At 39.1% G+C, this 71,806-nt stretch overlaps 7 protein-coding genes across 7 annotated transcripts; 5 read left to right on the top strand and 2 right to left on the bottom strand.

Annotated features, from left to right (window-relative positions):
- Window positions 1-19,597: 19,597 nt before the first annotated feature.
- LOC139883002 (protein RADIALIS-like 2) lies at window positions 19,598-19,834 on the top strand. The gene has a single exon (XM_071867237.1). The coding sequence runs from the start codon at window positions 19,598-19,600 to the stop codon at window positions 19,832-19,834; it is 237 nt and encodes a 78-aa protein (XP_071723338.1).
- A 15,457-nt stretch (window positions 19,835-35,291) lies between these two features.
- On the top strand, window positions 35,292-35,744 carry LOC139883000 (uncharacterized). Its single transcript, XM_071867236.1, is given in 4 exon segments — window positions 35,292-35,376; window positions 35,407-35,488; window positions 35,528-35,637; window positions 35,692-35,744. Coding segments are annotated over 4 exon segments (330 nt in total).
- Window positions 35,745-43,261: 7,517 nt separating this feature from the next.
- Window positions 43,262-45,013, top strand: LOC139882999 (uncharacterized). Its single transcript, XM_071867235.1, has 3 exons — window positions 43,262-43,463; window positions 44,623-44,807; window positions 44,888-45,013. Exons 1-3 carry the CDS (start codon window positions 43,262-43,264, stop codon window positions 45,011-45,013), a joined length of 513 nt encoding a protein of 170 aa, XP_071723336.1.
- A 14,207-nt stretch (window positions 45,014-59,220) lies between these two features.
- LOC139882998 (uncharacterized) lies at window positions 59,221-60,134 on the bottom strand. Its single transcript, XM_071867234.1, has 2 exons — window positions 60,061-60,134; window positions 59,221-59,950 (listed from the first exon to the last, which is right to left on the bottom strand). The coding sequence occupies exons 1-2, from the start codon at window positions 60,132-60,134 to the stop codon at window positions 59,221-59,223; spliced, it is 804 nt and encodes a 267-aa protein (XP_071723335.1).
- A 2,322-nt stretch (window positions 60,135-62,456) lies between these two features.
- Window positions 62,457-63,519, top strand: LOC139882997 (uncharacterized). Its single transcript, XM_071867233.1, has 2 exons — window positions 62,457-63,064; window positions 63,300-63,519. Exons 1-2 carry the CDS (start codon window positions 62,457-62,459, stop codon window positions 63,517-63,519), a joined length of 828 nt encoding a protein of 275 aa, XP_071723334.1.
- Window positions 63,520-65,315: 1,796 nt separating this feature from the next.
- On the top strand, window positions 65,316-66,792 carry LOC139883004 (uncharacterized protein At1g01500-like). The gene is made up of 2 exons (XM_071867239.1): window positions 65,316-65,996; window positions 66,562-66,792. Exons 1-2 carry the CDS (start codon window positions 65,316-65,318, stop codon window positions 66,790-66,792), a joined length of 912 nt encoding a protein of 303 aa, XP_071723340.1.
- Window positions 66,793-68,067: 1,275 nt separating this feature from the next.
- Window positions 68,068-70,524, bottom strand: LOC139883003 (BTB/POZ domain-containing protein At3g05675-like; the record flags this gene model as incomplete). The annotated part of the gene is made up of 2 exons (XM_071867238.1): window positions 68,068-68,328; window positions 69,287-70,524. Coding segments are annotated over 2 exons (1,499 nt in total), but the record flags the coding sequence as incomplete, so codon positions are not given.
- Between the last annotated feature and the right edge of the window lie 1,282 nt (window positions 70,525-71,806).

Below are 71,806 nucleotides of genomic sequence, written 5' to 3'. Positions count from 1 at the left end.
TAGCCTCCGCTTCACTCTCCGCAATTGCCAGGAGGTGCTCCGCGACTCAACACACTCTGATCGCTTTGACTGTTGGAAGAAGAAATCCAACGCCGCGTCCACGCAGCAATGGACTGCAGAATGTTGCCCCCTCCGACATGGAGCTCGGCCGCAAAGTGTTACAACACTCTTCAGCAGCCATACTACCCTCCGCATCCGTTCTCACAAATGTCGGGGATGTCCGCATACTACATGGTTGCTCTACCTGCAGCTGCCTATAATGGACTCCCAAATGGCTATGCCATGTACCTCAATACTGCATATGGGCAACCAGGTGGATCTCAACCGGCTCCACGCCGTGTTTACTCCTCCTGCAGCCAAGCCAAGACCCCAAGCTCTGTCAGTCCATAGTTCCTCCAGGGCTGGGGGCACCATACATTTGATTGCTGGATATGACACACTGGCCCCAAGAGCGCCGGTCGAAAGAAAGGCATGTGCCGACGCTGGCTGTATTTTAGTTCCTAGCACAACCTTAGGTTTTTCGAAGGAGGATTTAGAGGATATCTAGTTTCCGCATTCGAGATAACTCGATGATGATAGCCAGCACGCTGGTCACAAAAGTTTTAGTAGACGATGGCAGTTTTATCAACGTTCTCTGTTACCATGTGTTTTAGGCCATGGCCTAATAGACGCGCATTTGTCAATGCCTCCAGGACCGATCTTTACGGTCAACAGGGTTGAAATCCCTGTGAAAGGTTAGATTCGGCTCCCCGTGACCATTGGGACCAGAACACACAAAGCTCTAGAGATGATCACTTGGTTGATCAAAAAAAGATCCTATAGAGTATGATGCGATTTTTTGCAGAAAAGCGATATCAGCCTTCTTCGGCGTGTCATCTTTTCTCTACCAAGCCTATAAGTTCTCTACTTTCGGTGGAATTGGTACTGTCCGCGGTACATAGGCCGAAGCTAGGAAACGTCGAGTGGCGACCGTATTGTCAAAAGTGCACAACGGATTAGCTGACCCCTCAAGCATGCTTCATCCATGTAGCCGAGAGCTATCATGGCGTTGGAAGCTTCGCGCCAAGCTCCCAGACGTTTCCCAGCTATGGATCACGATGCCTATAATGACCTCATCGCCCCTCAAATCGAGCCTGCAGAAGTCAAAGCATCGACCTTATATTATTCAGCCCAGTCTGAGAATCTCACCACGTCCAAAATCCGGAGGGAATGCACGAAAGGAGGTTTTGATGCCGCAATTTGATGCGCCCGAGGTCTCATTCACTATTAGTCGAGGTTCATCCTGCTCCAAGGTTACGTCGTTCGACATCAAGTGTGCAGGCATCATCCACCAAAGGTTAGGGAGCAAAAACTTTTAAACCCCTGTGATAGTGAAACGGCTAATGGAAGTCAACAATAACACCAACAAACCGAAGGAATGAAAGAAAACCAATAAAAGAAGAAGACAAGCTTTGGCCGAACACTTTCTCTTGTAAAATGATGGGATTCTTCAAATAAATACTGAGAAAGATCGAGGGTCTCTCTAAGTGTCAAGATGATGATAAGTAACCGAATTCTAATTTTCCCCTTTGAGAAAAATGAAAACTTTGTTTCTAGGAAAGTAGACGAACAAAGTTTTTTTTCAAAGCAACAAGTCGGCTTGTAGTTTAGAAAGAAACTACACTTGATAAAATGACAAAGATTATTTTTTTGAATTTTCAAGGATACCTTTCATTCAAAGAGAGAACACATATTTATAGGAGAAACTTGGCCCAAAGAGTTCAGCCAAGGCTCCTTTACACGAATTCAAATTAAAAAAACATTAGAAAGATAAAAGTCTAGTCTAGGAAAAATAAGTTCAACATGGGGGAAAATAAAATCAACATAAAAGAAAAACAATTTAACAATAGAAAGCATCAAAGTGACCGGCAAAGCATTAAAATGATGAGCGGCAGCTTTAAATTTCTTCTAGGAACTCTACAAAACTCGATGTGAATGCAAAATAAAGCCTTGGCCTTGTGGAGCACGAAAAATAGGCCGTCAAGGGGGGTTTTCTCCATTGCATTGACTGATGATTTCTTGGAAATAGGAAGGTAAATCACTCATGTGTGTTATAGCATTTTCTCTAGTGGTTGGGCCTTCCTTCTTTCTTTTCTTTGGGCCGAATGGAGTTGTGTGGAAACTTCTTTTTCTCGGATCATGGATTTTAGGTTGATATCCTTCCTTGGTGATGGCCTTGGACAAAATGGAGTCTTGGGGTTCTTTTATATGGCCTTGGAGGGGAATGTGATGGGGAAAGAAATTCATCTCATCAACTTGATGCTTATGGCTAGAGCTTTAGGAGACAATGGAGATGGTCTTCCATCATTTCTCCCCTTCTTGGAAAGCCTCTTCTTTACGGTTGGAATGAATGTAGGGCACTAAGTCTTGAGCAAAAATAAGGGTCGTGAAGTCGGGGATAATCTTGAGCGTGAACTATTCTCCTTCAATGATTGGAGAGGGGCCTTCAATTTCTTAAGAGTACTTGAGAATCCGCTTAGCTTTATCACTTAGAATTTTGTTCCAATTGATGAAGACATAGTCACCGATTCTAAAAGGGACTACCGTTAATTCCTTTGGCTTCCTTGTAACACAAGTTAGCACTTTTATCCGAGATGGGGCGAAGAACTTTTCCATCAATTTCGTCCGAATTAGGGACAATTTTTCGTCAAGTTCATTCGAAGATGAATATGGCTTTCCCTCAATTACCTTCGCTTTTTTTGCGAGGCAAGCAAGCATCTATTTCCGAGGGGCTATATCTTTCGCTATGTATAACCGAAGAGGACTTGATGGAACAAGTGATGTTTGACCACAACCTGATGGAGTAACGGGTCTTAAAACACGGGCTACTCCAACCACAACTTGTTAGAACACGGATTAATTCGACATACCGAGAGGCTCTTGGAGAATTTTCAAGGGATCCGGAATGTCGGAAAGCTTTTGTGGAATTAGGGCAATATTTCACCTCTCCTGCTCCTTTAGCAAGCCAAAACAGAGAGGAGCTTTCACTCACTTGTCCTGCTATTTCCACCATGGCCTTGAATGTAGCACCCGCCACGAAAGATGACCAAGCCCCAAGACCGGCATTTTATGCCGGCCAAGCTCCCTTAGAAGTTAAAGCTCGTTGTTCCCAAGCTAGGAAACCTGCTTTAACCCCTGCCATGATTGAACGGAAGTTGAAACTGTCTAGCCCAATCCGAATGCCTAAGTTCACCATTCTAGGAGATGCTGTCACTAGGAAGGACTCCTTAGCCGTAACAGAAAAGTGTCGTCCGAGCACAACGGAGTCCACAAAGCAGTAAGAAATGACCGAGCATTTAACCAAGCAATCGCTCAGCTCGGCCCCAATCAACTCCTTCTGATGGAAGAGCATAAAACCTCCGGCCCAGTGCTTGTCACCATCACAGGACGAGTCGTCAAACCTATTAGGAGGCACATTCTGCACATGTCGTCTAGAAAAAGGATAGTCATCAGCGCCTCAGAAGCCGAAGAACCAGAAGAAGTCTAGAACACATCAAGTTGTGAGAAAGTCCACTCCTCGACCACTATCGCCTATTGCTGCATACAACACTATTTGTCCGGCCATGCCATAGCTGAAAGCCATTCTCGGCTAGTATAGGATGAGCTTCCATCTAAAAGGGCTCTCCTAAAAACTATCTTATTTGGCCCTGTGCGACGTATTTTATAAGCCCTTCTGAGGCATAAAAATTGTCTATGAACTATGAGTAAGTCCCATGAGCAGCATCATTCGACATATGGAAAAATTCGCAAGAAAGATGCGGTGGAATCTCGAGCAAAGGATGAACATAGACCCTCAATTCTTAGTCCGCTCGGCCTCCACCCCGCACCTATCCGAACGGTTAAATATGCTTAAGGTAAGATTGGAAGGATTCTCCGTGAACATAGACAAGGGCAATTCCAGCTTGCCATACTTAGTCTTAGCCGAAATCCGCAATGGAGTGAGGCCACGTCCACCCGATTGATTATCCTACTTGCCTATAAAGCATATAGACCAGGCCAAATGGGCACTTAGATGGGTATGGGTCTATGACCATCTTAGTTCTCGGTCTGGCACAAACGCTATGCTAAACCGAGAGGCCGAATGAAACGGACCGAATGCGTGAATTGATCACTCACTATTTCAACCTTTTTTACTTAGCCAACCTTGGTCAGAAGCAAAAGAGCGGGTTACAGCCGCTTAGACAGTATTTTCGCTGGTTAAGAGGTACTCCCACCCTAGTGCCTCCTATTGTCGAAAGAAAAGCATGACCCAACTTTTGGACCCCAAGAATATAGCGGCTGGTTAAGAGGGTAACCCACCCCGCGTTAGCGCCAGTTAAGGTCCAAGTCCGCCGCAGCTCTAGGTGTCAGTTAAGAGGGAATCATGCCTCGACAGTCCTTTCGATTGATAAAATACTTACTGAGCCCACCAAAAGACAACTGTAGAGTAAGACGTCGGTTAAGAGGTACGCCCACCCCGCCGCCTCTCCTTGTTCGGGTGAGGTAAGAATTCGGAGTCCCACAAAAGGTTTAGATGTTGGTCAAGAGCTTAAGCCATGTCGAACACTTCCTTTTACTTGGGGCCAATCTAGTAAGTCCTAAAACAAAAAGGTCAAGATGAAGGTTAAGAGGTGCGTCCACACCAACGCTTCCTTATACTTAAGCGAGGATTGTAATTTTTAAAGGATGAGATCTTTACTACGCCTAAGCAGCAAATACGGATAAGACGTCGGCTAAGAGGTACGCCCACACCGACGCACTTCTTTGTTTGGGCAGAATTAGTAATCAGACTACAAAACACAAAAGGTCAAAATGTCGATTAAGAGGTACGCCTCGAGCTCGATCTCGGGCATTTTCCTTTTGGGCGATTTCCAGTTCCTCCTTCACGAATTGGAAATCCTGCCTTAGTTCTTTGTGCCTACTCAACAGCTCTTGAGTATGATCGACAGCCTGACAAGGAAGAAGTCGAACGGGGTCAACATACATAAAATGGCCAATAAACCATGGGATATGACAGCAAGGGAATAGAGAAAAGGAATGCCAACCAGCTTGTTATGGCCAAAAGCTCCATCTACCACCTCTTGCCATTCCATAGCTTCCAGATTCGCTCGATCGCCGTCAGTTACGGCCTTAATCGTCCATTCCACAGCCGGATGCATGTCATCCTCGAGAAAAATCGAGTTCGGCACATCTATGAAAGCCAGCCACTTCCTATTTGGACCGGTCTTCACCGGCGGCATTACATCATCCCTTGCAGGAACCACCCTCGGCTTCGTTTCCTTCACGGCCCCTGCCTTGACCTCTGACCTCGTCTTCCCAACCTGTCGCGACTCCCTCTTCCTTCCTCTTCTTGAAGGATCAGAGCCTGCACCGCGAAACACTTTGGCTTCTTCAACATCAGGAATCTCCATCGTACAGCAATTATGGACAGAGTATAAATTAGAAACATGAAAGAAGCTAATGTTGTAACGCTAGTGAAGGATCGGAAACGACTCTCCACAAATGCTTGCTTTGCAATCGAGGATGGTGAGATCTACCATCCTATTGAATTTTATTACTCGCCAAACTCCAACCATGTCGCCCAGATAGTAATCAAATCCGATAGGTGGCAGTTCTAAACACTCTGTTCCAATTGTAGACTTCCTTGGATCCGCGCCCAAAGCCGAGGTTGCTTTAGTATGTCTTCCGACAAAATTAGACCTCTGCCCAAGCCTCGATGCCAAAACTTAAATAGGAGTCTAACCCCGGTCGACGACAGAGGATGACTTTGGCCGTGAATCCGGGCATAATTTGAAGATAATAATCGGCTGAAGTCCCGAAGTACATCCAAGAAATGAGTCTAACCGCCCAAACACCCGAGCCAAGCTTCTCTTAGTTTACGGCTCCGTTTTTGGAAGGAACCCGGGAGCTCAAACAATTATCGCTCGCCTTGCATAGCTCCTCGAAATTGGCAAGAGGTCGAGATGCGGAAAAACTTACAAAGAACAGAGCACAATGACTCAGATCCTCAGAAAAGAATTCGTCAGATTTCCGGCTTCATTCTTTGAAGGAATTCGAAGCTCGGATGTTCACCAATCTATACCTCTCCATTACTACTTAGGCCATGCTTAATCAATGACCCTTACTGATAGGTGGCCGAATTCCAGAGGTGTCCTCGAATGGCCAAGCTCGAACAATACGCTCAAGGCTCCACTCTTCGAGGGCACCCTAAAACCTGAAAAAGCCAAAGAGATTGGCAGAGCCGTGCCTATTTACAATAGTCGCTCCGAGTCAGTCATTCTTGACTCCTCGACCACGCGGGCCCTTGAAAGAAGACTCCATCAACCTCAGCTCCGGCGTCGCTCTAACCGACCTAGGCATCACCTCAATAGATCTATAAGGGGCTAAAGGATGATCTTGCTCTCTCTTCTCAGAAACAGCAGTCATAGGACGCTCATGAGAGCGCTGCCGCCCGCTTCGATCTCTAGGAACATGACTTAATGAAGACCTATCAAGAGACGCCTTTGAGACATGGCTATACTCACAGAGAGGGAAGAAGTAAAGCCGAGAAGGAAAAGTTAGAAGAAGATTTTAGATCAGAGATTTGAAGACAGAGTTAGCTCTCCCTCTCTCTCTTACTAACAAGGACAAAGAATTAAGCTTTGAGGATGAAGAGAAAAATGACGATTAAGGATTCTATTTAGCGCAATTACTAGAGATGTGATAACGAATATCGAGATCTGAAGACAAAGAGACGCCTCGGTTAAGCAAACACTCGTCATGCCAGCCAAGCACGTATTAACATTCCCTCATTTCATGAAAAACCCATTTTGCCTATCCAAAAACGGCTAAAGGAGACGTCTCTTCAGTTGCCCCATTAATTATTACTAGGCAATAACCATTGGACTTTCAAAAAGTATCTCGGAAGAAGTACTTTCACACAGTAAAAGACAAACAACCTTCTCTTTTTGAACTGACAAGACAATTCATAATTCGAAGTTCAAGACCGGTCATTCCCAAGAGAAGTCAACCGAAGCCGAAGACAAAGACCCTCATGCCGATAAAGGATCGGGGAGCAAACTGATTGGAGTAAGACCAACATATATGCCAAACAGACACTATTACAACAAGGATATGACTCCAGGCTTAACGAGACCCATGAGTCCAATAAAAGCCCAAGACGAGAAGTATTTCTTCTACGAGACCGTATGCTCTCCTACAAGAAAGGGGGCAAATGATACGGCATGGGGGCTTTTACGTAATTTGGACCGTACCACAGTAAGTGTCTCCAGCTTAGGATCGGCCAGGTATGCGCAACGGCTCCGTCTCCCTTTGTGAGGCCCGTGCCTGGGGGCACAAACAGTGTCGGCCTCGCCCTCCTCAAGAGGCCAAATGCGCCCAAAGCCGAGGAGACCTACTGTCCCACAACTGTACAGGTCGCTTTCATAGCTTGATAGTCCAAGTCAACCCTAAGGGCTCTCCTATATAAAGACCCTTCTCAGATGTCCCAAGATTATCCGTCAGAGACAGAAATGAGAACTTAGGGCATTTACTCTCTCTCTAGAAGTGCGGACACTTCCCTCTCCACATCAGAGCAACACCGTGCCTAGCGAGAAACTGAACACCAAAAGCACTTAAGAGATCCCGAGGTTTCAGGTGGCTCACATTATGCTTGGATTAGGAGAAACTAAAGGGAGGATAGTTGACCTTGAATGTGAGCTCCAAGTATTGGCGAGCACCCAATCTTGCGACCATGGCGTTTGATGATAGGGTCAGCTCCTTAATGAAGATGTTGAAGATTAAAAAGTGTCCCCCAGTATCGAATCCCGATCACGATGGTCAAGCCATATCGAAGAAGCCCGAGAGGAAGAGCCAAGGAATGTGGAGGCTAAAGGTGATGAAGTGGCAGAGCTTATCCATATAAGAATGTTTCCTTCTCTTTGTCTCTTGAGGAAGTAGTTAGTCTTGCTCGTACGACTTGGTCGAGGCATTGATGTGGGTTTTTAAATTCTCTCATTTATCTAGCACCCAGACTAGAGAACTTTTGATTCGAGTTTTTTAGATTTTTTTCTTTTTGAACTACTCATTTAGAATGTAATTATTTAAATTTTTCGTACTTTTCTAAAGAAAACTTTTCTAGTTTAATTATATTGCTTACCTTGTTGCCACCTGTTCAAATGTTGAGTCATTCAGTCGAGTTAGGATGATCAAATTTGTCCGAACATTTATAATTATTATGGCTGTCTATTTATTCTCCCTTTTTGGGGTTGATGAGTTTTTTTCATTGCCTTTTGTCGGGAAAGGCTTAAGCTCCCTCAGTCGTGATGGAATTTTCAGGTCCTTTGTTAAAAAAGTAGGTCTTTAGTGTCTTTGTCTGAAAAGGTCTTTAGTGCCCCCAGTCGAGGGGGAGTTTTAGTCGCCTTTGTTTAGAAAATGTCTTTGGTGCCCCTAGACAAGGGGGACTTTTAGGTGCATTTGTTTGAAAGGTGGTCGCTGCCCTTGGTCAAAGGGGACTTTTAGTGGCCTTTGTTTAAAAAACTTCTTTGGTGCTCCCTTTCAAAGGGGACGTTTAGGTGCCTTTGTTTGAAAATGTCCTCGGTGCTCTCGAAGGGGAACTTTTAGTTACCTTTGTCTATAAAAGGTCTTTTGTGCCCCCGATCAAGGGGGACTTTTAGGTGCCTTTTTTGTAAAGGTATTTGGTGCCCTCAGTGAAAAAGGGACTTTTAGGTTCTTTTTTTTGAAAAAGGTCTTTGCGTTTTCGAATCCGTCTTTTGGTAGGGGTTTTCCAGAGAAATAAGTTGTCCGAACATTTATCCGAGTCCTAAGAAAACTGATCGTAGGTCGTTTTAGGTTTCTTCCGTCCTGAGTTGGAGAAGCTTGGAAATATTCTTCAATGCCCCACAAATCTACCCTCGCCTTTGCTCTGGAATAACCTAGTATGCAAATAATGAAAGAACAAATTATTTTAAAAAAAAAAAACCGAAAACATTTTTGATAGCAAGGCGCTTTAAGTATTGGTTTCGTGAAAACAAATTTAAAAAATAAAACTAGTAGACTATGGGCACTTATTTAAATACTCAATCCAGTCCTATGGATACTTCGGGAGACTTCTTCTACAGGATGGTTCCTTAGATGCTTCACCCACTTTTTCATTCAACAAAGTCTTCTATCGACGATAATGGGTTGTCCTCCCGATTTAGCTCTTCATTCCTTTTTCATTTTATAAAAAGTACTTTCGCTGTGGACGGTGACTGGGGGGGCATTATCCGGCCCTTTAATTACTCTAGCAACCTTTGTTGTCATAAAGTAGCAACTTCTAGCTACCTTCTAATCCCCTCTGAAAAAACCTATTCTATGTGGGGTTGGGAACTTTCAACATTTGGAAAGTCCGGAAATGATCCTCTCCCGGGCTAACCAGGAGTTGGAAAGTCCCTTCGACAGTGAGTTCTGTAGCATAGAGGTTTCCAAGAGGCGGAGTGAGCTGTTCGTCTATAAACCTTCTTGCTTGGAAGGCCGAGTAATAAAGAATGTCAGCACCGCTTCAATCATCTACCAAAACTTTTTTTACCATAGTATTACCTACCATCATCGTGATTACCAAAGGATCACTATGGGGTTTCAAAACACCCAGGGAGTGAACGTTGGAGAATCCGATAATAATGTACGCTCTTGATCTTTTTGGCACCACCTCTGCGTTAATAGACCTCTCGTACATGGTTTTTTCTAGCGTTGATGGACCAACCACCCGACCCCAATTCTCCAAATATAGTGTGGACCGTTTTGGCTGGTTCAATAAGATCTTCGACCTGATCAGCTTGATCTTCCTTCTAGGGGTCTTCTTTTCATTTTCCTTTTGTTTGCCCGACATTTTCCGTTGTGAGGGCGATTGACTTGATTTTTCGGGTGGGCCACGAAGTGGTCGAGCCTGCCTCATTGGATTAGGTATTCAGTTACATCTTTCTCCTGGCGGCACTCCTCAGTGTCGTGACCATTATTAATGTGGTACCTAGATTATTTTGACTGTTACATGACCTCATGGGCTTAGGTTGTTAGAAGAATGGCTCAACTTCGATGGCCATAAACACCTAGGAACATGTGGTTGACAAAAGGGTGTGCTTGCTGTAAACTGGGGACTCCTCAACTCTATCACTGTCTCTAGGGCGCTTTTTGATCTTGTCACCGGGCCTCCCAGTTATCTGGTCTTCCTTTTACTTTCGGTCAGGATTTCCCAAACAAGCCTTCCGGTTTTTTAGAGCTAAAGTGGCAAGGCTATGATTCATGCCCTGGATTTCCTGTATTTCCTAGGTAAACTTCTCGCAATATTTGCAGAGGGACTCGCCCAGACGTTGCCACATATCGAACAACGAGATGACACTTTTGGCACACGCTTGGCTTTTGATAACCTGATATACAAAGTTTTTGGTCAGCTTAAAAAAGGATCATATGCTTCTAGTCGGGAGTTGAAACAAAATTTGTAGTGCGTCCACCAAGGTGGTTGGAAAGGAGCGACACATCATGGCATCAGACAACCCTTAATGATAGACGTGGGCTTCAAACGTCGTAACATGGTTTTGAGGATGGGATGTTGTCTATCTCCGGGGTAAAAGGTGTCCTAGAGAAGAGATAGGCAGGTATTGCGGCATTTCCTCCTGCGAAATTGGCAGGTAAGACATGTGCCACGGGACATCGGGGAATTGGTTGAGCGACGCTGGAAATAGGAGATCGTCCATGGCAGGCATGGTTGTCCTTATGGTTGGCCCTACGGCAAAAGTGTTAGGGTTTTTCCCAACCGGGGATAAGGCGCATTTGGGACCTACCCAGTTGAAGGTAAGGCGTGTTAGGGACCTACCCAACCGGAGGGTAGGCACAATAGGGACCACCCAGCTGGAGGGTAAAGCACATTAGGGAGCTGCCAAGCCGGAGGGTAAGGCGTGTTAGGGAGTTGCACAGTCGAAGGGTAGGGCGTGTTAGAGACCTACCCATATGATAAACTGCGCACAGTAGGAGCTTTTCTACTCATTGTTGGGTAAACGGCTTGATACGAGGATCCGCCAATGGGTTCTTGTTTAGCTGGAGGCGCTATGTTAGTCGGGTAAGGGAAAGCATTCTCAACAAGACGAGGAGAAGGCATGCCCCATGGTCAGTGCCTGGAGGTGTCTTCGACTTCAACTTCAATTCTCCACTCATCCTAGGTAAGGAGACGAGTATGTTCCCCCTCTCCTATTTTTTATGGTCAAGTTTGGCCCTCTAAATCAAGAGGCTGAGGCGATCGACCATGTCTAGACTCGGTGTGAGAGTATCTATCCGAGAAGCCGTAGTTGCGGGGATCCCGTTGAGTCCCACCCCTGGGACCTTCTGGCCTAGAGGGTCCATTTTCATGTCAATAAAGGCACAAATCACCATGATCCTCCGGCTCCTAGAAACGCTAGAAGCGCATGTCATCATGCCTCCAGCTATCCCTTCTTGGTCGAAAAGGTCTGGATTGTCCTCTCGAGATGGGATGTCCCGAGGGCGAACCCACACTAGCACGGATGAGTGTGTGGATCTTTGTGCGAAGGGGATCTTTTTGTGCGAAGGCGATAATCCTCCGATTCCAGGGGAGAGGTGGCATGTGCTTCCTTTGGACATTGGTAAGTGGGGGCCTATCCTCTTTCATGAATTATAGCCCAGGGAAGCCGAGCACAAGGACGGGCTCCCCGACGGTCAGCGGGCTCAGTCTGGGCGACTTGACGCCCTTTAGGAGCATGATCTTAAGTCAGTACTAGTAGATCTACAGTAGGGGCCTGCTTAGCCGGCTCTTGACGGGCTGAGGCCCGCATGACTTCAAATCTTGTACAAACCATGTTAAATTAAGTTGAAAAGGAGGGTTTCGATGATACAAAATTAGTGGAAGATAAAGGAAATGACTTTTCGCATGTTTTCCACTAACGACACCAATGTTGTGACCAAAAAGATAATGGTGATGTATGGATCACGTAATGATGGTACGATCAGAACCTGCAAAAGAAATAGAGAAAATAGAAGGGTTGTAGCTATGTTTGAGCATCGTCGGTCTAGTGGGACTTATAAGGCTCACCTCGAGACTGTAGTCAAGGGTGCGTCGCTACGTGTTTTAGTGTATTTTTTATTTTCATATAAGGAATATGGGCTCCTAATATATGAAATTAGTAGAGTATTTCAATTGTGATTAGGATTTTTTTGTCACGTTTAGAGAGATTATATAGGAATTATTCCTTGATTAAGTGATTTGATATTCCGCAATCTTATTATTTAAGTATAACTCTTATTATGTAGGTCCATAAAGTCAACTTAAAGAGTGCTTTATATTTGGGATTGTTTGTTGTCATCAGGCTGACCGGTTGGGCGACCTTTTCGGGGAGACAGTTCGGTCGAACCAGCTTCGTCAATCAGTTGGCCGGCAACCGAGGGTTTCTCCACTATAGGTAATAAGGATAAAACCCATTTGCGTCCCGAATTCTAATCACCATGTTCATTTGGTTGAATCGTTGATACAATTTCACCGATGAATTTTAAAAAACTTACTGCGCTAAATGGCACTCACGTAAGTGCACCTGTTGCCACAAGTAATACAATGATAAGAAGAGTGTCGAGCCCACGAGGAATTACACGCAACAAGAATTTTCCTTTTTCAAACTTGTTCAGACTATAGATTTGTAGGACTGAATAATATAAATAGCAAGCTCATAAATGCAATAAAATTATAATTCTTTATACATATTTTATATTGAAAAAACATACATAGGTTCATCCAGCAGTATGTTTTTCTAATCAAAATAGTCATATAATGTGTCATCAAAATCTAGATCTTCATCCATGTTTCCAACGGGTTGTTTAGTTAGAATTTCATCTACACAATCTTCAACATCAGTTCTAGTCCATATAAATATAGAATCAGTTTCAGGAAGGACATTTGATTTAATTGCAGCTAGTAGTGGCTCATTTTGATATAGACTTTGAGCCACTATATGATTGATCACTCATTTCTCAAATATCTCTCGAGTAGAGTTCATACCATAATGCTTGTTGGTATTATAAGGGTCTTGAACATATATTGAAAGCATTGCTTTACTTGAGTGGCCAACACGAATGGGTCATTCTTTGAGTGCTTTATGTTTTTAGTAACATAATACATCCCATATTTGTCTTGCTCAACTTCATACCAGTAACAAATAAACAATAAAAACTTGAAATTCCTATAATTATCTAACTTATTGAATATCCCCAAAAAACTTAACTTGGGCTGTAACATGATTAAGATCCTTGGTGCTTGCGTAGCTTTTCGTCACTGTCACACCAGAATTTTGAGATTTGTGTGTTTCATCTATCTCCACTAAGTGTGTGGTATTTGAAACCATTTATTGCATATCTAGAGTATCTTCTAGCAACAATAATCAAACCCCTCGCCAATTCTCTTAAATATTTTGAGATACTATCATTATCACGATCTGCTCGGCTATTAAACCATTCTAAGAAGTCTCGCTTTTGAGACTTTGATCCTTCATACTTTATCTTTCTTTTGGAAATCACAACCTTTTAATTGTTCTAGCCGTAGATTTTAGTGTCCGAAATTCGACACATCATTTTTTATCGACGAATTGAAATTAGGCACATGGAATTTTCCTATTTATTATTTAAAAATTTATTGCTATCAAATTGCAATAGAACAATTTTTTTTTCAACTTCCTAATTAAACTCTTATTTTAATTGAAATCTCATTACATTCTATTTTCCAATTCACATTATTCCTAATTAAAACAAACATATATATACATATATAAATACATCACATGCAATTTTATAGTTAAAATCTATAGTTAAAGATTTTTTATTTTTATTAATGTGAATTATATTTTGTTTAGCGTGATTTTTTTTTAAAAAAAAATAACTCATATATAATATAATATTCTTAAATATAAAAATGCAATAAGATAATTATATATAGTATATGTTTAATTTTTTTAAATCTATTTATATAATAGTTTAAATGTATACATTCAAATACGACGTACGGACACTCTAACTTAATAAATAAATCTATGTTTCGAATTCGTATAAATATTAATTGAGTTGTTCCAATTACAAATTTTATCATCAAAATATCACATATGATTTTTCATTAGAAAATTAAAATTTGATACATAAATTTTTTTTCCTTTTATCATTTAATAAAATTATTCACAATCAAATTATATTACACTGTTTTTTTCCTAACTTCTCAAATAAACTCTTTATTTCTAATCAATGTTCTTTTTTTTTCTATGCTCGCTTTTCCAAATTTAAACAATCACACGTATACATATCATTTACTATTATAGAATTAAATTTTACAGTTTAATCTTTAAATAAATTATGTAGTCATATTCCGTACAGGTTGGACGAGAACTCTGACTTACGATTTAATCAATAGATTCTTAGCACTAAAAAGGCTCTTTTCCCTGACTTTTCCATGAGATGAAAGAAAGTTTAATTCCACTTCAGAAGCTAGCTACATGAAGTATACTGTTCTGATAAGGCATACGCACGAGTAGACAGTATTGTCTAAATCTATTTATGCATAATCCTTTTTTTTTTTTTATACAATATTTAATTTCATTAATAAAAGAGAATACAGTAAAGAATCGTTAATTCGACGATTATACATCAAGTGTCGAGAGGATCCTAATAATAATCGAAAAATGACGATGAGTATACAAAAATTCTAGACTAAATCCTCTTTGTCCTCGAACAGTACCAAAAATCATGACTTTTACTATACTACCTAAAAACTTTTACAAACTATATCTACTCATATTATTTATGCTTAATCCTTAGTTGGTTGAGCTATTAAATTTGAATGTATAGAAAGTTACAACTAATTACCATCGCTGCTGTAGTACAAATTTCAACAATGTTGTACTCGATTAAATTTGAATATGTTTTAGAAGTATTTATCATATCTGCTTCATTGGGTTGGTTCAATAAGGTAGAATCTCGATCGGATAGTGTTGATCTTTATTGTGCATATACTACTAGAAAAAGGCCCATCAATAACGAATTTTTTAAGTACCGATTTATTTTCTTTTATCGATAGTAGTTATAATAAGGGATTTATTCTATTATCATGTCCTTTAATAAATCTTCCTACTTTAAATTGAAGAGTTACATCCTTAATATTTAATGTAAAATCAGTAAGGGGCTCGGCCCATTACTAATTAATAAGAATCGGTCTTTAAAAATTATTACATGACAAAGTTGTAATTTTTACTAAAATCAGATCTTTTTTTGAATTTACTAATATCAGATCCTAATTGAAATAGAAAATATCGGAACAAATTGAATTTGTACATGAAAAAAAGAAACGAGTATCATAAAAAAAGAAGCGGCAATTTGAGAGTTTGAGCACCAAATTTTCTTTCGTATCTTTCTTCCCCCTTTTTCTAATTGGGAGTCTTTCACAAAACATCACCTATTATTAGGTTCTCTTTTCACAAGTAAAATTAGTTTTGAGCTTTGTTCTTCGTGTATTGAAGCTACTATCGGGTATGATTTCTTTTTGTGTTTGTTATTGATAGTTGTTTATTTTGATTGTATTAGGTTTCTGCTAGTTTAGGGTTTATATAGTTGTTCGATGTGTAAAGCTCCAGATATATATAATCATTGATCTCTGCTTCAGTTACTTTCGTCCTCTCCCTCAATTTTCTTTTCGATGTTCCTGCTGCTTCTATTGCTTTGAAATAATTTAATTCGTTTTTTTTCAATTCGAATTTCTTGTGGATTCTCCAGATATATATTTCAATTCGAAGCTGTTGAGCAAATTCTGAGTATCATGTATTCAGCATTTGATGAGATAGTATTTTTGTCAGTGATAACTTAAATTTTTCCCGTATAAAGCTGTTTATTGTTTATAGTTGTTAGTTTCTTATGTCCATCATATCGGTTCACAATTTATTGTTGTGTTTGTTTTGTTGATAGTTGCTTATCTAAATCATATCGGGCTTTTAGTTTCTCGATCTCTATTCAATTTCTTATACAATTTGTTTTTAGATTTGTACAAGTCATCAAGCTTCAGTTTGGTCTGCTCATAATCATCAATAATAAGCCTGATTACAATTATTTGTGATTTTTACTTGGTATTTTCTATCTATTCTCATTCTATGTTGATAATTGATGTCCCTATTTTGTCTTCCAATTGTCGATTATTTTGTCGTCATAATGAATTTGCTTACTGGAAAAGAAATCTGTTGTTCAATAGACTAATCATTTAATGTTATTTACATGAGCAAATAAGTAAGGTACATAGATAACTTTTGGTAGTTTGTTAAAATAGATAAAAAAAATATAAATATTTATGTGCCACCATCTCCATGTTCTCCTTCTATTCTATTGGGAAGCATGCAATAATTGGCTTGTTCTGTTGCTCACTCCATTATCAGCTGACCTGTGATTTGAATACTTTCTAAAAGCTTGATGTTGAAATTTTTTTTTTTTTTTGAATAACTTCTGCACATATATAGATATATTAATAATTTTGTAAGTATTGTTTCCGGCCCTTCTTTCTCACGAATATCTACAGGATACCATCTCAAGTTTTCTTGTTGAATTGTTAGTTTCATCTTTTCTGATATATAAATGTTTCTGGAAGTTCTTTATTCATAAACTTGTTTCTTTTGATTGGAATGCAATAATGTTTTTGAATAGATTAATTTTACCTACAGTTTTTTCACTTGATTCATCTTTTATCATGAAAATAATTGTTAACAAAACTTTCAATGAAATATCTTTTCTCTTACATTAATTTCTTTGTATTTTTAAAATTTAAGTATACTTACTTTTTTCTTCTATCTATCATTCAGCCACTTATTTTATATTTTTCTAGTTTGAAATTTAGATTCTTTGTGTACACTACAAACTAAGAATTTTAACTTACCTATACCAAACACATTTACTATCTATTTTCAGTAAGGTTAGTATCTCTTTCTTGTTTTATTTTATATGAAAGATTTATGGGGTAGGTGGAGAAGCAAATTAAATACTGATTATGTGAAGACTTGTAAAACATTGGAAGAGCCCATTCAAAATGTCCCCACCGTCAAAGAAAGATTTCAAATACCTGATTGGGAGTGGTTGGTAAAAGAATATTTTTTCTCTAAAAAATTTAAGATAATCTTCTTGTAACTTTTTACTACGTGGTATTATGTTGTTTATATGATCTTTGATTTTATTTTAAGTGTTATTCTGTATATAGAAAACCAGCCAAAGAAACGCTGAAAATAGAAGCAAGAGGCAAGGAGGACTTGTACCTCGAATAGGCAGTGCACCTTCAGTGAGACTAGCTACAATAAGGTAATTAAATAATTTTAAAAAGTTTTGTACATCTAAGTTAATGGAAATCTTAATCTCTTTTACTTAATCTGAAGGGAGGGAAAGATAGAAATCCACCTGATGTTGCAACTAGGTTTTACATGACTCGAAAAAAAGGAAATTATCTTGCCAATAAAGATGCGTCACAAAAATTTGTACGTTTATATACGTATTCAACATTGTAATTAGTTTTTTATTGTATATTTATTTTTTACTTATGTTTATATAATTTACAGGATCAACTGAAAGAAATTCTACAATCATAACCGGATTAGAGCTTGAAATAGTAAAAAAGTATTTTGGATCACAACATAAGGGTCATGTGACCTGTTTTGGTGGTGGCATAAAGCCCAAGCATCTAAAAAAGTCTAAGACTTCTAGAGAAGTTGAATTAGAGAGAGAAAAATGCAAGCCTTCAAGAAATCGTGAATGAATCTGAATACTGGAAAAAGGAGTTTTTGACTTTTAAGGAAATGATGTTGCAACAAATCTCCAATGTTGCAGAACTAGAAGCACAAACTAGGTATGCATTATTTTAAGATTTTTTTTGTCTAAATGTGGTAGTTTGTATACTATACTTTGTTCGATAGATGAATTTGTTGGATATCATTAATTAGATTGGTAATGGTTGTAAGTTTCTGCAGTTCTCTTGTCCAGGTTTCGTTTTTAAGGTTATGTTGTTCATTATGTATATCATCGTAAATAATTGTTAAGGCTGTAAAATAATTTTTGTTTGGAAATATTTTTTTCCCATATGAATATACTTTTGTAAAAACACTTCCCATTTACATGAAGTTGTTTGTTGTATGTGTTGGACTAGTTGTCTTTGTCTGTCAGTAGATTTGTGAGATCCTGAATTGCTGCCTTTGTCTCTGTTTTTGTGATGCTGGCTATCTGTATCTCTGCTAGTAAATTTGAAGATTTTTTAGATCTTGGACTGCTGTCTTTGTTTCTATTTTTTGATGTTGGCTATCTATGTCTCTGCTAGTAGATTTGACAAACTATTGAAAATTGATATAGTAGATTATTCATTATTTGCAGGTACCTATCTTTAAATATGAAAGCTAATGTTTTGTGTCATTGGAGAATGAAAGGGAGTTGGAACCTATGAAGCTATTTTCTATTAAGTATTTGTTAGAATAATTTTTTTTTTCATTTTGGATGTCTCTATTGTTATTAGATTAATGTCGGAGATAAAATTATATCTCTTGTTTATTTCTCTTGTTTAGCATACTATTTGCTTTGAAACGAGAATTTTTATGAAATTATCGATTATTAGTGTCTTTATCATTTACCCAAATGATTTTGTTTAACAAATTTTCAGTGCAAAATTAAAATAAAAAATGAAATTTATTCATATTGTATTGTTGAATTTATATTTTTAAAATCGAGGTAGTTAGGACAGGTAAAACCGGTCTTTAATAGCTAAAATTTTTGGCGCTAAAAGTACATTAGGGATGGGATTGATCCGTCCTTAATAATAATTTAAGTAACTCATAACTAAATTTTCAAATCAATAGTAAGCGTAAGTCCCGTTATAAATAATTTTAATCCCATCCCGAATGAAAATATTCATAACTGATTTTTCCCGTTACTAATATTCTTTTAACGACCGGTGTTACTTATGACTATTAATAACGGATTAGGTAACGAATAATTTCCGTCCTTAATAAGTTTTAAGGACCGGAAACAAAATATTAGTAACGGGTTTTCTGGTCCCTTATGAGCCTTTTCCCTGTAGTGATATAAGTATACATTGAATAACTTAAAAAAATTTATGATCCAAGGTAAAAACTCGAGCGATATTTTACATTATCAACAAGTATTTTGTTGAAAAATACAATAAAAATATCCATCAAGAAATGTCGAAAATGACTTATATACTATATTAATCATTGGCAGTGTGTATTATTTACGTGTACTCGTGAGGTACCGATTCTTTCTTACATCATTGTTTTACTTCACATCTCTACACTCACTGTGCCCAATATCTTGTGGTTGCCAAGGAGACAAATCAATGGAAAACACCTTAATGCACCAATAATAATAATGAAATTTTTTTAATATTTAAATTTCCAGCTGGCAATAGCACGTGACGTCATCTCCCCTCACTGCCTATAAATATCAGCTTATTTTGCCACCTCTATCGCACAAAATCGTCTTCTCTTCTTCTCTGCTAGCTCGCTACTTGTAATTAATTATATATTTCTCTTCGATTATATTTTTAACCTTACCTATAATGGCTTCAATGTCTTCCCACGGCTCAAGTTCATGGACTGCTATGCAGAACAAGGAATTTGAGAGGGCTCTTGCTAAATTTGATAGGGACTCTCCCGACCGTTGGCACAATGTTGCCAAGGCTGTCAACGGCAAGACAGCCGACGAAGTGAAGAAGCACTATGAGCTCCTGGTCGAAGATGTCAAGATTATCGAATCCGGCGGTGTGCCCTATCCAAAGTATAGGACTATTACTTAAAAGGTAATTAACACTAATAATCAATACATAATAATATATATTAATTTAATTGTTAAAATTTGCATGCATTATAAATTATGCATGCAGTACTCTTTCTGCTAATACCTCACATCGAACAAGGAAAAACGTTACGACTACGAAATAGGCCTAAATGAATCATGATCGTGTTCTTCTCCCTTTTATGGACTTGATCGACAAAAAGACTTAACTTTTTTCCATTTCTACATGTATCAAATCATAAAAAGTACGTACGATCCTTCCATCTCACAATATATTATATTTTTTATTCATCCAAATATATATTTATCTAATCAATAATTTTCAATATATATACATAGTTAATACATAAGAAATATAAAATATGATGTTTTGAGAGATGGAGGAGGTAGTATTTATCATCTTTTAGAGGCTACGTATAGGAAAATGGAGGGTAATATGGTGATATCGCTCCTCTCTCCCCACTCTCTAAACTTTAGAGGAATATTGTAACAATATTTTCCTGTTTTTATCTGAATTTTTTGGGACAGATTTATTCAGATGTAAAAACAAAATCATTTCGAGCGAAATTATTAGAATATATACCCTGGCTAGGAACAAGGTCCCATATTAACATAGTTTGAATCATGTACGCAAATGAGAAATTCTTCGACTAGAGAATGCTACTAATATTTAGGCCTTACTCTCAGATAATATTATCATCATAATAATCTCTGCCTAGGTAGTTTAAATTGATATTATTTCAATTTTATAGAGTAGAGATCAGCTGTTTTATATCTTATGTGATATAATCTCTCTTGTTAAGCGAAAAGGTAACTATGTAAATATCAAGGCAAATTTTTATCGGTAACTTTTATTAAATCGATCGAATGTGTTATTTGACTTATTCCTGAAAAAGGAAAGTATACATACCTACTATAGTAATATTTTCTGATAAAAGTATATATAAAAACATTTTGCATAAAGGTATGCTATAAAATAAACTAGACCATATTATATATGTGTTTTTTTAATTATTTGGTTTTGAAGATTCAAAAAGACAAATAAAATAAAAAATAAAATTGTTTTTGAAGTACAGTACGTACAAAAAACATCATAGGTACGATACTAGCTATACAATACTATTTCTCAGAAGAAAATCTTCAATGTACTTTTTTTTTACATATGATCAATAATGTAAAATTATTGAACCCAATAAATGCTATATATACGGAAATTTTATTTTGCATGCTGTCAAATGTTACGTAATTAGGTACTATGTAAATAAATTATAATTCATTTCTCTTGATGCAGAATGAGGATTCTTCAAACGTTGACCTATCGGAAAACAAGAACAAGGGAAGTTAAAGAGAAGATTAATCTTTCTCCTACTATATAATAATACTATAATTCAGTATAAAATTTCAAGGGTAAATATTTATGGATCCTACCAATTTATCCTTTATATTTAATTTTCAGTATCCAATAATCTATGCAAGCTTTAATTTTCTTGCACTTTATGTAAGGTCTAAGAAAATTCTAAGACCAAATTCAATAAAATGTTAGTTTTCTTCTTACTTTGATGCAAAAGCAATTTTGATTAACATTTATTCATGAGGATATACGTACACATGACTTGGTTGCTTCCCGAGAAATAGAAACAAATTAAATTCTGAACACAAAACTTGACGTGATTGAGATCACGGACTCTGAAAATCTAATTCCTAACTTGCTACCTGGTCAAACAACATGCATTGGGGAATTCATCACAGAATAGTTATGGACATTTGATCCCAAAGTTTTGAGTAAAATAGTCCTAACTTTTAAATATCAAGTCAACAACATCAAGGTTAAAATATGTAAATCAGTAGATGAATAGATTATCATAATGCTTACAACTCACTGAGAACTTTAATAATGGATAAAATAGTTATGTTATCTCCAAAAGAGATAAATTTTGCTCCAACCTTCCCTGGTGCTAGTATGCCCAGCCAACAATAAGATTAAGCCTTGTAAATGAGTATTTAATTATCAATTTTTATGCCAAAATATTACGAGGTCCCCGTTTGCTTCGCTGGTGCTAGGAAATATGTATTTGTTACTACTCTATTTTATTTTATTTGTTGGAAAAGTCTTCAGTCGGTCTGAATCTAGTCGGACAAGCAGTTTGGCCGAGCCATGTGTTTGGCCTACAGCAGTCCGCCGGTCAAGTTTGGCTCACCGATTAAGAGTTCCAAAAAAAAACAATTTCTTCAGCTAATTTTATGGGCTAAGAGATATTCTCCATTAAAGAGTCTACTTTATGTAGAAGATCACAAGGAAATAAAATCCCTCGATCAAAGGGATACTACCCTATATAATCCCTCTTAAGGCAAAATCCTAAATAACTCATTCATTCTCAAGATACACAAGTGACTACTTCTCACAAATGTTTACAAGAACTTCTCTCACAAGAGAGTTCTATCACTCTAATTTGGCAGCTACGCGCCACTCGGCCAAAGCCTTGTGGTGAGCCTTGTTAGTCTCGTTCAGATCATAGACGCACAAACGTAGTTGCCACCCCCTATTGTCTTATCTTATTTCACAGATTTCGTGATCTTTTTAGTCACAACACTTTTGTATCCAAAAATTATGGAACCTGCATTTTATTTTTTATTTTTAAACTACTTAAAATCAGAAAAAATGTAGTTAAAATTGAAGGTATATTTTAATATTTTATACTTTAATTTAAATTGGCGAATCATCGATCCTAATATTTTTATTATGTATTTGTACCTTAAAATGGATTGAAAAATTTTAAATATTAAAATAAAAAAATAACACATTAAAACTCAATGTTTCGGCAAGATGTGGAACGATCTAGTAGTGGAGAGCACGCGCCTTCTTACGATAATCTTGATGTTGTTTGAGTAGTTAGAACAGAATAAAAGATGAGAAGTATTTGAGTGTCTACGGCCTAGAACGGCTTGCAAGGCTCACCACCACGCCAAGGGCCTCATAGAGTCACTCAGTCTAGAGAGAGAAGTGTCTATCTTCTAGAATGAGATGGTTGCCCTAATGTGTTTGCGTTATCTCTTGTGTTGAACACATTTATGGCAGGTCTTATATAGTAGGGATTTAGGGTTTACATGGACACAAAAGTCCTATGAAAGCGACCTATGGGAGTGGGACCATAAGTCTCCTCGACTTTGGGCACTCTTGGTCTCCTGAAGAGCACAAGGTCGACGGTTTACGTGCCCCGGGCTCTCTTGGCCTTTCTAAGGGACGAAGTCTGGTGGAGACCAAGTACTTTTTAAGCCAAAAACACTTATGGCCTCACATACCAAATTACCTAAAAGCCATTCCCATATCATTTGGCCCCTTTCTTGTAGGAAGACTACGACCTCATGGAAGAAATAATGCTCGTCTTGGGCTTTTATTGGACACTTGGGTCTTGTTCAAGCTTGGAGCCGTATCTTTGATGTAGTTACGTCTGTTTAACAAGTATCTCTTGTCTTGTTCCGACTGATTTGCCCCCGAGCCTTCGTCAGCCTGAGGGTCTTCGTCTTCAGCTTGGGTCAACTTTGGCCTCTAGTACTGGTCAGGCCTCAATTGTCCTTATAGTTGAACTGATAAGGCCTCGATTCGAGAGTGAGAAACGAAGAGGCATCTCAAAAAGGGGGGCCTGCATTAGAACATGCGGGGATGACATGTCGTCCATCCAAAGTCTGAAACGTCCTTTCATCTTCGGACCTTTGGTATGTGCCACCTTGATACCTACGTCGAAGCTCTTGCTATAAATAGCTTTCATTTCTTTCTCTTTCTTATAATTTTCTAATCGAGGTCTGCCAAAATTTCTTTGAGCACACCAAGTCGTGAACATCTTTTACTTTTGGCTTCAATCACTCTTTTACCGGTCGCATCACCATCTTACTTTCCTTTTATCCATCGCTACCATGTCTTCAAATCAAAATAGACAATTCTCGAAAATGTCCTCTTTGGTGGAAAAATCCACTCCTCCTCCTCCTCGTTAGAAATCTCCTAAGGTTGTAGCTACCCGGAGGTCGTCTGGCCACGTGCCTTCCCCCCATATCTGGGCATATCGCATGATTACAACATGGCAAATACAAGAAAGAAGTTGCTGCCGCTGCTGGAGGTCGTCCCTCCAGCGATGGGAAAGTGCCAATCGGTAAGAAGAGAACCTCTGATTTGCTGCCCCTTCTGAAAAAAGGTACTTCCTCTGACCCTCTCTCATTAGATAGAATGGCAGGTGTCACAAGAGAGAGGGTCAGTAGTTCGCCTCGCTTTAGAGAGGCCTACGATGATGACTCTTCGGATCTCCCTTCAAACCAAGCCGATAAATCTCAAGAAAGTCCTGGAAACTCGTTAGATGAAGAGGATAATGCCGATAGCAGTTTGTATCCTCAGGTTGCTGCTGACTTTGGGCAGGGTGAGTCCGAAGGGGACCAGGGTAAGGATGATGAAATGATAGAATGCCATGGCAAGGCCAACGACTATCTGGCTTTGCCTGGACATGAGAGTGCGGAGAGGGAGTGTTTTCGTGACTCCTATCCCAACGTAGATCATATCTCGTCTGTTACTCCAAAGGTGGGGGAGGAAGTTATGTCATGGGCCAACATGTAAAACTGTGAATCGTGAGTAGCAAGCCAGGACCGTATGGACAAGTGGTTGATCAAGTTCGAATTTCCACCAAATGGCAACTACAGATTCTTCAGACCTCGAACCGACGAGCTAGTGTAGGATTGGTCTAGAGGAATGTCGGTATTTGAATTAGCCTTGGATTGTGGACAGTCATTTCTGATTTTTGAGTTTATTGTGGACCTCATGAACTCTTATGACGTGATCCTACAAATGTTCCTTGGCCACGCCATTGGTTTGGTTTCTTTGTTTGAGGCTCAATGACGTAAGTCTTCCAAAGCCAATGGGAGCTTTTGAGAGCGGAGCCGTCGAAGACCAAGGTGAAGGGGTGGAAGGAGGTCAAGCCAAAGCCATAAGACCTTCCTGAATTAGGCTGGCTGGATTTCGAAAAACCCCCAAACATGGCCGGACTACTCCCATCTTGTCGGAGAGGCCGAACATTTCAGATCGGGGTAATTTTGCCATATTGGTTGGGTCTTGCAACTATACTCGACTTTACATTGGAAAATATCGGCGTAGGGTGGAGGACGTCTATGTCCTTGAAGCCGATCTGGATGATGACGAGGCAAAAGCTTTGGCGAGACTCAAAATGGCTCATAGTGAGACCATGGGCTGGCTAGACTTAGTCGTGCCCGGACTACTGTTCAAGCTTGGAATGAGATTCAGGAACCCTGAAAGTATAAGCCGTGAACTCCTCAAATTTCCACTTATTTTCATTTGGCCAGTGATTATGTCATAGTTGATTCTTTTCTTAATGCGGTTCCTTTTGTCGTTGCAGTCGACCTTACGTTGAAGGCCTTTATTGAACAAAGAGAGGGAAAACGAAAAGCTATGCAGAAGTGCAACACTACCAAGTCCAATGAGAAGAGGTTGAACATGCTATCGAAGAGACTGAATCGGCTCCTCTCACCAAGAAGTTGAGGAAGACCGACTTTGATTTGAGTGAGCGCTAGACTCCCATCGGTACCACCATACTCGAATCCTACCATACACCCCAGCCGTTGAGGCTTGGGAAGTGGGAAGCGATGTCTCCCAATCATAGAGCATCTCCTCTGCCACAGACCCAAGGCCGATGGTGAACTGGACTCGCCTGACTATTACTGAAGGTGACAGGTTGGTTACGGCCAGGAAAGATTGGAACGGGTTGGTGAGGTTCGGCCTCGCGTATTGCAAACTTGTAAGGTCCCTTCCCTTTCTTTCACTTTGCTCTTCGACGATTCTTTTCTGCTTCGCGTTGTCTAACGTCCATTCGACCTTCCATTTAAGGCCGCCGATCATGCCTTCAAGATTGATGAGGTGGCGAGCTCAATGTGAGGGAGTACGGCTCCATGGAGGAGAAGTTGAAGGCAACTGAGGAAGAGGCTGTAAATAAGTAGGAGCTGTGATGGATGCTCAAGAGCAAGTGCGACAAGTTGAGAAGAAGCTGAAGCAGACTGACGCAAATGTCGCCCGCCTCAGAATACGGTTGAAGGATGAAGTGCAGGTTGTTGGCGATAAAGAGGAGCAAGGCTTCAACAATGCCGACGAGGATGGGGGCTTGTCTGACAAGGAACTATGAGAGAAAGTACCATCTCCTGTGATCACACTACCCCTGGCGATGACAAGAAGCCTGCGAAGGAAACTAGCAAAGAGGTCAGCGGTACATTGGATCCTCCGGTTTTGATGACCCCCTAGGAGCCAGAATGCCCCCAAGGTCAGGCAGGATTCAATAGTCGAAGAGACGATACTTGCTGCCTAATCCCCTATTACCGGCGAGTAATGATCCCTCCAAACTTCAACCTTGCAAGACGCTGGACCTGCGTGCCCTTGATGCTGGCAGGTATGCCGTTGTGCCGACGTTAAACAATTTTTCTTAACTACTTGCTTAAATAATTTGGCTTAAATGATGGTGCTTTATTTTTCCTTATCATACTTCTACTGTCATTTCGCTTTTTCATGCGCCTTGCTTGAAATATTTGTTAGGGTTAACTTTTTGAATGATGTAGCCTTTAGCCTTGAATGACTTTGTGTCATGGTATGTCTCAACGGAAACGAGCCGTTGTATTTGGCTAAAAGGCGATGGCTTAGCTCTCTATTAGGTTCGGCTTTATCCTTTTAGGCTCAACTTCGTCCTTCTGTCTCGATTTCTCTTTTCTTTAAAGGACATAGACAACATTTTCTTTATCTCAACCAAGGGGTAGCATCAGTGGGGCTTATAGCTCTTTATCATTAGCTATAGACTTAAAAGAAAATTTTTTGCATTGATCGAACAAAAAGAAGTGTCGGTATGGCTCTTAGCTCTTAACCGGCATCTTAATATTTATGCTACGATTTCTCCCAACAAAAGGAAGTGTCGGTGTTGTCTTTGCTCTTAAACAGCATTTTAACCTTTATGTTATGCATTCTCCAAACAACAGAAAGTGTTGTTGTGATCTTGGCTCTTAGCTGACATCTTGACCTTCAGGGTTTGAAGGTTGGATATGATCCTTATAGAGCTAAAATCACTTACACGCAAGTACACGTGTCGTAGTAATGGGATTGTGAAGTCCGGTTATCGATCTCAGGGAATCGTGGAGAATTCAAACCAAGTAATGGTGTCGAAATTCAATTTATTATCTAGACAAATTCTAGCACTTGATTGTTGTAATTAATCTAAGAACATAAAATAGCATGCAATATTGAAGTTGAGACAATGAATGATTAAATATATAGGGGCTTGCGAATCCACATTTACAATTCTCAATGCATGATTAACTATCAATTCCTATCTCTCGATTCCTAACTTAACTACCCAATACCCAAAATTGTTCATAAGTGTTTTTCGACCCTTGGCTTATGATCCTAATTAGGATTAAATGACCATATCTCCCGAATGTGTACAAACTAATCCTAATTGCATTAAGTTCTCAATTCGTGTTTAGACTAGATTAATTGGTCAACTAGCTATATTCTTACCTTTATAGATGATATGATAGGGGCTTTTAGGTAATTTGGACTATAGAGCTGTATGCAACCTCGACCTTGGACATACTCGGTACATGATCGGCTTCGGCCTCTTTGCGAGGTGATGAGAGCCTGGGAGCACAAAGACCGTTGGCCTTGTCCTCGTTAAGAGGCCATGAGCGCTCAAAGCCGAGGAGACTTATGGTCCCCACTCTGTATAGGTTGCTTTCATATTACTGTGCACCCAAGTAAACCCTAAAAGCACCCCTATATAAAGACCCATCTCAAACGTCTTAAGGGACACAAGATATATAGTGAATTGTCCTCCTTAAGAGGCCATGAGCGCTCAAAGCCGAGGAGACTTATGGTCCCCACTCTGTATAGGTTGCTTTCATAGTACTGTGCACCCAAGTAAACCCTAAAAGCACCCCTATATAAAGACCCGTCTCAAACGTCTTAAGGGACACAAGATATATAGTGAATTCACTAGGGCAAACTTCTCACTCTAGAAGAAGGACACTCCCTCTCCAGATTCGAGTAACTCAATGAGGCCCTCGGCTTCATGGTGAGCCTTGCAAGCCAGCTTCAAGCTGTAAACACTCAAATACTTCTCAACCTCTATTCTTTTCTAAGTCACTCAAACTTCATCAAGACTAATCGGAAGAAGGCGTGTGCTCGCCATTACTATCTCGTTTCGCATTGAGACGAAACATTGGCGCCGACCGTGGGGAGTTCATAAAAAGTTTTCTATTTCTGCGTCTAGTCTTCATCAAGTTTTCATATCCAAAGTTACAGTTGTCTTTTTAGGTAAATTCGTTCTTAATTTTACCAAACTTGTTAGTTCAACCTTACCAACATGCGAACCAGATTTGCTACTGCATCTATTGGCATCGAAGCAGATGTCGAGCAAGAAGAAGCTCTGATAGTTATTGGTCGTCATCGAGGAGGAATCCGGCGCACCAATATGATCATCGGTCAAGACCACAGTTTTGATCTTGTGGTTAAAGAGAATCCTTCGGCCAAGAGCCCAACTCCGCCCGGCAGCTTTCGATCACACCCTCGATCTGATGATCTTGGAGCCTCGGCCTAACATTTCCTGTTCAAGAGATTACCAGGCCTGCGCGCCCTTGCTATAGGCCCGTGTGCCACTATTGCAAAAAAAAATGTATTTATTTAGGGTTAATGAACAATTTTCTTCAATTTTATTTTGTTATTTCTGCCACCATATGCATTTGCTTGTTCGTTTTAATTAATTAATTTATTTCCTTAATATTGGTGGGCGTCTTGAGGTATTAAGGCCTTGAATCTAATATTTTCCCCTTGTCGACCAACAATCCTTTTATGTTGGGGATTTACCCCTTATTGCCTAAACGAAAGGAGGCGTCGGCGTGGCCCTAGCCTCGCTCCTCTGGATTCTTGGCCCAAGAGTTTATACATTCCGCAAATAGTAGAGAGCGTTGGCGTGGCTCTTGGCTCTTAACTGATGTCTTTTAACTTGTGCATGCTTATTGCTTGTAAATGTTATGGTTACCCGACCAAAAGGAGTTGTCGGCATGGCCTTATCTCTTAGCCGGCATCTTGACCTTTCAAGCCTAGGACTTAGGTTATTTTTACATTTATTTCCCAAACGAAAGGAAGCGTCGGTGTGGCCTTAGTTCTTAGTCGGCGCCTTGACCTTTCAGGCCTAGGACTTAGGTTATTTTTACATTGCCCAAATGAAAGGAAGATTTGTCGTGGCCTTAGGTCTTAGCTGGCCTCTTAACCTTTTACTTTTTTGGCGTAGTAAATTTTTGCATTGCCTTAATGAAAGGAAGCGTCGGCGTGGCCTTTGCTCTTAGCCGATGTCTCGACCTTTCACTCAAACTTTTATTTTTAGGCTTTGCTTTGAACGAGGTTGACAAGTAAAAAGAGTTGAGAGAACGGCGATCAATCATTCGTCTATATCCTTTCATTCGGCTTTTCTTAAGCTAACAGTGTCGCCTAAACAGAATTTCCTCGACGAGAGGGATCAACTGCCAGGCTAGGCTCTTCGTTCTTAGTCTTAGCTAACTTGGATAGATATTTAGGATAGATCCCGCTCTACGGCGGGTCGACTAGGGCTCTTAAGATGGCGTCGCTCGCTTGGGGGGCACATCTTTCATCGCCCATCTTGGTCATACACCTTCCAGGCTACCTTTAAATTGGGCCTCATGGGGCTAGTTTTGGGCGAATGCCGAACTGGCTAAGACCTCTCGGTCTATCTTTGTCGAGGCTTCAGCATGCGACTACCCTTTTTTAAGACCTTTAGTCTTTTACAAATTTAATGCGTAAGGCCTCGAAAGGGGCTTACTCAAATTCAAAACATAAGTTCGAATGCCTCAAAAGGGCTTACAAAAGGTGCCTCGTAGGGCCGAATAGAATTGTCTTTAGGATGGTTCGGAGAAGCTAAAGTATGCCTTGATTAAGCAAGACAGGTCGACTTCTCGCATGGTCAACATATGGGCTTTCAACGACGGTGAAATACGCTCGTCAACCTTTCCCATATTGTCGTGGTCGCGGTTAACACAAGTTTTTGAATTCCGAGCTCATATCCTAGCGTCATAAGGTACTTCATTACCCATGAGGGAAAATTCTCGCCCCAAGCTTTGCTCCTTGATGGCCAATGGCTCGAGGGCTGAGGATTTCCATCGAAATGCTAGCACTGGTAACTGCAAACGGTTGTCATTTGGTTGTAGCCAGAGCATGGGTCTGTGGCAAGGGGAGGTCCGAGGCCGGAAGCGATATGTTGCTCAAGTGGGTTCACTTCCTCGGCAACATTGAGGGTGAGAGCTTGGCCGACATCGCCAATAGGCTTATATCTCTATGGTCCAAGAGGGAGCTCGACGACTGGTGCTTTTCCTGCTTGAAGAGAGAAGCATTCTTCAAGAGCTCACACAACTCTTTTTGCTTAGGGGATTTAAGGGTGGCTAGATGGCACTTCCTGGCTTGGGCTTGTACACTGAGCACGATAGCGATACCGCCAAGATGTTATTCCTTCAAAAGCGGCTATGCCATTAAGGCCGAAGATGGCATTACACTTTGTTGGCCCCTCAATGACCAACAAATCTATCATCTGCACGACATTGTGGGTTCCCTCTCCCAAGGTGATGGGGAGCCGGATCTAGCCTTTTACCGAGATCTCAATTTAGTTCGCGGCGTATATTGATCCCGAAGAGGAAGATAGATGTACGTCTTCGAAGCCCATCTTCTTGAAGACATGCTAGTATAATATGTCGATCGAGCTACCGTTGTCAACTAAGATTGTTCCCACTACGGTGTTGGCAATTACCATTGCTATGACCAAGAGATCGGTTTGCGGGTATTGAATGCCGGCGAGGTCCTCCTCGGAGAAACCGATGATAAGGCCTCTAGTATCAAGGAGCATTGGTGTCGAGGGCCCCCCGGCTATGCTCATCATCTTATCCGCTTCCCTTTTCGCCTTCAACCTAACCTTTCTGCTCAAGCTAGATTCACTACTACCGAAGATAATGTGGATCATTCCGCCACCCGCCGCATGGGTGGAGCTGGAGGTGGGGTCTTTTCCCGAATTTTGAGCTTTTGATTGCCGTTATTATTATTGTTGACCCTGTGTTGTGCACCTTTGTTATTTTGTCGACATTCTAAATATAGTATTCGATTACATCTTTTAACTGCCTGTAATCTTCCGTAGTGTAGTCGTAGTCCTTATGGAACTCGCAATATTGATCGTTGTTTCCACGGCTTGATCCTGGCCTCATCAGCTTATGATACGTTATCGTTGTTGGGCAGGATTTCTCAATTTCCATTAAGAACGGCTCATGGTGGTGTTAAGAGGAGTGTTGTTGTTGTAGCGTGGGGCTTCTTCATCGGGATCAACCTGACTTTGGTCTTGGTGATCTCGACTCCTCTTCTTAACATTGGTCTAGTGGCGCTAAGAGGATTTGCCTTTCCTACGATGGAATTTATCAGCCTTACATTCTCTAAGGACGTCCCTGACTCTCATTTCATCACCCACCAAGGCTACTAGCTCTGCCATCTATCTCGACATCTTTTTAGCCAACAAGGTCTGCAAGGATATGTTGGTGGTTCCTGCGATTAGGGAGAACGAGGCAAGGGTAATGTCCACAGCTTTGCAAATCAGATTATAGTTTAGCAGGAAGCAGTCAAAGTAATCTCGCAAGGTTTCCCCTCGCTTCTGGATACATTTTAGAATGGAAACAGGGCTCCAGTCCTGGACTTGTCCTCCTACAAATCTATTTATGAACAGCATCTCGAGCTCTACAAAGCAAGATATTGAGGTCGCCGGTAGCGTTCGGAACCAGAATTGAGCTACCGCATCCAATGTAACAGGGAAGGCTCGACATGTGATTGTGTCTGGCACAGCATGCAGGCACATTGCAGCATCAAAAGTCTCCTTGGTCGTCAAACATTTTTAGGTTCGACATGATCCACTTTTCATATGGTGGCTCGTCCATAATCTTCTACACAAACAGAGAAGGAGCCATGATGTAGTTCAGAACGGCTCTTGGTGCTATTCCTGAGTCAACCGTAAAGGGAGTCTAATAACCATTTTGGATGGGTGCCAGTGGCATGACCGAGTAATATGTATGATGGCTTGGCAGTTATCCCAATTGCTGTTGAGGGTAGTAAACTTAGGGGTACAAGCTAAATAGCTGAGTGGTCTAGTTCGGTGACATATGGAAACAACCGGCTTGTGGCATGTGCATATTAACGGGAGTCGGTGGGGGCATCTGACCATTCTTAACCTGAATTTGGCACTGCTTTTATCCTTCGATCATATGGGTGACTGTGTAGGTTTTGGAAGAATGGCAGACAATTGCCTTAACTTGGCATTGCGGCTCATTGTCGTTACGCTAATTCTCTGTGGGCAGATGAGGTGAGTGGCTTTCGACTTTATCGGCCCGTAGGTCCTCATAATTACGAGGGTCATTGTGAATGCTGCTTTGGCACTGGCGACATCGAGCCCTCAGCATGTCTCTTAAATCCTCGGCAATACGCTGAAGGCCATAAGCATCTTGGTTTGGCGGTAACTACTTTGCCTTTTCTCGGCGCCAGATGAGTGAGTCGTGCAAGTCACTTGCAGGGCACATCCTGTTACGATTGTTGCGGGTGGCCTTCATATCCCGAAGATCCACCTCGGGTTGATGACAGCAGACCCGAGGGCGAGAGGTATCGCCGGAGAGGATGTTATGGTCCAACCACGAGCAACCATCATGTTGGTTGGCTGGGGCTACCTATTGAGACGGGGGACATGCATTCACAATCACATGCACGTTCCTCGAAGAAGAACTTTAAGACCGACTTGAGTCATGGTCAGAAAAGCGTAGAAGGGGAGTGTTAGTTGGATTGGTAGAGACTCCTACAGGAGGAGCAGGTTGTTCCTGAGACACAACGTTATCGGAGTGTTGGTTTCCTCCCCGACGGCAGCCATTTCCTATTACAGCTAGTTCGTGCTAAGCATTAAGTTCATTGCTGGCTCAGGCGATGACCAATCTAGCATGCATGCTTGCAAACTTATAGTAGTGAGCTTGGTAAGGCTTTGAAGAAGGGTTACCACAAAGGGAAATTGAAACTCGATCTAGAGATGAGTGGAAGACTGGATGCAGAAAAATGAAGCTTTTTTATGAACTCCCCACGGTTGGCACCAATGTTTCAACAAGATGTGAAACGATCTATTAGCAGAGAGCATGCCTTCTTCATTAATCTTGGTCTGAATAGATGTGTAGAACACAATGTGTTTATAGTAGCATTTGAGCATTGAAGGCCTAGAACGGGCCTACAAGGCTCACCACAATGTCGAGGGCTTCGTGGTGTCACTCAGTCTAGAGACATAAGTGTCTATCTTATAGAGTAAGAGAATTGCCCAAGTGTGTCTGCTTGATGCGGACGCATCTGTAATGGGACATATATAGTACTGTTGGAATGACTTATGGACATATTAACCCCTTGATAGTGACCTGTGTCAGGAGAGCCGAGGGTCTCCCCGGCTTTTAAGGCACTCATGGACCTTTGAGGAGGATGGACGTCGAGGGTGTGTCACTCTCAAGCCGGGGTCACTATGGCTCGAGTGTCTAAAAGTCCTTGTCATATCAATTATAAACAATTATTTATTTATTTTTCAAACAAACACCTTCTCTATTGAAGAAAGCACAAACTAAAAAGGAAAAAATGTAGCAGCCATCAAGGATTTTTCCAAATTCTGGCTATCAAACCATTTACATAATACATACTACCTCCACCCATTTTTAAGTGTCACTTTTGACAAAAAAAAAATTGTCCCTTATTAAGTGTCACTTTTAGAAATTTGCAATGAAGTTGTCCATTATACCATTATCACTTAAAATGCTTATTTATCCTCTATTCTCCTTCTACTATGTGTTAAGGCTTTTTATTTAGACTTTTTAGTCTATTCATATATATTATCGTCTCAAATGTAAGCTATTTTAATCTTCCCTTAATTTTGATGAAATGAGTAAAAGTAACACTTAAAAAGGGACAGAGGGAGTAGTATTTTGCAATCTCAAAGACCATATCAATTAAAACTAACAAAATCGAACGAGGATGTAAATATTATCATTCAAATTTCAAAATTTCAAAGTTAAAGGTACTAAACTTTAACGCTGAAAATTGGAAATTCATCTGTCGATGCAGGTTGCGAAGAGAACATTTACCTCGGTCAGAGAGGGACGAAGCCTTAGAAATGATGGCGAATACGAAGAGACTGGAGCTTCAAAGACCGATATACGTCTTCTTGGTTGTGGAGATGCAGCCATGGTGATTCTATTGACTCCACTGGATTTGGGACCGTCTAGGTGAGGAAGGAGGCAGCTGCAGGCGGAGGAGGAAGAGCGACAGTGGGAGACTATTTGGGATGGGAGGAGAAAGAGTGGAGGTCGCATTTTCGAATGGGAGAAGAAAGAAAGATGGTTTCATATAGATATGAACTTGAAAAGAAAAGAAAATGATTTTATCTCATATCCAATTCTACGACACATGAGGTGCGACGTAGATGTGTCTCACAATTGACGTGTGAAACGTGTCCCCTGATGATTGGTCCAAACCAGCGGTCTAAAGCATGCTAACTGGTCAACTTTAGACACAAGTGTTGCAAACTTGTCACCATAATTTTGTCGAAAAATAATTTTTCGTGTCGTAAAAAAAGTATACGACCTCTTAATTATCTGTGGCAGTTGTGTTGCAAATTGACGATTCTCATGTAGTCCTGGAAGAGGGTCCAAAAACACCATTGTTCTACATCTTTCTTTAATCTTCTCTTTCCACCATTAATATCCAGTAACTAATAATTTCAGTGTCTCTATTACCAATTGGATAATAGGTTTTTTCTAAAACTCACATTAAATCCTTCATTTTTCGTCGTTACTCGTCACACCACTCTCACCATTCTTCCTCATCGCCATGCTCGACCCACAATCGGCGCCGCCATTCTCCCTCCGGCGACCCTCCTCTCAACGAAACTCTGTATCGCCGCTCTAAAAAATGGCTCTCTCTGACTTCTCTATCGTAAAAGGGCGTCTATGTCCCTCACCGGCATCGGATCAGCGCCGAGCTCCTCTTAGCTCGCCGTCAATTTCTTTTTTTTTAAATATCACATATTTGACACGTAATAATGGAACCCTATAGTTATATACTTGTCCAATATTCATTCGAATATCTATATACATGACACGTTAAGTCATATTCACTTTAAGAATTTCACATAGATAATGATAAGAAATGAAACTAATGAGATCAATACTTCAATAGTAAAAAACACAAATAGTACGGTTTGGCTATTAAACAAAACATTACAACGACATAGTTTTAGCACATCTAAAATCTCCACTTTCGTCTGGTCTAGTGTAGGGTTTAAGGCTCTCTCTGTTCGAGTCTCTCGCCCTCTACCATGGCGTCTTTATGTAGATCAGCTATAATGAAAGGTTCGAGGTCCCTTCCCAATCGATCCATGGCGTCTTTAAAAGCAAAACCTAGTCCTTCTCTTTTCTCTGCTCCGCCAACAGCTACCAGAGCTTCCCCATTTGCTTCGAGGTAAACCAAAATTGAATTGAATTTGTAGCCAACATTGATTTCTTTTGTTTACTCGTTAATTTGTAATTTTTTTGTTTGAATTTTAAGTTTTAGGGTTTTGGGAAGTGTGGAATCATTGATGCCTCTTCATAGCGCAGTTGCTTCCGCCAGGCTTAAATCAAACATAGCCGTTGATTCTTCATGCTGGAGCTGGCTTTCTCAGGGTAAATTTCATTTTTCTAAGTTTTTATAAATTTAATTCGTTGTCTTGTGTACAGCTCTGTGGACGCTTAATTTTACAAATTTGGGTAGGAATTGTTTACTCTATTAGCTTATTATGTACTGGTTGCTAATTCTAATATGTTCTTCCACTTCATGCTTTAGAATTCGCAACGCCATTGTGATAGGGCCCCCTTGCTGATTTATGTGGCGAAAGAAATGACTACTTTTTGATACTCTGTAGCTACAGATTGAGCTTCTGTTGTGTTATTTCAAAATGTACTGAATATTCAGGATTCAATTTATGCTTGTGTTTTCCTTTTCCCAACTTTTGAATGGAGGCAATTTCAGATTAGAGATCTCTCTTCGATAACATTGTAGCATCTAATTTATTGCGGTTCAGTGGTTCAAATAATGATTTCATGAATATGAATGATGCAATAGTCAAGATATAACATTCTATCGTTTTTTATTAAAATCCACGTATTCATTACATCCATTGTCTGGTATCCAGATTTTAGGCTGCAACTTCAACAAGTTTACCCTTTTCTTGTAGTTGGTTTGATCATATTCTAGATTATGTAACCCGGAGTATAAAGTTGTTTTGTTCTACTACCTCTTTAGTTTATTCTGATTGGACAAGTTAAGAGACCAGATAAATGTCTACAGTTGAGATGTTCTCTTTCTGGTTGCTTTATCTTGCATCTCAAAGAATCATCATTCTCTTTTAAATGCTTCTGTCAAATCTCAAATGGTGTTTGCTGTATCTGTATAAATGGTACTTGGTAATGCTACTCTGTATTAGAATAGTAGTCGCATTTTCTTTTCCGTTATAATATTTTGATACGGAGGGAGTATATACTATGCATGAAAGTTCTGTTATCATATGCATACTCTACATTGTTTTGACCCAGTCTATTTCGGATTTGCTCAATTGCAAGTTGCTTTTCTTCTTTGAGTCTCTGACTTCACATCTATAACACTTTCTCTTTACTTGATTTTTAAGTTACCCAATCATTGTCCATCTTTTTAGTTTTTTCCCACACCAACTGATTATCTTCCACATTCTTTGGCATTTTCATAGACTTCGCTGTTCCTCGGTGACAAAGACTAGAAGCTTCAGTCGCAAGCAAACCTATCCCGCTTGCCTTTCATATTCTCGTAAACACAGTCGTCATATCTCAATGCATTTTCTCTGAAGTTCCCGACTGTGGAAAACATAACAATGCGCAATAGATTGCCTGTTTTTAAGTCTTTAGGCGATGTCAAAACTTGTAAGCCGGAATTGAATTTTTGTACCGTTCCATATATCAATTATCTTAACTGAATTCTTCCAATGTTTACTTCTTTTTGTTTCGATGATGGATGTCCAGTGTCCATATGGAAGTCTACAAATAAAAAATTGATGAGCTAGTTTATTTTGACGATATTTTTAAGTGTTTTGTACATTAAGCACAACTAGTACTGGGCACAGGAAGTCCATAGACCAATTACTACACCGAAATTATGCATTCAAGAAAATATATTTCTATTGTGCTACACACTTGGAGTCCGATCTTTCTTTCTTATAGCACTTCGCTCCTCCTAAAATACATGATATTGTATTTATAAACTCATTATAGACTAAATATATGTTCATATGAATGTATTTGAAAATATAAAACTTCATATACGGTAATACGGTGCAGTACGATTTAACAGTCAAACAGTAACAGAAATTGCAAGAAAAACCTTTGCGAAAAGCTAGCAATGGAGAGATACGAAGCTGGTAAATTGCGCAGCCTCTGATAACTGGAAATTCATGAACGAATTTTCCTTTTCAATCTGGAATATAAGTTAAAAGAATGATATAATCATTATACTTGGCACAATTGAAGTAGAAGCTCCACATTGTCCAGAATCATCACCGCAATAAAAATGGTGAGTTTGATCGGTTAGTTAAATGCACAAACTTATATCCATTTCGATTGAAAGCAAGTGATGTTGCATATCATTTTTGAAGTCAAATAGTATACCAATAATTCTAGGTTATATGGTTATTCTAAACCGGGGTTCTTTTATCTCAGTTCACTCTCTTTCATTTCTTCACATGCCTCGAAGCAATCATTCAAACATATCGGTCAAGCATAGCAATTGCCGACCACATACACCTGAATTCTTAAGATTTGTTATATATGAAAAATATAATAAGATAATCGTTAATAACATCTATTAAATTTTCTTTTAAAAAAAAATATAAATTTAAATAAATATAAAAAAAATTATACATTCATCCTTTGACTAAATAGATAGGTATAGATAAATGGATAGTTTTTTAATTTTTATTAATGTGAATTACATTTAGTTTAATGCTATTTAAAGGATTTTTTTTAACTCATGTAATATAAACATCTTAAATATAAAAATATAATAAAGATACCATCTATTTAATATGTTTTAAAAAAAAAACATATATTTAAATAAATTCTTAAAAATTATACATTCGTGCATGTTTCGTCACCTTGAGAAACAAAGTAGTAGTGGAGAGCACGTACCTTCTTCCGATTAGTCCTAATGCAGTTTGAGTGATATAAAACAAAATGGAGGTCGAGAAATATTTGAGCGTCTAGAGCTTAAAACGGGCCTGCAAGGCTCACCACGAAGTCGAGGGCCTCATGACCTTACTCAGTTTTAGAAAGAGAAATATCTTTCTTCTAGAGTGAAAAATTTGTTGGCTAAGAAACAGGCTCGACTTCGGGATTTGGAGGATGAGCTCATGCTGACCAAGGCAAAGTTGGAAAGCTTAGAGCACGAACACTAGTAGAAATCAATTGATTACTCACAGGTTCTTTGTGGCAACATATGTTGGAAATTTGCTAGTGATATAGCTTACCAGCACCCTAGCAACATAATTTCTGGCAAATAGATTCGCTGGTAAAAAGCTTACAACTTCCAACAAGCTACTTGCTACTAATGTCGCTGGTAAATTTTCCGGCTAACTTTTCCAGCACTTTTTTTGCTGGTAAATCTATGGAAGACTATCTACCAAACTTCCAACTTACCGGCAAAACAGTTAGCGAGTAAAATTAGTAGCAACTTTGTAACTAAAATTTGCCAATAACTATACCGGCAAAAGACAGCCAGAACTTTAGCTGGTAAATATTGTAGCAAGTTACCAGCTATTATGTTGCTAGTAATTTTCTAGCAAGTTTCCAGGAAAGCTTTAGCCAGTACCGTTCTATCTACTTCTCCGGCAAATTTTTCCCAATAATAGTTCCAACAATGAACCAAACAAGTAGACTTGCGAGTAATCTTGCAGCTAACAATAATATTACTATTTTTAAAATTTAAATACTGCATAATTAAGAAAAGAATACAGTGATATAGAAATATTCGATACTATTACTAATAATTCTCATAGATAGGACTTTAGAAAAACATGACAAAAGGAGGCAAATATTACAGGCCAAATGTTACTACATAACACAACAAAAGGTAGAGCATAGCTCCAATACATACTACACTAAACTAAGTTACTTGCATTGTGCATTGCAAGTTCCCAAACACAAAAGTGTGTACATAAAGTAAGATGCAAAGTCAAGTTACCCAACAACAAAAGTCTAAATACGTTTACCATTGAGGGGAGGATTTTGTGGACTAAGAGAAGTTTGAGGAATTGTTACCATTGACGAAATCACTTGCAACATTTGAGCTTGGATGTTAACTAAAGTAAGCACTTGCTCTCTTAGTGGCATGTGACTGTTGAGTTGTTCTTGCATGGCATTGAGTTTATTTTGAGCCTCAAAATTGTTTGATGTAGAAGGAAACGCCTTGAAAGCACATGATTTTTTAGAAGAGAAACCAGGGATCCCATATATGCAATCATTCTTACTTTTTCCACATTAACATCTATCCATATTTTTGTCTTATCATCATTTGTTGGAGCCTTTCCATCAGGTTCTGATGAAGCAAAATCCTCAATTTCCTTGAAGCTTTTGTGTGTAGTCCAACTAAGAAGAAAAAAAAATGCAAGAAACATTATTTTCTTAGAGCTTTTTCTATTTTGGCATTTTGAGACAAAAATAAAAACATCTTCTGATTTTCATATACACATATATGTATATATGCATATATGTAAATTCCATATCACAAAGATAAATTTTTCTTATCAGATTAGATGATAAAACTCAAAACTCCATATTCTAGAAAAAATCGATAAGTATGAATCTTACATATGCATCTTCTGACTTTTGGTCAACCCAACCACTACCATTCTTCCTCTTGTGAATTTTTTCAAAGACCTCGGCAACATCAGGATCCCGATTCACTTCCTTTTTCTACAAACAAAAAGAAAAAGGAAATTTAATGTCACTTTCAAACATCTTTTCGCAAAAAGAAGCCAAAATTGCTTTTCCTTATTCCTTCTCACATCAGAAAACATATGAGATAGTCTTATAGAGCCACGAGAATTGAATACTTTCCACATTGACCTTTCGGCTCATAAACAACCAATTTCTGGAAAACATAATATAAACCAGGATAGTAAGACATATATACCTTCCACCTTGAGACTTCTGGCTTGTTGAGTTTATTTTCCCTACCACAATTTTCATCTGAAATTATAAACCAGGATAGTAAAGGAAGAGGATTAGAGAAATAAATCCATATGCTAATGACAACTAGATGTTTATGGCCTTATTAATCTTTTATGATTTCAAATGCTTATAACCTGCGATCTAACCAAACAATGAATCGAACTACTCAAACCAGTCCATATTGTTCAGACCACCAAAACATACAGAGAAAAAAAGAAATTTAAAGCAAAAAGTAAAATCAAGCTAGAAGCTAATTCTGAAAGAAACCCCAATTCATAGTTTACACAGAAAATCAGAAGCCTTCGATATTTAAAGTTTACACAGATTCGTAGGCTTTGGCTGTCGAACTTTATGTTACAACAAAATACAATTAAAAGAAAAGGAGGGCAAGACAGGCTTTGTTCTAGACGAAAAAAGATTTGGGTTTTATTTCTATTTACTCTTAAAATTGATTGAGGGCACCGTCTGCATTGGATCAACATTAGAATATGCTAATAAGAACTCAATCAAACAACTTGTCGCAACTCAGACCAATAATAATGGCTAATTTTTGTAAAAGAAGCACCAATTTTAGATGCGCAAATCATCACAAAGCATCAATTTTTTCGAGCACTTAAAAACAAAAAAACAGCAAACATTACCTGTTCAAAATGTCAAAAACATTTTATTACAGTCATAAATTACTAAAAGATTCACGGAAAGACATGGATTTCAAAGAGAGGGCAGCGAAAGATAGATCGTGAAGCTTTTCTATAGTAGAAATCAATTCGAAGCAAATAATCCACATCATAATTAATACTGTAATAGAGAAAGAATTACCTTCAAATTCTCGAGATGGAATGACGAAGACATGAGCCGATCTTCGAACCTTCTTCGTGTGTGTTCTATGAAAGAAAAAAGAGAATGAGAGAGAAAGGTGCGATTGGGTTCTGTGTTGTTGGGTTGAGTAAAGCTGTAAAAGATAAAAGATAAAAAATGAAAAGGGCGGTAGATTATTTTAGGCTCAAATTTTCATCTCCGTCCTAAAAGACTAATAATTGCGCCAAAATTTTGGACCCTTGGATGTGTTATATTTTTAGAATAACGTTATAATTACAGATATAAAGTATTTATTTACAAATTTAAATCATTAAAGACTCTATATTCTATCAACCACCACCAAAACTGATATCTTATATAAGATTTTAATTTAATTTTATATAATTTTTAAATTTGCATTATATTGTAAAAGAGGTAATTTATTTTTGTGGAAGTGTATTCGTACAATTTTAAGTATATAAAATCAGAAGACATTTACATATAAATTAGGGATCGGGTAAGAGGAAATGTGGTATTCGCCGACGCTAAAGCCAATAGTTCACGCGATTCTCGCCATCTTCGTATAATGTCATATATCCGTATGATGTCTCAAGCTTGATCGTTTTGTAAATTAATTGATTATTTTTTAAAAGATTTTGAAAAAATACATTTAGAGTTAGAATATGAAGAAGAGATCATACGATAATGAATTCGTTAGATCGATGACATTATTTGTTTAGAGGATAGGAATATGTCGATAGGTCGTATGAACCTAGCTTGATAATTGATTATTAATGTTTTTGTTATGTCATCTAAGACCATGAAAACATAGGATTAGAGTATAATGAAAAGGGTTAATCGGCGCAAGAATATATTTTTGACTAAAGGTGAGTATTAGGTAATTATAAAATTCAATCAAACCGAATACGATGATGTTATTAATATTGGTGACGATTAAAGTAGTAGTTTAAAGCCTTGGAATCATCGCTCTATATGAATCTCTCATTATCTGTTTATTTGTATTATTATTTTGTTAGTTTATTTTTTTTATTCATCAACCAATTATGTTGTTTGGACAAATCTATGAAGGATAATACTAGTACTTAGTGACAACTTCAAAACCAACTCCTCTTGGGATCGATACTCTACTTATTTTTTATTATTTCTGGCAACACGTGCACTTGCATGCGTGCAAAATAGCCCAACAGTGGCAATAATTCAATTGACCATTGTAGCAATGTTTGCAGTAATTTTTTTTGCTGGAAATATTACCGACAATTTTATTGGCATATTAACCGGGTGCAATAAACTTGTTGGTAAATTTTAGCGCTGTTTTTCATGCCAATTAGTTTACCCACAATCTTAGTCGCAACGTATTTGCCGGAAATATTACTCACAATTCTATAGGCATTTTTACCGGCTAAGATCAACTTGATGGTAAATTTTGGCAGCTATTTTTGGCCCGCGCTCTATTTCAGCGAAGATATCGACAAATTTTTTGTCAGTAAATATTTTGACTAATATACCGAAAAATTTTTCACCGGTACATTACCAGCAACGTGTTTGCTAGAAGCGTTGTCACTAGTACTAGCAAACTTCCGATTAGAGGTCTCGGTACCAGGTCACTATAACCCTCTAGTTTAATCTAAGAATGGGTCTATCATCTTCATTGATTCTAGTCGTTTCTATTCATTTTATTCTAAGATCATATTATTCTTATTCTAAGAGTTTGATTGTCGATCGTATTCTGATTATTGTACGGCATAGGCCAGTTAGGAAAAAAGAGGCGATGTACCCTTCCGAAAAGGTCTTTAAGCGAGTATGGGCAAAATTTTATATCCCTTTTTCTATGAGTGGGCCTCCCAGCCCTTTTGGAAATGTCCAGATCATTTGAAAAGAGATGCCAAATCCTAATTGGTGAGCTTATGCCCTCTCTTAGTTTGGCTTTACCGGCACCTCGCGAGGAAAAAGAACATGTGGTTAACCGAATGGATCACTGGTTGCTGCCCCTTAATTTTTGTCAGTAGCGAGATGATTTCTAATAGTGGAAGCCAGGAACTTCGACAGAAAGTTGAGGTAGGCCGGACGTAGGGCGGTAGATGCATACAAGCTCTCAAGTGACTTCTAGGATGATGCCATAAAAGCCAAGGAGGAAGACTTGAAAATTTTCAAGGGCGAGGGATTCAGCGAGGCAGTGGCAGCGGTGCAGGCATAGTTTCCCCTTGCTGGCATTGTTTGGATTCCTTGCAAAGCCGAGATGGAAGGAGATGAGGCTGATGATGATGCCGTGGTGTACCGAGAGCCTCTTGCCCACCAGGAAGAGAACTCGCCTCCGCACGTGGTGGATCTAGTTGTGGACAAAGCCGAAGGGACTATGCCGGATGGTGAAGGAGGGAAAACTGCTGACTTAGAAGTCGAGGCTAACAATGCCTTCGTTGATTCCCTCCTTTATCAACACGGCATATATTTTTAAAACCTGGCTTAGATGCCACCTAAAGGGTTTTATTGACCTGAAACATGCATATAACACATATATAATGATTGCCGAATTTAATAAGATCATAAAACACAAGAATCGGATTTCGACACGTTTGTGTGCGTACCTAAAAATACTTGAATTTCTACAAGCTATTGTGTCCACCAATTAACAATATAATGATCTTCTAACAAACCTTTATGTTAGACGAACACCTGAATAAACCGTAAATTTGTGTTTGGGAGTGTCAAGAGAAAGACAAAAAGTCTTCCTCCTTTTGAATAGTAGCTGCCGAAAATAATAAGAAAACTAATAGAGTTTTCTTAGTTAATTATTTTCTCCTTATAGCTGCATATTTATCATAGGGTTAATTACTTAATGGATCATGAACCCAAAATCCATTAAGGTATAATATATTAATATGACTCAACAGAAAAAGGACGAGTGTTCAATAAGTTAACGGAACATAAAAAAAAAAAAAAAATCTCGTAATGCCCTAATTTTATTTCGTTTAGGACAGTAGGACTTCAAAAGTGGTTGGGATGGTCTCGATGGTATTATCCTAACTAAAATATTTTGGCAAAAGTAACTATTTGGTCCCTATTTTAAATATTTTTGAACTGGTTAGTCCCTCCAAACATAAATCGAACTAAATCGTCCCTCAAACGTTAATTTTTAAACTACTTAGTCTCTCGTCCCTAACGGACGTTAAGTTTTGCCGAGGTGTCACTTTCAGCCAATAAGAACTTGACATGTGGACATTAGGGGTAAAAAATTGACAGCTAGACTTTCTTATCCTGGATTAAGTTATCCTGGTTATAATCGAACCGGACCGAAATCAAACCGAATTTAAATCGAACCGAAAGCAAAGAATTCCTTAAGCTTGAACAGCTGACGTTGTCCAGAAGCTTGAACTCTCTCATCTCTCTAACACCGTCGATCCTCAACTCCTCCTCCCTACCGCCGGCCACCAATTTCAAGATCAAATCCTTCTCCCACCTCCACAACAATCGTCTTCTTCCTCGATCGTGTTCAACGATGATTCCGAGTACGATTTGTCAGCAATCCCCGGTGCAGCGGCGCTTTCTCGGCCGGTAAATGAATCCGATTCTATGATAATCAGTCCAAGGAAGCGAATTAAGACGGAGCATGGTTACAGGGCGTTTTGGTGGTTACCAATCAATCCCTTTTGTTCCTCGACGATGGCACAGGCGTCATCCAACTTTCACTCTCTGCCGATTTCCTCCTCTCTAATTGGACTTCTGGGATGTACGTTATGGTCGTCGGCGGCTATTTTCTCCATCCCGGTGATGTTCCCATTATCAAGGTAAAAAAAAAACAACTACACTATTATTACAAGTATTATTGTTTGTGCTGTTGAATGATGATGATGACACTGGCTGATAGGTCCACAAGATTGTTGATCTTTCGGCTTTTCATGATCAAGAAGCTATGTGGTATCTCGAAGTCATAGAGGCATACAAACTCTTTTACCAGCCCCTAATGGAAGATGACGAAGAAATAGAGAATTGAACTGATTTTAGGCTATGTAGCAATGGCTGGCTATGATATTTCCATATTAGATATGAAATTGAATGTCAGAAACAGCACGTACTTGCAATTGTTTAACATCGTTGTATCAGATGAACTTAGATATAAATACTACTGTTCTCGACAATTGCCGACATCAACCTTTCATATATCGATACTTTTCTTGTTATTATAAGAATGGTTCTGTTTTGAGGAAGATGTGTGCAAAGCTCTTTAGATGTCCTCTTGTCTCTTGGCATCACTTTCTCTGTTGTGGCAAGTGAGAAATTTTCATCAGTCGTTTGCATTTTCAAGCTCCGGCAATCATTTTCAATCATCTTAAAACCAGTGTATAAAAAATGGGTTTTGCCAGTAGAAATTTAATCAAGCATTAGCAGAAAATAAAAGGCATGCTACCTAGAGTATTTGATACAACAGTCTAACAATCTGTGAACACCTTCATTGTCTGGGTGACGTCCTCTACCAGATTATCCTCCTTTAAAGTAATCTGCTTATTTAAGATACCAATGATCCTTATAAGCTGTTGCAAAGGTTAAGAAGAACACAAAATAGATTTCTTTGCTACCAAATGGCATAGAAAACTTGAGATTTATTATCTACATTTATACTAAAGGTATTGCGAGTATCAAGTTAAAACAAGTCAAAAGAGTAGGATACAGCTATAGTTCTAGCACTTGATTCTGTACAAGTGTATTTGTTTGGTTATTTTTGACAGTTAAAAATTAACTCAAGAATTCTTTGTTTTCGGTTCGATTTAATTTCGGTTTGATTTCGGTCCGGTTCGATTATAATCAGGATAATTTAGTTTAGGATAAGAAAGTCTAGCTATCAATTTTTTACACGTAATGTCCACGTGTCAAGTTTTTATTGGCTGAAAGTGACACCTCGGCAAAACTTAACGTCCGTTAGGGACGAGGGACTAAATAGTTCAAAAATTAACGTTTTGAGGGACGATTTAGTTTGATTTATGTTTGGAGGGACTAACCAGTTCAAAAACGTTTAAAACATGGACCAAATGGTTACTTTTGCCAAAATATTTTTGTTAAAATAAATGCCACACCTTTGTTAAAATAGTGCCATCACCACACGAGGAGAATGTTACATTACAAATTGTAATCTACATCAAGAAGCAGCTCCAAAAATAACATGGAGTGACATTTTCACACCTTGTGAATTTACGTGTTTCTCTTACAAGTTTTTTTTCTTTTAAACTAATTCGATTTTATTAATTTAGATTGGTAAAGCTCATAGTAACAAATTGATTTGAATCAATGGATTGCGGATTTTTCATAATCACAAGAACCTAAATCAAAATCAATATATTACATCATATTGAAATGCAAAAGTCTTGACAGAAGATTATATTTTTGCAAGAATAAAGTCGGATAAACCCGAAAAAGTAATTATAATTAAAATTACATTCCCTTAGATCTAGATATATCGATTACCAATCTTCCTTATAGTCGATCCACCTTTTCGATCCGATTTACGGCAAGATCAAGCTTGGTAAAGCCATTTCAAAAAGCCTTATCTGATGTCAAAGTAGATAAAGAACTCGATCTACCTTGAAACTGGCACGCCTGGAGCCTGTATGGACCTGTATACTTCATGAGAAGCCATCTGCCGCCTTGTGACAGACGAAGTCGCCCTCCAATTTGATCTATCGAAGAAACGATGATATGGAAAAATTTGACATGAAAGAAACTGAAAATCGACTATGTAATATGATAGATCGAAAAAAATAAAATCAAAAAATAAGGAAAACATTAATTTATAGCACTCACCGTCGACTATAGCAGACTATGGGGCTCTTGAAGCTCTCGTTTTTTTCTTTCTGTTTTGAGAGAACGGAGAGGACAGGGCCGACTTATAGCAGGTGCTAGTGACCCTCACTTTTGGAGGGGCCCCACAATTTATCAAAAGAAAAATTAGGATATCACTATTAGCTTTTGTCGCATGCATCCAAAAACTTGCCCAATTTTAAAATTAATTTTTTCTATCAAAATTAAAAAGGTTGATAGGATAATTGGGCTTAACATGTAAAGGAAAAGCCCAAAATAAGAAATTGAGAGGAGAACTTCTCCTGGAGAAGTAACCGAAAAAAAAAAGAGCTGCCTAAATTTTAACGGTATTTTTTGAACTTCTATTCTAGTGTCTTCTACTCTTTTTCTCTTTTTATTTTTCAGAGTTCAATTCATAGCATATTTCAACCAATTCAAGTGCGATTCTCATAACGTGAAGTAAAATTTTATGTTTTAGCTGCTCAATTTGTTCTCCTACTAAGTTTTTTCTTCTCTCTTTATCGGATTTTGCTCTACTCCAGATTTTTATCGTTCTATTCTAACTATTCTTATCTCTTATTTATTATTTTTAAGAAATTTCAATGAAGTTTTTATGTAATGTCGATGGATTGAATGTTGATTCTCGTTTTCTTGATTGATTAAATGTAATTGAGATTGTCTATAGTTGATTTTGGAAATTATGGGTTATTCTTCTTGATTGAAATTTATTTCATTATTACTTACTGTTTTGTATAATTATGCCTCATAAAATAAAACAAGAATCTGGATATGAAAAATGTAAAAAGGAAAAAAATTTGATGAGTTAATTCAATCTCAAAGAGGAACACTCGATAAATTTTTTAATATTGTTTGAAAATAAAAATGTTGGATAAATTTGTGATATTAATGTTGATAATGTCAATGATAATGATGGTAATATGCGTATAAATGAGAACAATGAGTTAGGAGATGATGATCTTATTCATAAAAAAAAAAAAGGAGATGATGATCAAAATGTCAAGAAAAATGTTGTGCTTGATGATGTTGAGTGTGTTTTTGATGCTAATATTGACGATGAAGATGTTTTTGATGAGAATGCCTATTATAATGTTGATATATTTAATCCAATAAATTATGACGCTTTAGATTCTCAAATGATTGATATTCTAGAAATAAAGGGTCATAAAAAAGACTTGTTTATTACGAAGGGTATTAAAAAATATTACATTATTACCACTTTATAATTTTTAAAATCCGATCCAAACCACCTTGTGTAGAAAAAACTAATCGATTAATTTTTTTTTTTCATGTCTGTTTGACCTTATGTTTATTTTCCATCTATTTTTACGGACGTGTCGATGATATGGTGGGAAATAACATCTAATTGAGATTGTCCATGCTGGAAAATATGTTCACCGGTGTGTGCATAATTAATTAATTAATAGTTTGAAATATTTTTGAATTTTTTTAAGTACTTTGATGAAAAGAATTACTGGTAATGAAAAAATTGTGTGTGGAAATTTCACACGATAGACATGTCAATCACTTTTTGTCACGCGTTTATATTAAAATTTTTTCTTTTTAATGATTGGTCAATTTTAAAAATTATACACTTATCAATCAATGATATGTATATCTAAATGATGACGTGTTAAGAAGTTTCACTTAAAAATTACTCGTAATTTGAGATAAGAAGTTTGCGTGATCAATTTTCAAAACTCAAAGAAATCATGAAATTCGGAAAAAGAAAATCAAAAAACAAAAAAAAAGAAACTCAAAGAACTAGAAACATTAAACTACTTATCGATTAAATAAGATTGTATTCATTCATGATGCTTAATAATTGTTAATGGCACAAGTTTACGATACTTACGAAATATTCCCACGCCAAAGCATGACATAATTAAAATACTTAAACCAAAAGCTGCATAACCAATTCTATCAGTTGCAGTAGTATGCAGTAAGACCAAAAATCTGGTTTTTGACAAAAATAAATAGGCCTCCCTTTATGCCAAAACACACTATGCTTCAATCTTTCAAAAACTGGGTATTCCTCATGCTTCCTATTTTAGCTCCATTGGTTTTTGGCTTCTTCGACATTTGTTTCTGCATAAGATATACATGTATTAGTGTACACTAAAGTTTTACAGATTTGAAGCAGCTCCACAAAAATAAATGGATTTGAAGACAATCTAACCTGTAATTGCGATGATGTAACGCCTCTACGTCTTGAAGGATTGAATGCCTCGCCATACTCTACCATTGTGAGTGAGATTGTGGCATTGGTGGAGGAGGTAGGCGAATGGTTCTTGTCACTCTAGAACCTGAACTTCAAGCTTCATGAAGCACATGCTGAGATGACAACCCAGGCTGCATCTCACCAAATATTTATTCAAGAATCATATATATGTAAAAAATGAGTCAATATTCCATCCGAAATAGGAGAAAAAAATATTAAATTTATTGAGAACATATATACCAGCTCACGTCATATAAAGTATATATACATGCATTACTATATATGTCTTAAGGATCTTAGCTAGGTGAGACACAAGAACAAAAGTGTTTATAGTGTACGAAAGTCCAAACTTAACTATTAAAGTTTGAGTTAATAATGAACGATCAAAGGGGATAGAGGGACAGAAGATGGATACTCACATTAAATATTAAATCACCACGTTGTGGAGTTGTTCTCCCACCTCTAGCCACAGAAGATGATCTACTAGCTCGTCCTCTGCCTCTCCCTCTCCCTCTAGTAGTCATAGATCTTCCTCTTCCTCAACAACCACATGGTAATTGAGGACACGTGGCTGTATTGTGGCCCAAAGTTTTACAGTTACTTCATGTTTTTTGGTGAAATTTCCTACTCATTTTGTTTCCTACGCTTATCCATATGGATCCTTGATTCTTAACTTCCAAGGCCTTCCAGGCATTTTTCTATCATCTGGTGGGACCACATTAAACGACTCGCATAAGTTGTTATCTGTAATTTCACACTTTGTATCAGTCTTGAAGTATGCCTTGCACCATTCTCGAGGAATTTGCTCCATAAAATCATCATATGCTTCCCTTGAATATGCCTCCATTAGTGCTAAATTATCATCTCCTCTTTTATGTTTCATTTTGCTTTACGAAAAACCGCTTCTTTTTCCGGTTCCACCCCCTCGTTACCGTACGTGCGACTCTCACCGCAAAGGGGGACAGCCATGCTAATCCAAGCTAACTATTTAGCACCACTGAAAAATCGAGTAGGAGCAAGGGCGATGGACACGGAAATAGAGAAAGCACTCTCAATCTCTTAGTAAAGAGGAAAGGAACAAGCGAGACCAGTTTCATTGATTGCGAATTGCGCTTCTACGCTTTCAAGAAACGTACTTTTTTGGGATTCATTAGATTTCACCGGTAGGTGACAGAAAGATGAAAGAAATTGACGCATATGGGAGAGTCTTCTATAATCGATGGCAGAACGAGCCGATCTGGTCTTTAAGCCATTTAGTGAGTGCTTATGATTGGATTGAGGAAAAGAAAGCAAAACGTAATAGTGGCGAGCGAAATGGGAGCATCTTCCTTATGATTACAATTAATTGCTTTCAACTGACCGGCAGACCCGACGCGACTGAAAAATAAGCGGACGTTAATAGCAGGTCTAATTCGACGATAGCCAGACCACCGGGTCTTTCTTTGTTCGAAGTTTGAAGAAACAAGTAGATCATTAACACAAGGGCCCCATGCATTCTCCTAAGAGAAAAGAAAATAAGACATCAAGGAGTGGGTTCTATCCTAACCCGCCATCCTTACTACTTGTTTTTGTTCTTTATATTCGAAGAGTTTCCCAGGGGGATAAGCTTTACCAACTCTCCCGTTTTTTACTTCTCATTTCACCTTACTTCGACGTTTCCAATTTCCCATAGAATCTCTGGGGCTTTCCTATAAAAAAAAAATGCTTTCTAGGTTTGTCTTGTGTCTCTGTAACAAATGGTCCATTTATTGATGGGCGAACGATGGAGGGAAGAATTTGCTACCCCGGACATAGGAGCAGCCCGTCACCCTTTCCCTCCGCATAGGACAAGATCCAGAAAGACGGATAAGCTCATTAGCCCATTTCCACTAGAGGACTAAAGTGCCTGCCCCCTCTTCATCTTTCGAGTCATGCCCGCAATGAGTATGCAAAAAAAAAAAGATAAAATGGTTTGTCTTAGAAAAAAAGTATAGCACACTTTCTAGGATCATACTGGCTTACAATTATGCCATTCGGAAAAAGTACGGAAATGAAATTGAGTTCCTTGATCTTTCTATGATTCAGACAGAGGATCGATTTCCCGACAATATAGTTTCTTTCACTTCAATGATAGGAATCCTTCATTCGCATAACATATGATATGCACAATGATACGGCATGGGGACTTTTAGGTAATTTGGATCTTACCATCATAGGCTCCTCCGGTTGAGGATCGGCCAGGTACTTGTAGCAGCTCCGTCCCTTTTGTGAGGCTACGCGCCCAGGGGCACGGACACCATTAGCCTCGCCCTCCCGAAGAGACCGAAGCGCCCAAAGCTGAGAAGACCTATGGCCTCACAACTGTACAGGTCGCTTTCAGCACTGACAATCCAAGTCAAACCTAAGGTCTCCCCTATATATAAGACCCATCTCGAATGTCCAAAGTAAGCACACAGACTTACGCTTAGAGACACACAAGAGACTTAAGGGCACTTACTAACTCTCTCTCTAGAAGCAAGATCATTCCCTCTCTAGATCAGAGATCTACCACGTAGCCGCTCGGCTTCGTGGTGAGCCTCGTAGGCCCGAATAGGCCATCGATGCTCAAATACTTCTCACCCCTCATTATGTCCTAAGTCCAATAACCTAACTCGAAGGCTGATCGAAAAGAGGCGCGTGCTCCTCACCTCTACTACGTTTCGAGCCACCTCGAAACATTGGCGCCGATTGTGGGAACTACGTGAAAAGTTACCTTTTTCTACATCTAGTCATCTTCGAGTTTTTCCATGTTCCAACACCAGTTGACTTTTCGGGTAACTTCCTTCATAAGTCTTCTAGACTTGTTGTTGCTGTCTCTTAAGCATGAGGATTAGAACTACCAGTGCCGAATCTGATCCGGAACCGAAAACCGCGCCACCTGCTTTTTTCCTGTGACCAAAACTGGTCGTCATCGGGATAGAAACCGGAGACCATATCGCACTCCTTTCGAGGAGCAAAACGATATCAGCATAAGGCTCGTAAGACCTTCCAGATATGCCAATAGGAAAGCACATGGCAATAGTATGAGTCACTCCTCTAGCTCTTTAAGAGGAACCATTCGTACCATAATCAATCGGCGCTTAACCTACAGCCCAGTGCCTTCGGCTCCGCGGCCTGCTCCATTACCTACGCGTGGTTAGACTAAACAACAACAAGAAGCAACATCACGACCTCAAGGACAATCCACCCGGTCATCTTGACCCGATAGAGATCTTCGATACACAATGAGGAATCGTAACGCCTCAAAGGGGTTAGATTCGTTCGACAATGTATGGAAACTTCTTAACAGGATCAAAGAGCGGAGAACAACAAAGGATTCTTGGCGCCATGCCGACATCCCTCCACCATATGACATGCATAGGCTCAGAGAGGGGAACCGTCCTAGTCTGGACAGTAGTAGAACCCATAGGCAATTGCATGTTCCGCCTTAGCCTCTCTTTCTACAATCTCCTGGAGGCACTCCATGACTCGGCACACGCCGATTGCTTCAACTATTGGAAGAGGAAATCCAACTTTGCGTCCGTGAAGAACTGGACCGAAGAATACCGCCCCTTCCATCACGGAGCTCGGCCGCATCGTACAACAATGCTTTCGCGCATCCGTATTACCCTTCACATCAGTTTGCCCAAATGTCAGGAATGCATGCATATTATATGGCCAACACATCTACGGCTACGCATTAGCGTGTTTCCAACCGTCTATGCTATGTATTACAATACAGTATATGGGCAACCATCAAGACTTTCCTCGGCTGTGCTCCTCCTCCTGCAACCGAGTCGAGAACCTCCGCTCGGTCAGACCCCAGATCCTCCACGACGAGGGGCACCATAAATCTGGTCACTCGATGCGACATGCTGACCCAGAGAGCGCCGATGAAGGGAAAGGCATGCTGCCGCTGGCTGCACTGCAACGCCTAACACAACCCTATGTTTTTCAGAGGAGGACCTGGGGGGTATCTAGTTTCTTCATTCTGATGATAGACAATACGCCGGTTATGAAGGTCCTAGTAGATGACTGTAACTCCATTGACGTCCTTTACTACCATGTGTTTCAAGCCATGAGTCTGACGGACTAACATCTGTCACCATCCCCAAGGCCGATCTACGCGGTCAGTAGGGTTGAGATCTCTATGAAAGGCCGTATTCGGCTCCCCGTGACCATCGGGACCGAAGCTCTAAGTCCCTGTAGATGATCAATTGGCTGATCATTAAAGGGCCTACGAATATGATGCAATTTTCGGCAGAGGAGGTATTTTGGCTTTCTCCGGCGTGGCATCTGTTCTCTACCAAGTCTTTAAGTTTCCTACTTCCTGTAGTATTGGTACTGTACGCGGTACCCAGGCCAAAGCCAAGAAATTTCTTGCGATGACCATAGAGTCAAAAGTGCACGATAGATTAGACGGCCCCTCAGAACACGCTTTGTCCGTCCAGCCGAGAACCGTTACAGAAGTATTGCACCATGCCCATGGACATTCCCTAACTAAGGATCATGGTGTCTAGAATGACCTTGTCGCCCCTCAAGCCGAGCTGGCGAAAGATGATGCATCAAACCAGACTCGTCCGGCTCAAGCCGAGGAGCTCATCAAGCTCAACTGGAAAGTGCCACCCCCGCACGGTGGAGCCCGTAAGATAGGAAGAAAGCGCTAAGTATCTGAACGAACATCGGTTCGGCTTGGCCTCTAATCCGCTTCCCCAGCAAGAGAAGCACAAGACCTTCGACCCAGCGCTCATCGCCACTCTAAGACTAACCAACACGCCTGTTGGAAGGCACATAACACCACGAGCTTCGGGCAAGACCATGCCCGGAAAGCCCTCGTTAATGGCAGTGATGCTGTAGTAAGATCCCAACCTCTCTTACGAGTAGTAGGACTACTATCGCATACACGATAGGTTCACCTCAATGGTGTATCCGTCGGCCAACAACCAAGTTGACGTCACCAACAAACTGTTGATGAAGGGGATAAAGAGAAAACTGCAGGAAGCAAAGGGCAGGAAAGGGTCGGACGAACTCTTCGAAGTACTATGGGCATAACAGACCACTTGCAAAATAGCAACTAGCAAAACGCCATTTCGACTGGCATTCAGCACTAAAGCCGTGATCCCACTGGACGTCGAATTTTGCTCGTTCAAGATACACTATGAAGCCACCACCAAAGATAATGTTGAAATCGGCTATAAGGATAATGCCAAAGGACTAAAACTGAACCTAGATTTAATCGAAGAAGTGAGAGACTCCACAACCGCGGGCATAGAAGAGCAGAAGCTCTTGCTCGCTAGATCCTAAAATTGTAAGGTCCGCCGCCGATCATTCAAGCATGGAGACCTGGACCTTCAAAAAATGGAGGTTTCCCAGCCGACTGATGCCGCTAAGAAGCGGAGTCCTAATTGGGAAGGCCCGTACAGAATAGACCGAGTATCGCGACCCGGCTCCTATCGTCTCGAGACCATGGAAGGCAAGTCTATCCTGAGAAGTTGGCACGCTATCAACCTCCGCGCATACTACTGGTGAAGCCGGAAGACTACCCTCGGCTTTTCTGGACTAAAGGCCCTCCATTCGGCCCTTTGTGGCATGCTTTGTAAAAATTCATGTCGAGGCACTAAACTTACCAATTAACTGTGCGTAAGTCCTAAGGGCGGCATCATTCGTATTACTTTTGAGAAGAACGGTGAGGACCAAAGACAGGAGGAACTTAGACCAAGAGTCTTAGTCCGCTCGGCCTCCACCCAGCAAGCCCCGTATGGCCAAACTAGCCCTGTTGAGTCCCCAATTACTAGATTGGTGAATTAGAAGGATACAAGCCAACATAAACAAGGGTAGTCCCCCAAGAGTGTGATGCCATAAACTTAGTCTTAGCCGATCCGCCATGGAGCGAGACCTCATTCTCTCGGGTGGTTAACCTAAGTACCTATAAAGTATCCAAAAGATCGGGAAAAAGATACTGTAGTCGGCAGCTGATCTCTGTCCGCCAAAATTAATTTAGTATGGGCAACACCTCTTAGCTTAGGGTGAAGCCGAGCGAAGTGATCCAAGCTAGCGACTGATCATCGCTTTCCTAGGTCCTTTTATTAGGTTGAACCCGTTCAAAGAGAAACGTAGGGCACTGCTCGAATGAGAATGAGAAGTGGAGCTGTCCCTCAAAAGGACAACGGTAGAGTAAGACGTCGGTTAAGGGATACGCCCACCCCGACTCCTCTCCTTGTTCAGGCAAAGTAAGAATTCGGAATCCTTAAAAAAGTCAAGATGTTGGTTAAGAGCTTATGGCACATCGAACACTTCCTTACATATAGGACCAACCCAATAAGTCCTAAAATGAAAAGGTCAAGCCGAAGGTTAAGAGCTACGGCCGCACCAACGCTTAGGCAGGGACTGTAAATTTCAAAGGATGAGATCTTTATTACGCCTAAAAAAGTAAATACGGATAAGATGTCGGATAAGAGGTACGCCCAACCCAGCAATAGACGTCGGCAAAGAGGTACGCCCATATCGACGCTCATCTTGTTCAGATAATAAAAAGAGAAACTAAGACCTAAGAAAAGAAAGAGCAAAAAATCGACTAAGAGCTACGACCACATTGACGCTCATTTTTGATAAGGCAGTATTAAAGCCTATAACAAGGGCTAAGACGTCGCCTCACCAAGATGAAGCTAACGCCCCCACTATAAAGAAAAAGGGCTAAGATGTCGCCTCACCTAGATGAAGCCGAAAACCCCAACTAAACAAAGACTCAGACGAGAGCATTTAATAAATACGACGCCGGTTAAGAGCCATGGCCGCACCATCGCCAATCTTTGTTTAAAAATAAATTCAAGCCAAGTCCTAAATCAGCAAAGTAAAGCCAAGCACTAATAACAGTTAAGCCATCGACTAGCGCCGAAAGCTAGTTTTTTTTTGGGACAGGCATGGTATAGGAGCTGAAGGCTATGAGCCAGCTTCAGAAAGAACGCAAATTGTTAAAGGCCGAAAGCTATGAGCCAGCCTCAAACAGATATTTCGAGCAGCTCCAAAATCAAGAAAAATGAAAGCGAGTATGCAAAACATAAAGCTAAAGAAGCAAAAACTCAAAAAAAAATGCTAAGATGCATGGAATCAAGCTACTGCATTCATAAAGTCAAAAGCCTCATCAAGGCAAGTATACAAAATTCAGTATCTACAAGGCCGACAGGCCGATATCTACAAAGCCGATAGGCCGATATCCATGGCGCGCAGGCCAGAAAAGCTAACAGAAATGGCGATAAGGCAAGCACTGAAAAATCATAGCACGACTGAAAAACATAATCTTCGAGAAAGAATCTAATGAAGGACACGAAAGTTGTATGAGGATGAACGCGAAGTCGAAGTAAATAGGGTTAATCCTGATGCTCTTAAGGGACGAGTCACCAGTATTGCCTGAAGTTGGGTGGAATCAAAATGACACCATAACCAAGCAGGAGAAAGATGGAGCCGCAGGTGCATTAATCTAAATCGAATATAGTTTTGCCGCCATCTCCTTCTAGCTTGCCTGCATATGGTTCTAGATCTTCCCAGCGAGCGTCATGGCCTTATTAAAGGCATAAGCCTTTACTGAATCTAGATTCATTTCCGTGACATCCTAGGCGTCAGCCAGGGAGCCGTCTGATTTTTGATAGTCCATAATAACGGCCTCCTCCTCCAAATCCTTGATTCAGATCCGTGTCCGAAGCAGGACATTTTCCTTTTGGGTTATCTCCAGATCTACCTTCGTAGCCCGAAGGACTTGTTGCTACTCGTCGTACCTTCTCAACAACTCTTGAATGTAATCGGCAGCCTAGGAAAGGGCCGGATAGGGTCAATGAGTGAGTGACTAATCACTCGGAGAAGAGAACAGTGACAGAACAAGTAGAAAGGGTGCTTACCAATTTGCTATGGTCAAAAGCTCCATCTACCACTCCTTGCCACTCCATGACCCCCATATTTCGACTACCGTCATCAATCGCAACCTCGACCGTCCGTTTCGCTGCTAGAAGCAAATTATTTCTAAGGGGAACAAAACTTGGCACATTTATGGCTGTTTGCCACTTATGACTCGTTCCAGCCGTCATCAAACGCATCCTATCCACCGTCAAAGGAACCGTGGCCTGGATCGTCTCGACCGCCGTTGCTGCATGCTCGGCCTGACAGAATCCCTTTCTCTTTCCTTACTTTGGAGGATGGGAACCGACATCACGAATTGCCTCGGCTCCTTTGATATCAGACAGCTCCTTCGCCTCACTATTGCACGTCGAAGAGAAAGGGTCAGAGTCACAAAACAATTACAGACGGGGTACAAATTAAACGCATGAGGAAGACTTATCCTACAAGGACGATAGGGATCGGAAACGCCCTCTCCCGCGAATCCTCGTTCCACGACCCAAGTCGCCTCAGTTTGCCATCCGACAGAGTTAGACCCCTGCCCGAGCCTTGAGGCCGAAACTCAAATAGGAGTCTAACCCCCTCGATGACAAAGCATAGCTTCGTCCCCGGCTCCAAGCATTATTCGAAGATAACAATCAGCTGAAGCCTTTAAGTACCAACTAAGAAACGAGCCCAACCACGCGAACACCTAAGCCAGGCTATCTTCAGTTCTTGGCTCAATTCTTGAAAGGAACTCGGGGGCTCATACAACTGTCATCCAACAAAGAACAAAGCTCAATAGGCCAAATTCCCCGAAAGGAACCTGCTACATTTCCGGCTTCATTCTTTGAAGGAAGTACGAACCTCGGATCTACTTGAAGATGGTTTGCTGCTATGACCAGATTGTTTGTGAGACATGACTACACTCTAAGAAAAAGAAAGAAGCGAAGCCGAGAAGAAGAAATGCAAAGAAGACTCTAGATTTTGGATCTGAAGATAGAGCCAGTTATATCGCTCCCTCTCACTAACAATGGCGAACACTAAAGCTTTAAAAATGAAGAGAAAATGACGATGAAGGAGGATATTTCTAGCAACAACTAGAGGTGTGATAACAAATACCGAGAGTTCGAAGGCGAAGAGACGCATCGGTTCAGCGAACGCTCACCACGTCAGCAAACCTTGTACTGACATTCCCTCATTTCATGAAAAGCCCTTTTGCCTATCCAAAAAGGGCTAAGGGAGACGTCCCTTCAGCTGCCACATTAATGGTAACTGGGCAAAGACCACTGGACTCCCAAAAATCATCTTCACACAGAAGAAGACAGAAAGCCTTCCCCTCAAAGCAGACAAGGCAAAATTCAAAATTTGAAGTTCAAGACAGGCTCCTTCCCAAGGGAAGTCGACTAAAGCCGAAGACTAAGACCCTCACGCCAACAGAGGCTTGTGGGCATATCAATCGGGGCAAGGCGTATGCCAAACCGACACTACTGAAGCAAATGATACAGCTCCATACTTGAACGAGACTCACGAGTCCAATAAAAGCCGACAACGAGCTGTATTTCTTCCACGAGACCGTATGATGTCCTACAAGAAAGGGGGCAAATGATACGACATGGGGACTTTTAGGTAATTTGTATGGTGCCTTCATAGGCTCCTCCGGATGAGGATCGACCAAGTACGTGCAGTGGCTCCGTCCCTTTTGTGAGGCTACGCGCCCAGGGGCACGGACACCACCGGCCGCGCCCTGCCGAAGAGGCCAAAGCACCCAAAGCCGAGGAGACCTACAGCCTCACAACTGTACAGGTCGCTTTCAGCACTAACAGTCCAAGTCAAACCTAAGGTCTCCCCTATATATAAGACCCATGTCGGATGTCCAAAGTAAGCACACAGACTTATACTTAGAGACCCACAAGAGACTTAAGGGCATTTACTCACTCTCTTTCTCTAGAAGCAGGATCATTCCCTCACTAAATTTGAGATCCACCACGTAGCCGCTCGGCTTCATGGTGAGCCTCGTAGGCCCGGATAGGCCGTATACACTCAAATACTTTCCACCTCCCATTCTGTCCTAAGTGCGATAACCTAACTCGAAGACTGATCAGAAAGAGACGCATGCTTCTCACCTTACTATGTTTCGAGCCATGTTGAAACACACAACGTCTAAGTTCAGCGTAAGGAAAATGTTCTAATATATATATATCTAATCAATCTCTGCAAATTAAATAAAAAAATATATATTTGCGCTTAAGTAAATTGGAGATAAATAACTTAGCTTCAAAAAATAACATACAATATATAATTTTCTATAAAACTACCTTTTGTTGATCACTACTGAAAACCCAGGTTTCTTTGTCGTACTCTATTTGCAAGTCTTTTTTTAAAAGTTCTAAGAACCATCTCCATGTCTCTGCGCTTTCTACCTCTACTTGAGCCCATGCAATTGGAAATATTTGGTTGTTTGCATCTCTACCAACAGCAACAAGCAGTTCGCCCCTCACAATACCTTTTAAGAAACAACTATCTACTCCAATAATTCTTCTACATCCAGCAAAGAAACCATTCTTCAATGCTACAAAGCATGCATATAGTCTAAGAAATTTTTGAACCCCATTCGGACCTTCATCATCCACAAGTAGCTCTACAATACTACCATCATTCTTATCTTCAATCTCAGCTTTGAAATCCCATGACCTGGCATAATCTATTTTCACATACTCATATAGAAATCTCAATACCTTCCTCCTCGCAGACCTACACATGTCAATTGATACAGTATAACCTAATTCTACCCTCACCATCTTTTGTAATTCAACTAGAGTAATATGTGGGATTATGAAAAATTGATTATGCTCAGCCAGCCACTTTGACGAAATTCTTTTGTTCTTATTGTTAATTGAGCAAGTATACTTATCGTTATAAGTCTTCACGTGGAATGTGCCGTTATTGTTATAAGATGCATGAATTCTCCATTTACATCCCCCAGAGCAAATTGCGGTCACTCGTTTTGATTCATTCTTCTTTAATGTGATCTTCCTGTATGAAAGTATCGACAACGTATCAATTGCTTTTCCGAACTACTTTATGCCATCTTCAAAGTACATGCCAACACTAAACAGAGGAATCCTATTTCTATTATCAAATACTGGAAATCTAGTTCCGCTCCTTCGATGCTCACCATTTGAACCACTTCCAAAGCTATCTTAACTACACACGCCATCCTCAAGATCAACTTCTTCTCTTGAAAAAGTAGATCGCCTACTTAGCGCCTCCTAGGTTTGTTTTCTCAATTTATGCAGTTCTGAAATTATATTTGGTAGTTTCTCTCTTTCTTTTGCAGCAAGAACCCATTGGATTGCCTTGCTCTCTCAAAGTTCTTCATCATCATCATCTTTACTGTCTCTCGAAAGCCCTTCAAGGTCGGCAAATTCATCAATGTTTCCGAATGGTTCCTCAAACTCATCACCCTCTTGTTCACTTTCCGGTTCACTATCTTGTTCGAATTTATTTCCTCCAATTCAACAAGACTTATCCCACCCCCCGCCTGATTCATTCAATTCAGGGCTGACTATGCCACTAATACTTGTCCCACCTCCACGTACTTCATTTGATATAGGTACCTTTGCCTTGAAAGCTAACATATCCATGATTAATATTGTCACCATGGATTGAAAAAATATGGACCATTCCTTTGCCAGCAAGAAGGCCCCCCAAACTCGAGGGAACTTCGACCACTATACATGTGCTTGAGTCCACCACCAAAGTTTCGATAATACAACATAAAATGAGCATCATCATCATTTTATTCTTTCAAGGAGTCTCTCACGTCTGCATATGAGGCTATATCAACATCTAAGGTGAGTTCCTTTTCTTTTCCACCCACATAATCCTCATTATCGAATGTTCCTCCATGGTGGATAATCACAATACCATTCTCATACATTCTGTACAAGTAAAAAATAAGATTGATTAGCCACAAAGTAAATTTAATTAAACTTACTAGACATATCATTGGCCCATTGACAAGTTTTATACAAAACACAAAAAAAGAAAATCCATGTAGCTTTCACTAACGTAACTAAATAGACCAAGTATAATTAGCAAGTAAAAAAATGGTAAAGCGCACACACAAAGCTTAGTGGAGTACCTTTGAATCGATCAAGATTGTGTTCTTCAGGTTGTGGTGTCCAATATGTAGCTCTCGAACATCCTCTTAATTTTTTCCGTTCTTCAATCTCTCAAACTCTCTATTTTAGAAGCCCTAATTTTACTGAATGTGCAGGTCAGTAAGTGTTGAGTTCTATTTTGCTTGTTTACTGTCTGGTTTAACATTTTGATTTAATTTTAGTTCAATTCAAATTCGAATTGATTTTGGTTCGATCTTGGTCTGCCATGTCATGTTATTTCCCACCAAATCATCGACACGTCAGCAAAAATAGATGGAAAATAAACACAGGATCTAACAAACCTGAAAAAAAAACACAAAGTTTAATCGACTAGCTTTTTCTACACAGAGTGGTCCGGACCAGATTTTAAAAAACACAGGATGGTAATAATGTAATATTCCGGGTATAAAAGATAAAATTGGTAGATAATTTTCTACTTCATTCTACACTAGAATCTTACCAAATGGTGAAAAATTTGATAGAGATTGGCTTGTATATTCGAAAGAACTTGATTGTATTAATTTTTTTTTTTTAAATTATTTAAGAAAGGGGCTGGTAAAGGTAAATTAGCAAATGATGGTTTTAATGATTGGACACATCTTTCTATTAGAATTAGAGAGCATGAAACTAGCATAGAACATTTGCAAAATATGACAATTTGGTATGATTTGCGTGTAAGACTTGAAAAGAGTACAACTATTGATAAAGTAGCTCAAAAGTAACTTTAAAAAAGAGAAAGAATATTGGAAAAATGTATTGTTGAGAATCATTACAATAGTTAAGTTTCTTGGAAAAACATAGTTTTGCATTTCGTGGTACTAATGAGAAATTGTATCAAACTAGCAATGGAAATTTCTTGGGCTTAATTGAAATGTTAAATGAGTTTGATCCTATTATGCAAGATCATGTTCGTCGTATTACTTGTGACGAGACTCATGTACATTATCTTGGCCACAACATTCAAAATGAGTTAATTATTTTGCTTGCACATGCTATTAAATATGAAATTATTAAGAAAATAAAGGAGGCTAAATAATTTTTGTGATACTTGATTGTACGCTTGATATTAGCCACCAAGAGCAAATGTCTTTGATTTTAAAGTATGTGGATGTTTCTTCTAATTGTGTTATCATAGAGGAATTTTTTTAGGATTTTTGATTGTCAAAGACATAATTGGGTAGGGACTATTTGATGTTTTAATAAATGAATTAGATGTCCTTAATTTTGATGTAGATGATGTGCGTGGTCAAGCCTATGATAATGGGTCAAATATGAAAGGAAAAAATCAAGGAATGCAATGAAAACTTTAAGATTTGAATCGTAGAGCCTTTTATACTCCTTGTGGTGCTCATAGTCTTAATTTAATGTTATGTGATATGACTAACAATTCTGGAAAAGTTAGGGAATTTTTTTGGTGTAATCCAACGTATTTACATTTTTTTGCAAAATCAACAAAGAGATGGAAAATTTTGAAGGACAATGTAATAGAGTTGACTCTTAAGCCATTATCTTCTATTTGTTGGGATAGTTGTATAGATAGTGTAAAAGCAATGAGATTGCAAATGGTAGACAAAAGAGAAGTTTTATTAGAAGAATCTGATAGTGATAATGACTCTTTAATAAGAAGTGAAGTTAAATCTTTAGCAAATAATGAACTTGGTGATTTTGAATTTATGGTAGTTATTGTCATTTGGTATGATTTGTTACATGCTATTAATTTGGTTAGCAAAAAGTTACAATTGAAATATATGCTTGTTTGTGATGCTATTGAAAATGTGAAAGATTCTAATGCTATTGAAGCTGTAAAGGGACTTGCAATGGAGATGGAGATTGATCCAATTTTTTCTCAAAGACATAAAATTAAAAGAAAAATACAATTTGATGAAACTTTAGATGATGAGAGTGCACGATATCTGGCAGAGTATTTTAGAGTTAACTATTTTAATTGCATTATTGATCAAGCAATTGTCTCAATTGATATGAGGTTTGAACAATATTCAAATATCTTTGGTTTTCTATTTACTTCCGAGAAATTGCATTCACTGCATGATTCAAATTTAAAGTCTTATTATAGTCGTTTGGAAGATGCACTTAAAAGTCTTGTATGTGGAGTTGAAATTACCTCAAGAATTTTTGCCTAAAGAAAAGTTGGGGGCTCTTGATATTTTAAAGTTATTGAAACGTGTTGATTGTTTTTCCAATAAAATTATTGCATATAGGATATTTTTAATTATTCCGCTGACAGTTGCAACTGCCGAAAGAAGTTTTTCAAAGTTAAAGTTACTTAAGTCTTATTTGCATAATTCTATGTCTCAGGAAAGGCTTTATGAACTTGCTTTGGTGGCAATCGAGAATGAGATTTTGAATAAACTAGCTTTAGAGAATTTGATTGACGAATTTGTTTCAAAGAATGCTCGGAGGAAGAAAATTTTCAACTAATAAGGACACATGTTTTAATTTTCGCTCAAGACCCCAAAATGTCCAATACGACCCTGGGAGAGAAAATAAAGGAGTGAGAGAGTTTTTCTCACTGTATAATTTAACTGCTTGTTTGTTTCTCTTAGAAGTTATAACTCAATATCATTTACTTTTCTACTCTAAACTTTAGCGGTTCTTATTCAGACAAACTTTTGCGACGCAGACCCTTAAAAGTTTCATTATAATTGTATGGAGAATATTGTATAACTATTTTAACTAATTTCTTTATTGTACTTAGTTTTAACTCATTAAATCAACCTACAATGTATATATTCCTTCCATGATGTTTTTTACTTTTTATTTTCGTTCATATTTTTTCTTCTATACAATTAAAATAGTATGATCCCGTTTCCACGAAATCGTTGACTTTCAGAATGAACCCTACTTGTATAATCAATTGATCAATAGATATGTATCTAATAAATTTATAAATATATAAATTTATAAATTAAATTAAATGAAAAAATAAATCTAAAAAATAAAAATATCTCTGTATTTTGATTTGATACAAATACTAATTTTGCACCACGTGTGGTGTAAATAATCTTAGCTTCTGAATTGTCCTTGATAAGAAAAACGATAAAGGAAAATGTAACAGTTCAGTTTCATGAATAAATAAATATTAATCGATGGAGGGAAGAAGACTAATTATGTATGGTCGTTTAATGAATCAATCCTTAAAATAGGATTTCCATATCGTTTTCAAAGACACTTATTAGCAATTAGCATCATCTCTTCCTTTCTTTCTCGGATAAGATCCCAAGAATACCAGGTGTAGAGTGACCCCACCTCATTTACAATTTAAATTTAAAATAAAATATTCCACGCAAAAAATATCCTACATTTACTAATCAGAAAACAATTAACGACCAACCATCGTAAAGTTTCGGCCTTTCGATTGCGTAACCAGTTTTTCCTTTCTGGGTTTTGATTTCTTTTCAAAATAAGGGAGAATTTGGGATTTCTCTAGAGGATTTTGGGCTTGCTCTGTTTTATTTTTATTTGATTGTGTGGTTCTCTTCTCTGTGATATCAAAGGTTAAATCTTTGGCTGCCGTTGTTGGATCGTAGGAAATATTATGTGGTGGTGAGTTTTCTATTCGTATTTTTTATTTATGAATTTCATGTTGTATGTATGATGATGTTTTTTTATTACAATTACTACACTCACAAAAGAAACAAAAGGGTTTTGTCTGTTTGATGACGTCCGTGATTTGTCTCTTGCCTGGGAATTTGGTTGGAATCTGTCTGAGCGTTTCCTGGTTTTTTATCCATCTGCTGTGAATTTATAATAATTTACCATTCTGGAGTTATTTATTTTAGAGATTATATGATGGAATGGTATGATTTTGAATTGGAATTGTTATTACTAGCATTTAATCTTAAATAAATGGGCAATCTTTTTAGGTGTCTCTTTCAAATTTATCAATCAGTATGGAGAGAGACCATATTGTACAGTCTGAGAACCTCAATTTTTCTTCTCTTATATATGGTCCCATCTCCTTATCCCTTGTTTATCTTTTGTTACTCATTACTGGGTTTTCATCTCCAGCAAGAACTTTTATTATTATCATTGCCTCCGTTATATGTATCTTTGTCTCTCTGATTAGATGCTGGTTGGTTTTGGAGACGATTTTTTAGTAGAAAACTGTTTTTTTGATGGGAATCCAACAACATGGCTGCAGGTGAAGTTTTGTGGATTCTTCTTCATGGTCACTAAAGCTGCAGAATAATCGACTCAGTGTGTTTTTTAATATCATGGAACAGCCTTACAGATCGAGTAACGGAAACGTGCCGACGGAAAATGGCCACGTCGTGTTAAGACACTCTCCTCGTCAGAAGATTTCATTACACTGGTTGGATATTAAAGTCTTTTATGTTAGAGTGAGCAGATCCGAGATCGACGATTCCACGCCCGAGTCCCTCTCTCTGAACAACATTCCGTTGGATCCCGATACTCTTCTAGAAGTAAACGGTGTCAGAGCTAGCATCTACTCAGATGGAGCATCCACTCTTTTAAGAAGGGATCGATTGGACAAGAAATCTGAAGAAGTTACTTATGTAAGCACAGACAGCATACGAATAACAGGAAGTGTCAAGTTTGAGGTCTTTGACAAGGATCTACTAGTGTTATCTGGAGTTTTAGAATTGTGCAACTCTAATGAAAATAATGGGGGTGGCCAGACATGGAACATCAATTGTGAATCGGATATAATTGCAGGCTCTAGTTTCTTGAAAGGAAGACATGCCAACAGTCCAGACTCAGCTTCTCCGGCAATCGAGGTCTACGTTGCTGGCTGCTTCGACGGCACTCCCATTATTTTAACGAGGACTTTGCAACTTAGGAAGAAACATATGAGAAAGGGAATGCTGGATTCTATACCAGAATATGATCCTACTGAAGGCACAAAAAGTTTGACTCCCAGGCTTGCGGTGCAGGTAACAAACAATTTAAATCTCTCCAAATTTTCTTCGTTAAGTGCTTCTGTGTACTGGCCATAATATTTGTAGATGCAAAAAAACTTGTTTATATGACCTGCTGAATTTGTGAGAAGTTTTTTATGCATACTTGGCAAGCAAACTAGCTATTGGCGATCGAGTTAAGTCTATTTTCATGATTTTTTATTTTTTTTTTATGGTTGGAGTTGGACAATAAATGATACAAACTATTCCAAATTTGATGAAGTATTAATTTTCCAGTTGATAGTAAACTTATTCACAAGATGAGACTGGTTGATGAAGATTACCTGACCATTAAGGAATTTCTAGGGTCCAAAACGTCAAGTGTATTTTCAAAATAATAGTTATTCAAGTTACAAATTAAGTGAATTCCCTTATCCATATGCTTGTGGATTAATGTATTCACATAAGAGTGATAGGTAGCCTTTTTGATTTGTTCTACATCTAGGTGTTGCGAAAAATTAAGAAGCAATCTTCGGATATAATTATGGATTCCACTATTCTGAGTTCTGTTGGCCTGAACGTCATTTATGTTATTGTGCAGGTATCGGAGAACCAAAACTACAAGCCAGAAAGCGAAAACTACAACCACCACCTATACGCTGGTGGAGAATATCTGGAAGGTGAAGACGGAGAACTGTCATGGTTCAATGCGGGCGTGAGGGTAGGTGTAGGCATTGGCCTGAGTGTTTGCATCGGAGTCGGAATTGGAGTTGGCTTGCTAGTTAAAACCTACCAAAGCACGACTCGGAACTTCAGAAGGCGACTGCTATGATCCCTTTTCATGCTTTTGATTTGGGAAAACCTGATAATAAGAAAGATTTTGTTTGTGGTAATGTACAATCCCATACCAGAAATAGTAGGATTTTTTTTCCTGTCCGACATACATCTCAGAGAGAATGAGATGATAGTTTTTGAAGGTAGTATATGTAATGCGTGTCATTATGTGTAGTTGACAGTTGTGTGTTTCCATTTTGTAATTTGTGTTAATAGCTACTATTACATATCAAGTTTTGGCAAGGGAAAAGGAATCTCAGTTGTTTTGCATGTTGATATTGGGCTCTTTAGTGATGAGAATTTTCCGCCTTGCAGAGTTGTCTTGCCATTGAAATTCGAAAACAATCTACACTAGAAACGTACTACCTTTGCATCAGATTCATTCATATGGATATGTATTTAATCAATGAGTGAACCTAAAATTATAAATCATTATCTATTGTGATCTGGAGATGGTAATTCAACTCTATGTCTACTTTTTGTTGGATGGTTACGTTACCAAAGGGGTATAGAAACATAACAAAAATAAAAACGCATGTGGTCAGTGACAAAGTGATCCACTGTAGAATGCAATGAGCTCTAAGACATGGATCTGGGATAGTGATGTTTGAAAAAGACTCGATCTCCTTAAAACTCCGCCCTAAAAAATACCCATTAATCGATCCCTAATGAGGAATGGAGAATCTTAGTAGCAATATTTTATCCTCCGATTGAGGATTGCGGCGGGGAAACGAGCATATATTTTTTATGTTTTGGATTTTTAAATTCATCAATAAAAACATGCATTTAGTGAAGATAAGTGACTAAATACATATATATTTTGATGAACCTAAAAATCCAAAACATCATGTATGATACGGAAGGAATATATATTTAAGAGAAAAGGGGAAATTATGGGGGTGGAGGGGGGAATATATGGCTTCTTGTTCTGATAGTTGCAAAGATAAATTTCGGAATCATTCATTTATATTGGCCATCTCGTCTGGTACGAATCCCAGGAACCAAAGTATCAAACAAAAGCAATATCATTTTGAATAACAGGGCCATAAAGGAATGCAGATTTCATATTTTCCGAATGTCAGTACAGGAGGAATCCACAAGAACAGTAAAGAGTTCAGATTAAGTTCCGTTGCAGAACGGAAAGAAGATGTCAACATATATACAAACATAACATGATACTCTTTTCTGGTATCGAGATGATATCCTGTCATATACTATTTACACCAGCAAATGAAAACCACGACTTTTTTTCTATTACCTAAGGCTTGTACGATTACGGGGCGTGGCCAGCACGACGGAACCAGGTGTTGAATGCTGTGACCAAGTGCGGGCATTCTTCGACGTTTCGGGTCGAGAAACTGAGGCACTGCTGCAACATGAGTTGTGCATCCGACATTGGCAGCGTAGAGATGATTCTTAGGAATGTCTCTTCCAGTTCCAGATAAAGTGATTTATGATTGGGCATCAGTGGTGAGATATTATCTTTGCATACTATCAGAACAGGAAGCCAGTCTTTAACAAGCTTCATCCTCACCTGGGGAATAAACAAAAAATACAATCATCTTCTTTACAGCTCTTTTAGTTCTTAGAGTCGAATGCACAGTAGCATCTCTTATAAGATGAAGCCAGACCAAAAGACACACAATTTTTGACACAACAATCTCATCGCCATATAAATTCTTTGCAAAACAGTAAGAATAAGTCATGGCAAAGGTGAGAAATGATAATAGAATAGCCAATAGTTCTTCAAGTTGTTATTCCACCACGTTACAAGCAGAACAGGCAACAAATTAAAACCTACAACTCTTAAAAGTGCATCTTTGAAAATATCTGTTTGATTACCATATAACTAGTGAATTTCAGCTGAAGGACCTAATCATAGATTCAACGAGACATTAAAATTGGCTGATCCTAATATGTTTAAATTAAATACTCAGTATAATAAATGGTCGGTAATATAGCATAATAGGATTTGGGGGAACCTACAGGGCTGAGGATGGAAGTGGTTGAGAGAAAAATATTGAAGACATCAACAAAGAACATGCAAGTATTCAAAATAGCACCTGTTTTTTTTAATTTTATTTTTTATGATGATAGAAAGTAATCAAGGCGAGACCAATACGGATCTCCTTATAAAGCTAGAAAATCAAGATACTTTAAATTCGCAAATGCTAGTCGTCCCAAATATGGATTATGGGGTAATGTGAAGTGCGTACAACTTAACTCAGAGGATACTTAAGTCAACGTGGGACATGTACATTACTCCATTCAGCTAGATGTTCTAGATTATATTCCATACTTGCTAAGAAACGCACATGCACCATTTCTGTTTCCTAACTACTTAACCTTTACGCTAAACCAAGACTCGCTCATGACAATGAACAGTTATATCAATAACTTGTATAACTAACTAATCACAGAAACAAACGTGGATGACGCACACCATTCTCACATAAAAATCAAATTCAACAAGAAGTAGATGACATTGTTACCTGACGAGGTGCTATAATAGTACCAGCAGCAACTGCATTGGCAAGCCTACAAGTGCACCTCAACAAAACGGCAGGAAGCCCAGGAACGTCGAAATTCCTCCACGCATCGTCTCTAAAAGCTCGCTGCAGGTCGGCTGTAAATGCAGACTGCTCGCTCCACTCCTTCACGGCAGAGTCAGCCACTTTTAATTCAATCATCCTTTCCACTAACCATGACAAATGCCTGCCATTCGTCATGGCCGTGTGCAAATTCAACCTCTGTATTGCCTCAGTCTCATAATGGTATCCCCTAAAGTCTGGACTCGAATACTCCTCCATGCTCCCTTTCACAATCTTCAAGCTAGCATCGAATGCCCTGTCCAACACCCTCCTGGCGACCTCCCTCGACGAGAAGTCTCTCAAAAGCTTTGCAACGAAGGCCTTGACAAAAGCCATATTGGGATGGTTGTGAATTGCAGTCGAGATAAGTCCATAGAGCATTTCCTCACACGAATCGCTTTTCGCAAGGGAAACCCTAGCGAGAAGCTCTTGGGACTCTTCTTCGCTTAAAAATGGAACTAGATGGAGCACTCTCCTCTCTTCATCTTCGTTCCAGGGGACAGCTTCAAGGAAACGAACGCAGGATTTCACGCAATCCTCGAACAGTAGCTCGAGAGCAACAGGAAGCATATCCAATGCTGTGGACGCGCTGTCGATCACATTGGCGAAATCATTTGTGTAGAGAAGCTGGAGAACCGCCAAATGTTTCGAAATTGCATTCGGGTTCGGCTGCACAGCTAAATTGAGTTGCACTTTCTGTTTAGACTCTTGTGCATCTTCCTCATCTTCACTCTTCTGGTGTTGCCAGCGGTCGGAGAGAAGCGCGGAGAAGTATTTCGCACGGCAGAGAACGGTGGAGTGGAGGAAGATCCGAAAGTCGTCGTCATCAGCGACGGGTGAATCCGTGGATGGAGAATCGAATGGAGATGAATGGTCTATGTAGAGGCGGAGGATGACGTCAGCGGTGGAGAAATCATTGAATGAAAACGGGGTAATGTCGGAGGAGCGACGGAGCTTTTGAGTGGTTTCGGATAAGGTGTGGTCGTTGGTGGTGGAAGAATTTGGTTGGTGGAGGTCCGGATTTTGGCGGTGGCGTTTCTTGGAGGTGGTGGTGATTGATGGCGTCTGCATTTGGGTTGCGGTGGTTGATTCGGTTTCAGTTTGATCGTGTTTGATGATTGATGTTCGTTCGAGAGCAACTTTAAATGAAATAAAATAAAATAAAATAAAATAAAATATTGTTTCCTTATTGGGCTTGACACGTGGCGATTTAACATGCCGCGTTTCTATTCTTTCAAACCGTGTAGCTACTCCTGTTTTTGGGCCGGTTCAGTTCATGAACCGACGGGTTTTGGTATCATATTGTTAATGAGCCGGTCATGAATCGATTTAAAATCCTTCCAAGAGGTTCGGGTATCGAATTTAAACAGAATTCGGAGACTGTTGATATTTGGTTCAGGATTGATTTCTAGTCCGTTGAGATCGATTTAGGTTCAAAATCGAATTTTATTTCTGTCCGTAGACAGTACAAGACACCACAATTAAGGATCGAGATGCGACAATGGCAAGCTACACACATACGACCTGTATGTGGCTGCCCACATCAAACTCTGCCACGTTGCCCTTCTATCGCTCTCCGACATCAACTTATATAACTAGTGTGTTATTACAGACCCGTGCATTACACAAAATATTTAATATATATTGAATAATTTATGTGCCACTTATCAATTATATGTAATAAATCTGAATTGAACATTATTATATTTTAATACAGATGGATAACATTAAAGATTTAAACTATGGATCGGTCTAGTAGATGATGGGGAGTAATAAGTATTCGCTCCTTACGAGATTAATTGTGACAAATTGAAATTTTAATGAGATTAAATCATTAGAAAATATAATAATTATCAAAAAAATATTCAAAATATCCATTTATTATTTTTATTTATTATCTTTTTAACAAAGGTGGACATGATTATATTAAATTAATGTGGTAAAATAAAGTCGTGTCAATTTATCAAAAATTTCTCGATGAAATTCTCTCAGTTCTCTAAATTAGGACAAAATCGCTAGTATAATCAATAAAAATCCTTCACGACTTAACTACTCGGGCGAATTACAAAAATCAATTACATAGTGAAGATGATCGGATACAACTACTAACACCCTAGATCAATGAGATGTAATCCTAGACCTAGACGACATAAAGAAAATTATCAGAAAAAATACAACTCATTGCGGCTAAACAAAAGTGAATCAATAAAGGTTGTTGAAAGATAACTCTTCTTCCTCTTATTCAACCATAATCAAATCGACGCAGAAGAAATAATGAGTTCTGAATAAATCGTATGTGCTAGAGATGTGTTATATCGATGCATTTGAATAATTCGATTATACACTTTTGACATACCATAGTGTAGGAATCAATTAAATATAGATTAATTTTTATTAGTTAAATAAAAAATCTTGAAACAT

The sequence above is a fragment of the Rutidosis leptorrhynchoides genome, unplaced genomic scaffold, assembly GCF_046630445.1.
Source record: "Rutidosis leptorrhynchoides isolate AG116_Rl617_1_P2 unplaced genomic scaffold, CSIRO_AGI_Rlap_v1 contig338, whole genome shotgun sequence".
In the NCBI taxonomy this organism is placed as follows: Eukaryota; Viridiplantae; Streptophyta; class Magnoliopsida; order Asterales; family Asteraceae; genus Rutidosis; species Rutidosis leptorrhynchoides.
This window is presented reverse-complemented; position numbering and strand designations above follow the sequence as displayed.

What these genes read in the sequence shown, in the direction of transcription:
- LOC139883002 (XM_071867237.1), top strand. Translation starts at nt 19,598, where the DNA reads ATGGCTTCAATGTCTTCCCACGGCTCAAGTTCATGGACTGCTATGCAG.
- LOC139882999 (XM_071867235.1), top strand. Translation starts at nt 43,262, where the DNA reads ATGGAAGGAGATGAGGCTGATGATGATGCCGTGGTGTACCGAGAGCCT. An exon ending in TTCCCTCCTTTATCAACACG is followed by an intron (nt 43,464 to 44,622) that starts GCATATATTTTT and finishes AAGCGAATTAAG; the next exon opens with ACGGAGCATGGTTACAGGGC. An exon ending in GTGATGTTCCCATTATCAAG is followed by an intron (nt 44,808 to 44,887) that starts GTAAAAAAAAAA and finishes ACTGGCTGATAG; the next exon opens with GTCCACAAGATTGTTGATCT.
- LOC139882998 (XM_071867234.1), bottom strand. Translation starts at nt 60,134, where the DNA reads ATGGCGTGTGTAGTTAAGATAGCTTTGGAAGTGGTTCAAATGGTGAGC. An exon ending in GGAGCGGAACTAGATTTCCA is followed by an intron (nt 59,951 to 60,060) that starts GTATTTGATAAT and finishes ACTTTCATACAG; the next exon opens with GAAGATCACATTAAAGAAGA.
- LOC139882997 (XM_071867233.1), top strand. Translation starts at nt 62,457, where the DNA reads ATGACTAACAATTCTGGAAAAGTTAGGGAATTTTTTTGGTGTAATCCA. An exon ending in ATTGTCTCAATTGATATGAG is followed by an intron (nt 63,065 to 63,299) that starts GTTTGAACAATA and finishes TATTGCATATAG; the next exon opens with GATATTTTTAATTATTCCGC.
- LOC139883004 (XM_071867239.1), top strand. Translation starts at nt 65,316, where the DNA reads ATGGAACAGCCTTACAGATCGAGTAACGGAAACGTGCCGACGGAAAAT. An exon ending in CTCCCAGGCTTGCGGTGCAG is followed by an intron (nt 65,997 to 66,561) that starts GTAACAAACAAT and finishes GTTATTGTGCAG; the next exon opens with GTATCGGAGAACCAAAACTA.